Here is a 62,723-nt window from a genome sequence, read left to right on the forward strand (position 1 = left end):
AGGGCCACCAAAATACATACAAGGATGTACGAGAAGACATTAAGGACATATGCTATGGAGTATGTAGAACTTAATAGGATCTATGGAAGATCGATTGCAATGACATAATAGGATTCATCTTGCTAACCCCACTTAGTAGGATAAGGCTTTGTCATTGCTGCCGTTCATATAGTAAGAAATAGAGTTCTCCGATACCTTGCTGCTGGGAGAAACTTCAAGGAGAATTATCTCTCATGGTCCAAAATATTTTCTCCCATCTTCCCTCTCACAAGTCCTTTCTCCTTTTTTTCTCCACTGAGCCCCCTCTTTTACTTTCTTAGCTGGTGTTGGAGGTGGGTGATGGACTAACCTATTTTGCATCTGGTATTCCTCTATCCTTCAAATTGATTGAATGAATTCATCAAAAAGAAACAACAAAAACTCAGTTTAACGGACCACTCTGCCAATAAACAGCCAAAGCAGAGAGTGCTTGTGCAGCATATTTGCACTGCAATGTTCCGTCAAAAGAAGGTATTACTAAGCAAGGCAAAGGAAACTCTGAATGCAAGTCATCTTTTTTCTACTATGGATTTCATGAAGGTAAAGATTGAAAAAAAAAGAAAAAAAGAGAAGCATCTTACAAACATGGATTTCCAGAATATAAAGTCATCTTATTTTGTTTAATAAAGTTTACTTAAAACTGTTCAAAGAAACATCAAGCAATAAGTAAGCGCAAATAGAATAAGAGTAGGAACAACAGAAATAGGATAGCTGCCTAGCACTACAATAGCACTACAACTTCACTTGAAACGAAGGTGAAGTTGAAGTTGCATAATTAAGGACAGATAAGAAATGTATATCAGTACCATACTATGCGCATCAGCTACTCCACAGGCAACTTGTGGCTTTACTATGAAGGGGAGGAGATAGCTTTTGCTTCTGAAAGTCTTGTTATTAATTCAGGCTCATTGAAAGTATCAACCTGCACACATATAAACTTCAGATCAATCTAGAGCTGATCTCTACAAATAAGGGCCTGTTTGTTAAAAATTATTTCTGTTCCCCGGAAACACTATTTCTGTTCTTTTGTTCCAGCGAACGGAAAAAGAGTAGAAAATGTGTTTGGTAAAATTTTTGTTCCCGGGAAAATAGATTTGGAACGGAAACAAGAAATAAAAAAGTAGCTTCTTGTTCTTGAAACAAAATTTTCTTTTCTCTTCTTTTTCTTCTGTTTTCTTCTCTCCTCTTCTTCTCTTTCCTTTCCTTCTTCTTCCCTTTTGGCTGGTTGCTGACCTTGGCCATGGCTGGCAACCAGCCGATGAGGGCTGCGACCTCGCCTGAGCGACAGGCCATGGTGAGGATCAGCCTCGCCAGCTAGCACGAGGCTTGGCCTTGCCGAGGCTGGGCGAGGTCAAGCCTCGCCCAGCCACCGGCGAGACTCCGGCAAGCTTGCTGCACCTCGCCCGGCCAACCGTCGCCGCCGGCAACCAGCCACAAAGAGGAAGAAGGAAAGAAAAGAAAAAAGAAAGAAGAAAAAAGGAAAAATATAATAAAAATATAAATAAAAAAATTAAAAGAAACAGCAAAAATTATACAATTTTACTCAACGCATTTCTTTCCCTAGGGAATAAAAATTTGTGCGGTATTCAAGCGTATTCTTATACTTTCGAATTTATTTCCGGAACAGACCATTCTAAACGCACTTTAAAGTACCTAAAATTGAAATTTTAATCTACAATACTCATGGACGCAATTTAAGGAAGAAGAATTGTCTGAAAAAGAGATCACCAGGTTGTGTTAGCGATATATTCTTGCCAAAAACAGACACCGCCAACAAATAACCTTGAGATGATGGGGACTCTGATTTTACAACTGTCCTTCATGCAAAGATCCCGTAGTCCACATAGTAAGTTTTGAATCTCCAGTCGATCCAATACAGGGTAAACTTTATCAAATGGATCAATGACACAACACTGTGGATTATGCTCCAAGTACCTACCAGGAAAAGCTTGATTAACAACACGGAATAACCTTTCATTTCTCTAACACCACAGGTTCCACTGGTCCTTTTGTCTCAGTTGTCTAGTTTGATAACAATTAGAACAGAACAGCTAAGATGTGCAAGAACAGCACTCCTTGTATGAGATTTTAGTGCATTTGGTAAACCATATGCCAGCAAAGCACCTCATGACAGAAGCTCATTTGCATTATGAGTTAAGTAACAGTATCGTCCACTTGATAAGCTAAGCATATTTAAATAAATGTAGATCGTTCTAATTGAAAGTCATCACGATCAAGTGAGGAAAAAAATTAAACAATTGATAAATATTAATGGCAGCAGTTTATACAATGAGAAAAAACATATGCATGCAAGAATTGCCAATGGTGGTAAGTTACCTTTTCAGTTCTTGCATGCCTTCACTAAATGTAACTCTTTCAGTTAGTTCTGAGGAGCTGTTCAAGTTGAAGGATACTATTTCGTCAGTTGCTTTATGAAGAACCAAGTCAACCCCTTTTAATTGAGAAGCTAGTGGGAGTTTGAAGATGAGAGGCCACGAAACACAGCCCATTTTGAGTAGGGACCCTTTCGGGAATGCCCCTCTTCTGCAACAGTTACAAAACCATCTTTGTAAAAGTTGCCCCCAAGTATGGAGGTTTCAGCATAAGGATGAACAGCAGAATAGAATCAATAGACATATGACAGCACCATTAGAAGCACTTTCACCCGTTTCAGATGATAATAAGAATTGGAATTTCTTTTCTTTTCACAAGTTTCAGAAAGCAAATGAAGATGCTTGAGAGCCAAGGCTCTTCAGGGCCAAGTAACATATGGAGAATCAGACATTCGTGAGGTATTACACCCTAGAAAAAGTATCCTACTCCATGATTTACTCTTTTTGATAAACATAATGTCACGGCTGGTGTAAAGATTTCTATGCAGCACCTAGAATTTCTTTTAATAATGATTCTAACTTACTCCACCATTGGTGCTCACCTTAGCAAAGTCTTCTTCACGTGATGCTTCATGATGTAACCAACTTTCAGACATCATTTCCACTTTCCTTCAATGTGCATTAGAACAAAATACCATCACATTAATTAGGAATGCACTTAAAAGTGACAAGAAGATATGAAGAGCTATCACATTTATGAAATGGGCAGAGTAGCAATAAAACTACCTTTTAATTAAGTTGCATATAGTCAAGGGAGTTCTCGAGCATGTTAATGTGCAAGCCCCAATCCTCACACTTACTGCCACTATTGAGTTCTGAATTGAAAACTATTACCAGTTTAGACAAAAAGAACAATAAAATATTAGCTAGCTAACAACCTGACCAAACTGAATCAGCATATTTACCAGTATTTGATATCTATCTATCTATCTATCTATCAATCTATCTATCTATCTATATATATATGCAGGTAAAAAGGATGGATAGTCTTATAAGATCGAATATCTTTTTAGTATTAATTGATAAATAGCAACTCATGCAACACAAACATGTATGCCAGAAAGAAAACCAGCACCCATGTGTTCTGATACATGTATGTAAAAATGTGTGTTTATACATAACAAAACACACAGTTATACATTTAGAAACAAATTAGCAAGCAGTTGCTAAAGTCATTTATTTAATGGAAAGGATGCTTCCAGTATTCACTAGTACTCTCATATATTCATTCTACATGCCTTAGTTTTATGGCCACCACCAAAGAACTACTAAGTTAGGTAACAAGCATTTCAAACTTTTGAAGGTTTCAGAAGGAAAATGAGATCGAGATCTAGATGGCACAAGTTGCTTTGATAAGAGAGATCTACAAAATACTGTGAAGCATGCCATCCACTTCTTAAATCATGCATGACATGATTTTGTGCTGTAAACCAAAGTTTTATGTCCTTTGCCTAACTCCACCTGTCTCCATGACATACAGAAAGCTAGCAAGAAAGCAAATATCATGCCACTTACTGACAACAGTGGTCAGCCAACTGCAGCTTCGCAATCTAATGCAGGCTTCCTTCTTAGTCTCGGAGACTACGTACAGAATATGCCCTTCAGTTCCCCCCCCAAGCTTCGCGAATATCATGTGTGGCTTCATCTATGGGAGAAAAGGATTGAAGCTAAAGTAACGGAAGAGTATGTTGTTGCCAGCTTTTTCAAAGACCCACCTACAATACATCGAGCAGACAAAACTGTTAATATTATGACCAAACTAGAGTTGATGCACAAACATTAAAGACATAAACAGTGCAGGCAGAGCATCAACTTTCAACCTTACACAACGGGTATGTAAAGACAAGCACAGACGAAGAGAAAATAGCTCCATAATCGAGATGAGGAACACACGAGAAGTAAAGCAAAAGGTAGCACAAGTTAACATTTCAGCCCTTAATAGCCCTTAATTGTTTGGAGGAGCGAATTTACATACACTTCCAACATGCACCTTCCCAGATGCAACGCAATGATCAAAAATCAGATTACACTGTAAGCTACATGAACTTCCATTTGAATCCGAGATTCACACCGGGTGCATTCAGAACTTTAGCATGCAAAGGCATTTCTTTCTATGAAAAATGGAAATATCAAGGCCAAAAAGAAAAGATTAGCTTTCCAACTTTAATTTTCCCAATTAGTTTCTTGGAGGAAATCAAACGGGCACAACAAAAACTACCTTCTCAGCCGACGCATCGTCCTCGTTCAAAGATTCCCTGCGAAGATCAAACGAAAAGCTCAATACCCACAAAACCCACGATCAGAATTCAAAGACAAGGGAAGACGAGGAGGAGGTCCCTCCGCAGTCTTCCATCTAGGAAAAAGCAGAGAACAACGCATGGCAGCTCGATAACCAGACACGGCAAAGACAACCGAGCCAAAGCAGTCAAATTTCAAAAACCCCGCAATTCTCAATTCAAGCACGACCCAAGTCAGAAACGGGGACGACGATGAGGCCGAAACAGGGAGAACTGCATGGACATGCGAGATGCGAATCAAGATCAATGCACGCGCGAATGGCGGGACAAGAAGAGGAGAGAGAAATGAACCGTGGGGATCCGAGTGGCGAAGCCTGCGGAGAAGAGGGTCGGCGTCCGGTTGCAGAGACCAGCCATCTCCGATCGCGGCCGACAGCACCGACTCGTCGAGGATCACTCCCTCTCACTGCCTTCGCCATTCTCTCTCTCTCTCTCTCTCTCTCTCTGTGCAGAATACTTTTTGCTATGTGCGCACTGAGTGACGGAGATTGAAGAGGGGAAAGGGGCAGCTGAAGTGCGAATTAAAAATTTGTAACTTTATTGTATGTAATATTAATATCGACTTTATTATAAAATCAATACACGTACTCTGTAATAAGTTAAAATACATGCTTCGTTATAAATTATGCGTTAACTTGTTTCTTCTTCTTTTTTAAAAAGATATCACATATATAAATGAATTTCTATATTATCGTAATTATATTGACAATAATCATATGAAATCAATTATTTTTATTTCATAATATTGAGAGAAAACGATATTGAACTCTTCAAAAGACTTAGGGAATCAATTGTCAAAGGGCGCATTTGGGAGTGGCCTTTGAAGCAACTTTGAACACCTAAAGTCCCTTGGCCCAAAGAGAGGGTGTTTGGTAAAAGAAATTTTAATCCCATTTAGGAAATGTGAACCTTCATAAGGTTGAAAGCTCAAGACAACTTGGGAGTTACTCGGAAGAAACACTTACTTCACCAGTTCATTTGCAAGCTCAATTTTCACGAGGCAAGCGGTCGTAAACGTTTCTTAGTCGAGCTATATCTTCGTAGCCTTCGCCAATGCTTCCGAACTTGATGTGCAATTGTGATCTCATCATGCATACTCATTTAAGAGTGACAAAATGAATCAATGACTCATATTTTAACCCATATTTAATAGATTGGGTAGAGAAAATGAGTTCGCTAAAACATTGATATGGGCTTATTATAATAGAGCCCAATTGAAAAAATGGGTTGAGTCTATCCCAAATCCATTTATAATCGATTAATAAGTCAACTTAGACCCACTAATTTTCAGTTTTTAAGAAAAAGAAAAAATGAATAAAAATAAAAATAATTAAAAAATCGATTTTGAAAAACTATTGAAAGGGTGCATGAGTAAAAGAATTTCAGACGGAAAATATCTTCTAGTTTATTTTCAAGTTTTAACCAAATATCAAAAAATAGTGTTATTTACTTGAAAAATAGTTTTCCTATAATATTAATGTGTTTTGATGATACCGGTTGGGTCGGGTATGGGTTTCTAAATTTACATTACATACAAATAAATCAAAATGGGTTAAACCCATACGGGTTAGATTATTTTCAACCTGATTTAAATTTGACACGACTAACTCGTTTAACGCCCTGCATCTCATGGAGAAAGCCGAAAAGTAAGAAAATCAGACTTCACTGATTTTGCTGCTCTCCCAGTTTCGGATTGTACGTGCCGGCTCGATTTCCTTGTCGCTTCAGTGACTGCTTCCATCTCAATTCATTTGCGATAGTTGCAGGGCGTTCGATGATCAACTTAATCACCTGTGACTCCACAATGGCATGCAGTGGCGGACCAGTCCTCTAGCTTCAAATGAGCAAGACAAACGCCACGAGCGACGCACGTTTCATGGATCGAAAGCGATTTCAGGGCTCGATTTGTCAATCCTATGCAACATAACGCATCCGTTGGAGAGATATCCTCGCTGTTATTACCAAATTATGACTCTCGAGATAACATGACTAGCCCCTCCGATAATGCAAGAACTGATAACTGTATTGGAACTTCAGACAAGACGTGGAGCATACTAATTCTAACAGCTTGTAACATTCTTAGGAACAAGAATTCAGCTGCTGGAACAGCCGATCTCGTGCCCATGCGCCCGAATCATACATCTCGGCAACCTTTAGTGTCCGCTGTGCGCTAACGTGCTCCAGTTTCGCCACAACAATGAGCAAAATCTGCAGAAAGAGAAATTGTTAGCAGGAGAATAGCCTGCAGATAGACTCTTAATCCCCACCTGAACATTCCTTCTAGACTCGACTCGATCTTGAATCAATTTTTCACACGGTGGGATGAAATCTCAGTGGAAATTTCTTCTGAACATCTAGCCGGTTTTTCACGGCCGAAAAGGACCAGTGGGCTTCCGGGACCATTTTCTTGGCAACACTCACGAGACAGGACCATTTCTCCATCAGATAGCTACAGCACACATAGATAACAACACAGGCTAACAAAAGAAGATGATTCCAAACAAGATCTTCAGTCCGAGAGCTGTGTTTGCGGCGAGGCTTCGAGAGGCGCTCTGAATATCGCACGTCAGATTTGTTCCCAAAGTTTTCCGTGATCGAAAATTGGTGAACTCTGAGCCCATGGAATTCAAGCGGTCCCCTCTCGCTCCGAGTCTGTTCATATATACGTCGCCTCTGCAGCATTCACATTCACCAGCATCTTCTTCTTCGTTCACGGCGTGCTCCGAAGATGGCGACCGAACAAATGCAGGGAGACGGAGGAGACCGCGGCGACATTGTTATTGCCGAATCTACTAGCTTTCCAAGAGCTGATCCACAGCTTTCCTGAAGGTACGTTGAGTTATTACTATGGAGCGACGATTGTAGTGTCATAAACGGTGAAGGGCTGGCTAATTCACTCATGCATCAAAGCTAATTCCTTGCAACAACGCAAATCTAATTCCAAATTGAACTCGGATCCCCCCGCCAATCCTTACTGCATACAAATTTAGCCTTTTCCAAGTCCTTCTTAAGCTGCAATAATCTTCACAATACAAACTTAGAACCCCATCTGGCGTGTGGATAAGATAACCCTTTTTGCGAATGAATCTTTAAAATTAGAATTTTCATAAAAGCCTACCGGTAGCTATTTGTATGAGTTCTTTGGACCTAGCAAACAATCCCCACCCTTGTTGGACCGAATTGTTATAGGCCTACCAATTTCTGACACATCTACTAGAGGAGGTCCCACGTTAATATCATATTGTGACATTCTTGAATTATTACACTTAAAGTATCATCTGCTTTATCCGTCACAGACTTCTCCAAGAGGTTACTCATTCTACTAGTGCTCACTTGAACATAGCTAACATGAGAGTTTCAATGTTAAGTGTTGTCCTTATGTCCAAATATATTCAAAATCATTTATTTTTACGAAATAAACAGACTGCAAAATTCATGAAGGCATTCTAGTATCCATGCAACAACATTTAGAGTGAACAAAATCAAATACATTTCATTTTTGTGTGAGCAAAAGAACTATGAAATAAAAAATCTATGTTGTCAACCTATCATATAGTGTTCCAACAAAAAAAAAAAAACCTATCATATAATGAAAACATCACTTCAGATTTCTCTTTAAAATGCAGAAGTTCTTTTTACCGAGAGTCTCAAATTTCCATTGAGGTTCGATCATTGTACTAAAAGAGACGGACTATTTTTAAATCCATCGCAACCGTAAAATCATCCTTACATACTAACAAATGAATTAGGTAACATGTGTGTTTTGGAATTAGTTCCAAAACCAAATCTTTCCACGTGTTGACCATATTGAACGTGTAAACAATCTTTTACACCAACAAGAGACCTAATAAAAAAATCAAAATAAAATAATTAAAATTGTTCAAAACCATGAACAGGCTCGGGCAAATACTTTCGGGTTTCTAGTGCCCGACCCGGACCGGGCCCGGCCCATTTTCTCTTGTCGCCCACCGTCGTCGCTCCGCCCTCGGATTTTAAACGAGAATCGGCGATAAACGGCGGCGGGGCTGACGAGAACGTTGCTTCCGCTAAATGCGAACCTCTTTGCTCCTTCTTTGACCGCCATCGTGACGTCATCCGCCCGAGCTCCGCGGCCGGCCATCCCGTTCCCGCCCTCTCCGCGCCGCAATCTCAGCCGCGACCGCGGCTGCGAGGCGGGACGCCGGCGCCCCGATGCCCGCGGACGGCGAGAAGACGACGGCGCCGCCGCCAAGTCCAAGCTCGCCACCCACGTCGATCGGATCAAGCGGGTCGTCCGTGGAGAGTCCACCGGTACTCCTCGAGCTCCTCGATTCCGCGCGCGCGCTTCGTTTTCCTCTGGCCAATTTCTGCTTATGTCAATTTGAGGGAATTCGAGGCTAGTGATTCGATTTGATAGCTGGAATTTCAGCTGATTCGGTCTGTTATTCTCGTGTGGAACCGTTTTAGATGCGGATAAAAGAGAGAAAATCCTTGTAGAGTTGGGTAGATTTGCGAACGTGCTTTGGGGGAAGATTTAATCCCAGTTTTATCGCATGAGACGTGTGTAGGGCGTTTTCTGTTGTCGCTGGAAGTTCAAAGACGTCCTTTGGACGGGCTGACTGTCGAAATCCTAGCAGAACTTCCACTGAAGCCGTAGAAAAAGCGAACTGAGGATGAAATTATGATTGTGTTTGGTCAAATCGAAGGTTGGCGACGTGAGTTTAGGACATATCACTGATGGGTTCATTCCTTTTGTTCTTTCCTGGAAATTCAAGGGAGGAGAATTTATGGAGATGAAATATCTTTAGTAGTGAGGTGACACCTTGGTTGATGCGTTTATAATAGTAAAAAGCGTAAAGTTTTGGCAGATGGAAGTATCAGCAAGCTTTGTGTCCTGTTGACACTGTTATGAGGACATATGAGCAATTTTGGATCCACAAATAGTCTTTGATACAATTTGATTAGGCAAAATAGTTTTCCAGAGTGGACCAGGTTCTTTGAGTCATTGGTTGATATGGTTTCACTGGTTCAAAGGCCTCCGCCCAAAGAGCTGCCAAGTAAATTTTCTTTTGTTAGAAAATGGTTTCAAAGGGGAAGAATTCTCAGTGCCTTATTTATATTGTTATTATTTTCCCCCGTTTTTTTTTTTTTTTTTTTTGGGGGTTAGGCTGTTGAACTTAATATGGTAATGTAATAACTCGAGTCCCTAACTTATTAGATGGTTGGGAGAAGTGCTGGGAGCAAGGATTGACCCTTGGGATTTGGAAACCGACCCCAATACTTCAGCAGCTTCACCAGATGGGTGCTCTTCCAAAAGGCAGGGCTCTTGTTCCTGGATGTGGCACGGTAAGGTGGTACCATCACTTTGATTATTTGAGCAACCTATGAGATCCAAAGCAAAAAAACTGCTGTTTTGGCCTTACAAAGTTCCTTGGTTATGGCAGGGCTATGATGTATCTATAGCCTGTCCTGAACGCTATGTTGTGGGAATAGACATATCAGAAATCGCCCTAAATAGAGCAGTACATGTAAGAACACTTGGGCTCAAATTTATGCATCATGGTGGTGACTGGGCATCACATTGCATCCTTGCTTGCTTTTGGGTGTGGAGTATCTCTTCTTTTTGTATATAGCACATGGGCTCCACAGCGATGGACAACCTACCAATCTGAAATAATTTGAATTTGTTAAAGTTATTCAAGCACGATTTCTTCGATTATGAGTATATATTGTGTTTTACTTGCTTTCCTGTATGTAGCAACTTATTTCATTATCCTGTGAAGGTGATGATCTGACACTTTCCGTTTCTTTTGCTCCAAGTTGCCTTTGTTAGAATATAAATTTCTATGGCTACTATCAGCAGAAAGTGCTTGGGACCAGAAATCATGCATTTACTTCTTTAGTAGTGCCAGTTCAAGGGCATATCTGTTGCATAATATTGTCATGTAATTATTACTTATAATACCATGACATGCTAAAGAACCAAGAGATTGTTGCTTAAGCTGCTTGCTATTAATGTCAGTTCACCAGTAGATAGACATTAACATAGAATCATTTGAGTGGAGCATTATCTCTTCTATGTTTTCTCATATAAAATTTGGTACCATAGTACCATTTAGTTTATCATATTATCCATATATTTTAGTGAATTAGCTCTTTCATGCTCGGTTGATTTATTTAGTAGGCAATCATATAGCATGCCAACCTCTAATTATATTCTTGAGACTACTGCAGGATGCCATTAAATAGTAAAGTGAAGCTCTTGTACCATAATATGCTTTGTGTGTTGTTTCTCTTCAATTAGCGTTGCCACGAGCTTGAAAGCTGATGTGGTCTGGTACTTAAATTTGTGTTCAATAGTGAGATGTTTGCTTAGCTGATTCTCTTACCCAAAGTCTCATTCAACATCTTATATGAGGCAGCTGTTCTCTTCATCACCAAATGCAAATCATTTCATCTTCCTGAAGGAGGATTTCTTCACTTGGCATCCGACAGAGCTCTTTGATCTTATTTTTGATTATACGTAAGGCAAATTAAGCCATTTGTGTTCTTTCCATCTTCTTCGATTTGTGTGAGGAAATTAATGGAGATCAGATATTTCTTTTTCCTGCAATGAGCAGGTTCTTTTGTGCAATTGAGCCGGAAATGAGAGTAGCATGGGCAGAGCAAATGAGTGGATTATTGAGACCAGATGGCGAGCTCATCACCCCTGATGTTTCCGGTTCTAATTTTTACTCTCTAATAGGCTTTTCTTATTCCTTTCTATTGATGCTTCTTTTTTCGCAATCGAACAGAATTACTTTGACTGTGTAAATTGGTCTCTGCGTGGACTTGGGAAATTTGCAAATGCTAATAAGGTTCACATTACTGTTGTGATGGCTGAAGATGTGAAAAAATAATAGCACATTTCACTTTGCTGTTTTATATATTATTTATTTATTTATTTATTTTATCCCTCCTTTTCCTCTCTTTCTTTTTCCTTCTTTTCATAGAAAGAAGTTTTCAGCCTTTTCTAAAGCTGACCAGGTTTCTGAGATTAATCTCTAGTTCTTTGCTGATTGTAGGATGCTTCATGATAGTTCTTCGAAAATCCAATGATTATAATTGATTGTTGAAGAATATTTCAGACTAGATCAATACATCTTATGTTTCTTGGGTGGTTGTGCAGATCAGCGATCACATTGGTGGACCTCCTTATAAAGTGTCGATATCAGAGTAAGCACTCATTATTTAATTTGGTTTAGATATCAGTGTAGTTTATACATGTGTCATGAGCAGAACGCTGCATAATATAAGCTATAGTTATGGCTGCAAAATAGGCTAATTTGTATTTGTACAGTTATGAGGAGGTATTGTGTCCTATGGCCTAAGCTATCTCCATTATGGATAATGAACTGGCTGTTGGACCCCGCAAGGTATGTCTATGTGGTTGCCTCTATTCTTGATATGTAGTTATTCTATGAGATGCACCATTGGTATTTGTTGTATTCCTGCCTTTGTAATGTTGCGAGACATTCTAAGTCGATTCCTGACGGATACTTGATAGAATTGGAAAAGCTCACATTGAACAAATAGGGACAAACAGGACTGAAACCTTACACCCACCATTTGAGAACTCTTTACTTCAAATAGGCTAGGTCAATCTTGTTAAGCTGTCTAAGGTGGGTCAAACAGTGTAGTAGTGTTGCTGGTGGTGATATCCTTTCACTGGTTTATTGCCTAGACTTTCATTAACTGGTGAAGCGTTACCAAAACTGTCGAATGCTTGTTGGCAGTGCATCTCTTCCTGTTGCATACAGAAGAGGGAAAAGGTTGCTGTCTTATCATGTTTGTCAGGATGTGGGCTCATATATCAAAGAGCTCTAACATGACTTCTCTGTTTCCCAGGGAAAGGAAAGATTGGAAGGTGGAGGAAGATAAGAGTCAACTCTTTGATGTGATATCTACAGCATTTTCAATCCTCCAATCTTGTCATACATCAATCAGAAACTACAAGTAAAAAGTAGAAGTTGGGAGGCAAATTTGCTTTCCCTCTTTCCCCTCATTTCTCCTTCAGTCTTTTCAAATGGTGGCACTTATATATGTATAGATACTCTGGACTTAATCACTGAGCATGCCGACTGATTCAGCTCGAAAAATAAGCTGGATGCTCGGGTGCATGCTTGCTTTGTAGAAAAGCACTTCCCAAAGTTGATTACAAGAAGGAGCAAGACCTGACTGTATCCTCTTAACTTAAAAATTTTTACAGTTCTACCTTGAAGTTTGATGTCAATTTGACTTCTTCCGACCACCGAAAATTCCATCAATGCAATTGTTCGCGTAAGATTTAAGCGTTTACTGATTCGCAACAACAGCATCAAGCAAGGTTTTATTGTTGAAGCCATTGTTCCGTATTATTCATTCAAATGTATAGTCTACGAGCTGCCAAGTGCGCGTCCTGACTAGTCTAATGTCGTAAATCATTCCACATCGAGAGAGAAAGATAGGCCTGTCCCAATTGAAAAGAGGTGGACGATTGACTTTCTACTGTTACAATCGTCGTGTGGTCAGACCTTTTAGAGATTGCAGGCGATCCCATAAGGTGATGAACTGATGACATCGCCGATTAGTAATCTTCAGGATAGGAGGCTGGACTAGTCTGGGATTTGAACCTCAGAGAGCTGACCTTTTTTTTTTTTTTTTTTTTTTATCTGTCCCTCTAGTTTGACAATCGAATTGACTTTGTGAAATTTTCCCCTTATTTTTCTCATTTTGGTGAACCACCTTTGCGAAAAATTTCCAGCACGATGTGCGCGGAGTCTTGTCCTGGGGAAAGTAAAGGGAGATTGAACTGGCATTTTCATTGACAAATTTTCGCGGGAAAAGCCGCACGAACGACGTCACACGTGTGGCCACGATAACTACCAACGAACTGAAACTGTCTCTGTCTCTGTCTCTATCTCTTTCTCTCTCTCTGTCTCGCTCCCCCTGCTTCGTCTTCATTCTTGTCCCTTCGCTTCCGTCATCCTCGCCTCTCTTCTCGCTCTTCACTCCCATTCCCATCCTTCACTTTCTCTCTCTCTTCTATTAGCCGCAACCGAATTACTCTGTCAAAGAAATCACATGAAATGGAGGGCGAGATAATGGAAGACGATGACAGGGACGCGATCGCTTCCCTGAGCTCCGTCCCTCCGCCGCGCAAGATCCACTCCTACAGCCACCAGCTCCGCACCCTTGTCCCAGAAGAAGTGCCGCCAGATCCGCAAGCACAGCCTCGACGACGACTGCATCCCCTCCAGTATCGACAAGTTCTACACCAATCACTCCTCCTCCGATGACGACGACGATGCGGATGACTTCTTCCTTACTCCTCCACCGCCTCCCAGGTGGTGACGACTCTGATTATGTTTCTCACATGGTGGGCTCCCTGGCAATGCCTCCGCCAGGAGGATCTCTATCCCATGCCGGAGTTCGTCGCGAGTGGCGGCGGAGCAGGGATCTTCCGTGTGCCGCCGCGCTCAGCTGTGCATCTGAGCCGGCCTCCGTGTCTGGAGCTGAGGCCGCATCCTGAAGGAGACTCAGGTGGGTAAGTTCCTCAGGAACATTGCTTGTACGGATACGCAGCTTTGGGCTGGCCAGAGAACGGAGTGCGGGTTTGGGATCTCGAGAAGGTGTTTGAGGTTGGGTCAGGGCTCGGGGGTAGGACCCGGAGAGGTGATGAGGATGCCGTGCCGTTTCATGAGTCGGTGACGACGTCACCCACCATGTGTATGATGGTTGACTCTGGGAATAGGCTGGTGGACTGGTCATAAGGATGGGAAGATCAGATCCTGGAAGATGGACCAGCCCTTGGAGCCGGATGCTCCTTTCAAGGAAGGCTTGTCGTGGCAGGCGCATCGCGGTCCAGTGCTTCCATGGTCAGGACTTCTTATGGTAAGAGACCGTGATTGAATGATTCGGCCAGCGTACCTGTTCTTTGTGTGGCACTGCTTGTTGTCTTAGTTTTGCATGCTTTTACTTTGGCCTAGAGCAAACTTGCCAATTAATAATGTGCGCTTTGGTTCTGAGTCCGTGCTTGATATTCACATTTCACTTGATAATATAGGACATTAGAAGCTCACTTGGATATCCGCCCAACCCTTTCCAATCAAGACAACGAGACCGTAATGGTCACCCTTTAATTATTTTTGTCTTCTTGATTTTCAAGTTCAGTTTGAATGTGCTTGATTAATTTCCGGGCCAAAGCGGTCGCTCATAAAGGTTGACAATGTAGTTATGCAGCATCTGGATGACCGTGAATATTCATTTTTAGGTTATTAACCATATTATGCGCGTGGCACATCTCTGGCAGTTCAAGTTGGTTGTTTCCACGAAAATATCCCACGTTACTTGTTTATGGGGTGTTATATTCATGTGGTCCCCCTTCCAGTTTATCCTTTACATGATATAAATTACCGGATTCCGTAGATTCATTCCTTGTGAGGCTCCTTGTTTGTCATTTCCAAGTCTCCTTCTTAGTCTAGTTTCCTCTAGGAAGAAAGCCTTATAATAATATCTTGCATTGCTTGTCCGTTGGGTTTCAATATGCCTTATATTCATGTAGGCTCGCTCACGCATCAGCTTAAGTCTTTAATTAGGACATTCAAACAGTTTCCGGACTTGATTTTGTGAACACGTATGAATTCTAGGAACTATTTCAGTGAAATAGAGCAGGCATGATTGACGGAACTTGCTCGTGACATGGGGATGAAGTAGGCCAATGTGAGGGTCATGTTCAACTGCCAAGTTGAAGGCTTGTTTTATGAATTGTATTCATCTATGATTCCAGTCCTCAAGTGACTGCAGCATGTGCTTGCTCCAAAGTTTTTGTAATGTTTAAACTAAAAATGGTTGAATGCTCTACTGCTTTACCGTCCTGTTGTTATTTCAGAGTACTCTTGCTCTTGAAGGACTATCTACATGACCAGGAATGGACGTTTTGCTGTTGTAATGATTTCTGCCTGTATCTGCATTTGTACTGTTACTATGCATTAGAATTTGAAACTTGGGTACTGACCTAGTAATGTTGATTCCTACAGGTGATCTTTGGACTGGATTCGAAGGTGGCGTTATTAAAATATGGCCATGGGAAACCATTGAAAAATCTCTCTCTCTATCACCAGAGGAAAAACACATGGCTGCTCACTGGTGGAGAGATCATTCATTGACCTGAAGAGCCAAGTCACCGTCAATGGTGTTTGTAGCATTTCTTCTTCGGATGTGAAGTGCTTAGCAGCAGATAATGTTAGGGAAAAGTTTGGGCTGTGGGATCACTCTCGTTTTCAAAATGGTATTGTCTTGAGACATCTCTTCTTTGGGACTGGCCTAGTATCTATCTTATGAAAATCTCTTTTATAACTTGTTGACAAGTAAAATTTACATGAAATTGCTCAAGAGAAAAAGGTAGCAGTCAATTGTCAAACTTAGTTCCTGATTCTAGTTGAGCATGCTGTCCGATTAAAATCTATTGGTTCATTCTAGATCAATCTTCTTATTCAACATTTTTAGGCTTTCTAGAAGTAATTTCTGCGGATGATGTTGATATCTTTCCAATTGTCTGTTGTTTAACTGCAAGATGAATTGGTGGGAAATCTGATTCTAGCTCAGCTTTTTATTTGGATCTTGTACTGGAAAAAAGTGTTTTGCTTTATTCTCTTAAATATGCATATATTTTATTTGGTAGCTATTGATTTAAAAGTTGAATTTAATGCTAGCTGGTATCCAATTCCCAATATGTATTTTTGGGGCTTCCGGATGTATGCAGCCAGAAGTTTCACATGTAGCAATTTAAGAATGATTGGGACACTCAAACGGGATATGTAACTTGAGCATTTCAGCATATGAAGGCTAGTATCATATTTGTGAAAGATAACATAGAGATGATTGGTGCAAAATCATTTCAAGGACAGTCTTCTTGTTTATGAAGATACTTGGTCTCAACATGGTAATTGTTTGCAGGAATGCTAATGACAATCTTCTTCCTTTTGAAGATACTTAGTTTCAACATGGTTGTTTGCAGGAATGCTCGCACAAAGGCTTTGAAATGTTTTAACATAGAGGTCAGATCGGGGAGCCGGATTGATGTTGCCTTCAGCGGCAGATCAAGCGGTGGAAGATGAAATGAAAGTTAAATTTGTCTCTACATCGAAAAGGAGAAATCTCAGGGCTCTAGTTTTTGCAGCGCGATCTCGTAATGCCATAATGGGAGCTGCTGATGCAGTTCGTCGAGTGGCTACAAAGGGTGCTGGGGCGTTTACGGAAGAAAATACCAAGAAAACAGAAGCAATTGTTCAGACTGCCGATGGAATGATTTGGACTGGATGCTCAAACGGGCTACTGGTGCAGTGGGATGGACGTGGAAACCGTTTGCAAGATTTTAATCACCATGCTTGTGCAGTTCTATGCTTCTGTACTCTTGGAACACGAATTTATATAGGCTATATCAGTGGATTAATCCAGGTCTTGGACCTCGAGGGAAATGTAATTGCTGGGTGGATTGCTCACAGCAGCCCGGTGATAAAATTGGCAGTTGGCAAAAATTATATATATAGCTTAGCCACTCATGGTGGCATACGGGGGTGGAATATAACATCTCCAGGACCTATTGACAACATTATACGGTCAGAATTGTCCACAAAAGAAGAAATATACACAAGACAACACAATGTCAAAATATTAGTTGGCACGTGGAATGTTGGCCAAGGAAGAGCTTCTCAAGAGTCACTTTCATTGTGGATAGGTTCTGCTGCCTCAGATGTTGGAATTGTTGTTATTGGGTGCCAAGAAGTGGAGATGGGTGCCGGGTTTCTAGCGATGTCAGCTGCAAAAGAAACTGTATGATTATTTTGACTTCTATTGATGATTGACGATGGGTCAATCGTGCTATGCTTCAAGGTTCTTTTGTTTCTTGATAGCAAATGTGGAAAATAGACAGGGCCTCATTCTCTAGGACTTATAGGGGAGCCAAGACCTATTGAAATATCCTTTTGATTTTCTGAAATTAGGTTACCCAATAATTCACTCCATCATTTGACACCATCGGCCAATTCACGAATTTGATCAGATCCTTAACGGAGATATCTTTTATTTTCTTTCTTTTCTGCATATATTTCTTAGCAAAATAGTTAATTGCAGTTTTTCTGTTTATATCATCCTCCAGCATTTGATGAAACTCCTAAGTTAATTTCTAAAATGGCCCCTCTCAATCATATATGCATCTCTAGTTAATTTTGAAGATATGTTTTCTTTGCTCCATCTTTTCCTTCCTCATCCTCTTGCTGCTTGGCACTTGAGTTCATGCATGTTCAAGCATGTGTTTGATGTATACTTGCCGTTGATTTTTTTTTTTTTTAAGATGAGTTCTCACACAGTCTGGCCATTTTAGAGTGAGGCTTGAAGGGAGTTCAATTGGACATTGGTGGCTGGATACTATCGGGAAGACTTGGATGAAGGAAATACCTTTGAGCGTATGGGGTCTAGGCAGTTGGCTGGGTTGCTCATAGCTATCTGGTGAGTCCTTGGATAACTGTGATTGCGTGTTTATGGGTCAATGATTAGGCATTTTTCCGATTTGAAATACCCATAATCTGTTTGCAAATCCACAGGACTATAAATTTGACTTCACCTTCATTGATGTCCCTTAGTTTATAGCCCTCATGCCGTATCTCTGGTTTTGTTATGTTGATATTTTGTGTATGCAACCGCTGGTCTTACTTTTTAACTTCCAGAGGGGCCAACATCCAATATCCTAACCCCAGATATATTCCCATTCATCCTAGGGTCTCTTACATCCTTTTCGCTGTACTTGGTACAGGGTTGAAAGAATCTCAGAACGCACGTTGGAGATGTTGATGTTGCAGCAGTTGCGTGTGGCTTTGAGTCGTGCAATTGGTAATAGGTTTGTCCCATTCCTCCATAAACCTCCTAGTTTATTTGAAGTTAGAGTTTATCATGTTTGCAGAAGCAGGCTTGGATAATTGTAAACTTGGAGTTTGTGTAGTCTTTAAAGCCCTCCTACCTGACATTCACTGATATGACTGTGGCTGGTTGACCAGGGCGGTGTAGGCTTGAGATCCGTGTCTATGATCGGATTATATGCTGTGAACTGTCACTTGGCAGCACATTTGGAAGCTGTCAATCGGCGGAATGCTGATTTTGATCACATCTACCGAAACTATGGCATTCAGCCGATCATATAATGTACTCAATGCTGCAGCTGGTATGGTCCCATACCTGATTTTGTCTTGCTATCTTGCCTTGTGCATATATTCATTTGCTACTCTATTCTTCTGGCTTGCCATTTGTGCTTTCTGTTGCAGCTGGCGTCTCCTCTTCAGCACAGATGCCTGCAGTATGAGTGTGAGTAGTTCTTTCAATCAATTACTCTCGCTAGCATTTCTTGCCCTTGTGCTCCTCCTGCCACTCAAATATATACATTTAGATTTATTATGTTGAAGTAACAAGGACTGGTGTTTCACAGAACAGTCACAACTCTGAGGAGGCAGACCTGATCATCTCACAGGCAGATATGGTGGTGTTTTCTTGGTGATTTCAACTATAGGCTATTTGGTATATCTTATGATGAGCAAGGGACTTTGTTTCCAGAGAAGCTTTGATTGGCTTAGAAAGGATCAACTGAGAGCAGAAATGAAGGCAGGGAAAGTATTCCAAGGAATGCGTGAGGCACTCATCAGATTTCCTCCAACTTACAAGTTTGAACGTCACCAAGCAGGTTTAGGAGGTAAAGAATTAATAATCTAGGATCTTAGCTTCTTGCCGTATTGCAAAGTCCATGGAACCAAATAGCTTACTGAAGATTCCCCAAAATTTTGTGCCTGCTTTTTTAATTGGTTCTTGTTTTGTTACCGGTATTGAAGGCAGTTGCTTTTCTGTATCAGGATATGATTCTGGGAAAAGAAGCGCGCATTCTGCTTGGTGTGACAGAATCATCTATCGTGACAACCGGTCCTCTTCAGTGTCAGAATGCAGCTTGGAGTGTCCCATTGTCACATCTATATTACAGTATGTGCCACTTCATCTGTGCCCACTTAAATTTGGGGGAATTCAGCATAAAATTAATGCTGTTTCTTTTTTGAAGGTATGAAGGCTTGTATGGATGTGACTGACAGTGATCACAAACCTGTACGCTGTAAGTTCAGTGCTGAAATTGCTCATGCTGATCGATCAGTTAGGAGACAAGAGTTTGGGAATATAGTGAAATCAAATGAAAACATCAGGACCATGCTAGCAAAATCGTGTTCCGAGGAAACTGTTGTGAGCACTGACAGCATACTTCTGAAGAGAACCAGGACACTTTCATTTTAAATCACCAACAGATGTGTCGATGACAAAAGCCGTGTTTAGATTTATTTGTGAAGGTCGGTCTGCTTTGAAGGACGATGCTCATCCATCAGATCAACGTCCAAGAGGTTCCTTGGCTTCCCACGATGGCGAGTATCGTTTCTCTGCATAGGCCGGATGAAAAGAATGACAGTTAAATATCAGTATCAAGAAGCCTTTTCTAATCAATCATACTGTAGTTACCAATTAAGCCAAGGATTAGCCGTCTAATTAAATGAACTACCTTTGGCAGCAGCCTGACCCCATTGGTCCCCAGGACAACTTAGCAGTAGGAGGTGTTCCATTTTCACTAGATTGTGCCATCTAGCAGCATTCATCTGATAGTTGATTCCAACACTTCCCATGTTCTCCGTCATCTCCTGGAGGAATTAGGGTTGTATCGTGCCATAACATCCGTGGTCCCTTCAGAATTATGCGCTTAGTTTAGGGATGTTTTAACTGTATCAACTAAAGTTTTCCAAGACATTATTATAGCCAGGTATATCTACAGTAAAATCTTTGTGCATCAATCTAAAAAAACAATGCAAAGCATGCTTCTATATATTGGCAAACTCAATTTATGGGTCTTTTCTTCTTAAGGGATCCATTTGATTTCTGATGGAAAGGACACTATAAGTGATTCAGGTTATCAGGAGAATATTTGTTTTTGTATTCCTAGCAAATTCTTTCGCTACTATTCATGAATATCATTCCTGCATATTTCGTAGATACATATCTACCAACTGAAGTGGGGGCAATCTTGTGTCATATTGCAATATAGGTGACACCAGCTGGTGGCATAATAAAACCTGAACAATTTGTGGAGGTTTCCAGTCCACCATGAAGAATTGCATACACTAGAGGACTTGGTTGAGGGTATACCACAGAACTGGTGGTCTGAAGATACCCAGGATAAGGGAAGTGATTTTAAAGTTGATGATCAGGAAGTCGCCCACGAAACATGGAGCCACAAGATCCGGGTGCGTCACTGCTATTCATCAAGATGCTTCATGTGGACTCAAAGTTGGACGGTTCCAGAAAAAGCCAAGGTGGTTCAGTTTACCTGCTGAACATCGGCAGCACAGCAATTCTACTGACATTGACAACTTCGAGGTCGCACAACCCTTGAATGCTCAAGAGGGAATGAGATATTTTTGGGACCTTATGCGTCCTTACCAGCTGCACATTTATTCTGATGCTGAAGGTTTCCTCAGATTCATGCAGAGGAAATATCCGGATGTAAATACTTGGCTTCTTGCTTCTGGGAGCAGGTTCAAATTCTTTTACCATGCTTTCAGATGTTTCTTCAACTAGATTGGTCATCTTCTATTCTTTAACTAATGACATGTTAGTCAAGGCTGTACAATTTTGTTGGCAAAATAGCTCTTTTTTCTTTTACCATAGAGGTGGAAATTTGGAAAGTAATCGGGAAGATTTTGGGTGCATGGTGATATTGTTTGTGTATAATTCCTGGGGAGATGCAAAATCTTTCCTCAAATATAAGGGAATGACTTATTGAGGTTCCATGATGTATCTTGTTCTGTACAGAGCATATTCTATCAGTAAATTGTGCATTTTCAGCTTTAGCCAGAAGAAGTTCTGGTTACCTGCTGAAAGATTAAGTCAGGAGTGACAAAATGCTTAAAGTCAGTGGAAGTTGAAGTTTTTGTTTTGCAGTGGTTGCTTTTCCGATTGAACAATGGGCATTATGAAAGAAAAAAAATGAAACGTGCTTATTTACATATAAACTAGCATGAAATTAAAAAAAAAAAAAACTTCAACTCTTGACCGAGAAAGAAATTTATCAAATTCGAAACAACTACCGGCACAACTATTCCTCTGCTGCTGCCTCAGCATTCTTACAGTAAGAAGTGGCTTGTGCAGTAATAGTACTTGAGTTCTATGTTCTGTAATGCAATGCCTGAGCACGGATTTGTTGGGCTACAGACGAAGTTCATAGCAACTGGTGTGGCCGGTTCCTTTGATGTTCTTGTATGTAACTCAGCTAATCTTCACACCTGAATTCTGCAAGAAGAACCAAACGAAGCAAAAAACGAAAGGAAATATAAGTCACGTAGGTTGATGATGGTTTTGTTCAGAATCGCGGTCAACCAAATTTCATCAATACAAATGAAGATTTTCTTTGATGAAGATCTGCTGAAGGAGTTAAGCAAGTACTGATTAGGGCAATTTGTGTTGCTTGGACAGTAATTTTTGGTCTATATGATGGGGTTAAACACATTTTCATCATGATGTTCCTGAAGAAATGGTTCTAGCAAATCCAGTGCTTGGCTTTCCCATGATTTGATCCTCACTCCATTCGAGTTCCTGTGAAAACTGCACCTGTTACTGTCACATTCTCAACTCCTTCTTCATTCGCATTCTCTGCCAGACTTCAACACTGCATTTTGTTTCAATTCCGCACGTTATTTAGCGATATAGTTAATATAAAACAACAGGACAGTTAAAGAGAAATTTAGTGGATCAGTTGGGCTACTGATTTTAGGATTGGATAGTATGCAGTTACCCGAAGTCGCGAACACGAGAATGTCGAACCACATTGTATAGAATACAGTAAATTAGAGATATCCTCAGTCCGTATGGAGGTCAACTATTATACGGAGAAATCAAATCTATGATAATGCTAAATAAAACCACTCCATACTGAAAACTTGACAGGAATCAAAAGTATATCCAATCTCTCTTCAATTGTAAATGATTTATTTGTGTACCTGATGCCGTGCCCGGGCCACACGCAACACGCTGGATCCAGACATTCTTGGAGCCTGGACCAATGGAGATACAGTCGTCACCGGTCATGAAGGAGGAGGAGGCAATGGTTACTCCAGTGGAAGAACTGAATGCCGTGATGGGGCTTTGCGATGGTGCTCTTATCTTCGTTCTGGATAAGCACATTCACGCAGTTGTCAATCGCGATGTGATATTCTGGCTGTTCATGGATGTTATACCTGATCACGACATTGCTCGACCCTTCAACGATATTGACTGCCCAAAAAAAGACATGAAAACGAGCAATATGATTATCCTGTGTCATTTGGGCAGCTGATTGACTATAACTGCAATATGTCCAAAAATCACCAAGCAGTTCAGGAGGTGGCTACCTTCATAGCCATATGATGATTGTCATTCGTCAAACAATGAGGCCGATATGTCAATCACGCTATGTACTAGCAAGCGCAACAGCCGAATAATAAAAGAAAAGAAACTCAATCAAACGAAAATCGGTCACTATATAATATACACACGATGCATGCGCAAGTTAATCTCACAAAGTTAGTAGAACTCACCCTAGCTCCCGGGGCAACTCTTGCCAGAACTCTTGCAAGCCCAGTAACCAGAACCTCGTGCATTAAGAGTCCCTCCATGAACCGTAACCCTCGTTACCTTATTGAACAATATCCAATACCCGAATTCCCCAAACTCCAGTAATTTGACGGAGCTATTAGAGTCCCCGCGATTAGAAACAAGATCCTATTCTTGCACGGTCCAGTGAACACCACCGGATTCAGCACGAAGTTTCCTGCGGGACATAGACGTGGCCGGCAGCGAGCCACAGGCCGACGACCACGCTCTTTGGAATGCCATGGTGGAGTCAGTCCTCCCGTCCGCCTTCGCCCCGTAGCTCAGCACATTATACGAGGCTGCTTCCGATTGTTTTAGAGATGTGGCCACAATGAGAAAAGAATGATACTAGAGAAGCCATGAATTTATGGAGCTATTAATCACGAGGAACATTTGCCATTTTCTTGGAGTTCTGATGGGAAGTGTCAACGACGGGTTGGAAGAAGAGGAGGAGGCTATATAAACCCTACGGCGTGGCATATTATAAGATGCGTCTTCACATGTTAACATGATAATTTCGCATTATTTTTATAAATTTCTATATTTCCGTTTTCTGTTGCATGTATATGATGAGTAGAATGCAAGTGAATTAGATGCTACGCTCACGTTATCACGTACTCGACGTAATTGCATGCGACGTACGGTGGTTCTGTGCTGTCTTTTCTTGCATATATTATGCTTTGAGGAAGTCCATGTGAGTGAGCTGTACCAAATAACATGGCTAGGACCAAGTTTGTGGCCCGAGCATCCACGGTCGAAGGCAAGAACGTACGCGAACTTGGAGAAGCACTTCATGGAGGAGACGTCCTATTAAGTTGCATATTGTTCAGGAATTACCATCACAAGGCGTCACAGATTATAAGTCAATAGACATGATGATGTCGAATACATTTTGTATCTTCAAGCTTCCATGCCTAGCACTTGATAAGAGGACAAAACTCCGGTATGCACCCGATACATGTTCGATGTGGGGATTTGCAGAAATCAAAGATATAGAAAGAAGTGAATCCCCATATACAGAAGGGTTGAGAAATGGACATCGGCATGCTTGTCCTAGCACCGTACGAGAGTCAAGTGCGCCGTGGTTTGTTCTGGAAGTTTTAAGTCATCGGAGAACGATGGAGGACACGTGGTATCTCTGGTCCTGGAGACAAGGAAGACAACTGTGTTTTGTGGTTGCTTAGCATCGGAGGTTGCTTAGCGTCTGAGTTTCTTAATGCATGACATCGCCAGTGAATTTAATGCACATGTTCTGGTGTTCCTTTGACGATGAGTCACACAGAGATGAGCATACTTATGTGTAGTTAGACGTTCATGTCCATATAGAGGAAGGCCATGTGAGACCTGAAGAGACTCCGGAGAAGATTAAGGAGCGCGAATCTTTGCAACCGTACGGGCCACTACTTAAAATACAGCCTTTATTACATCAATATTTGCCTAACAAAACTTAAAACCAGATTGATCTCCTATTGATAGGGAAATAAAATTTATTTGTGGCTTATTTAATGCCAGAGCAACGTTCACATCGAAGGATTGAATGATTCGATTTGCTAATAAATTTGCACATAGATTTTCTTCCCTAAAAGACAGCCCTTTTAGCTAAAAGGGGGTGATTAATCAAAGCAAGGAAACATCTTATCAACCTCAAAAATAGGATAAGACATGAGTTAAAGTCCGATTGGATGGCCTAAACATGAATTGTTTGCACTTGGAGGCGTGTGAAATCAAACCCTTTGTTGTGTGTGTATTCCACAAAAATATTAGTCTTTTCCTCAACCGATACCTGAATAGATTGTAGTTGGCAGTCGTGAGACACAATTTTGACTTAAACAAATAGCCCGTGGTGGAACTGCCCACTCCGGAGGCACCGGTTCAGTTCCATAAAACTGGAATTAGTAAATTTCAATCCGGCTCTTAGTTCTAGGTGTAGAATCACTCACTCGAGTTTGATTAATTTTTTATTTAATTTTTAATTATTTTATTTCTTAAAACTATGTAAAAAAAAAAAAAAAAAAAAAACCTAATCTATCTCCCATTTCAGAATTCACTCGCACAAATAGGCACGCACGGCTCCTATTTCACTTGCACACGTAAGGAAGATGACAAGAAAAAAAATCAAAATACAACGGTGTTTGCTCATTCCAACCAAATTAAAAAAATCTTTGTAAAGCCTACAATGTTACACATAACGCATTGATTATAGAATGTCTTGATTATCAATAACATCTTCAATTGCGTCTTGAACATTGACAAATTAAAAAAAAAACTAAACATGCCACTAGTTCCACTGGCTTAATCAAGAACTAAACCGGACTGGTTGGTTTGGTCTAGTTTGGTTTTAGGAGGCATCCGTTTAGTTCCCAATTCCAGAAACAAGGAATCAGAGGCGATTTTCAGTTCCTGTGCGGGAGTCAACCTCCTCTTTACAGCTCAATTCAAAACATTTTTTTAATGAGTGGCAAACCCTTAGAGTAACCCTTAAGAGATGCATTGATAGTCCCCGCTCTCCCTTTTACTTTAATAAAAAAATATGTTAATCAAACAGCCACAGTTTTTGAATCCGGATGGACCAGCCGGTTCAACTAGCTTGAACCGGTCGTTTTATCTAATCCAATCAAACCAACCAAAACAATTGGTCTAGACTGAATTAAATTCAGTTGGACCGGTGTTCGGTTTCATTTCGGATAATCCGAGGCTCATGGTTATAGCTCAGATACATACGATATCATATGGGCCACTTCTCAGCGAAAGCAAGAAAAAGCCCATTTTTGCCCATGCCAAACCATTTCATAATATGGAAATCCTTTTCCGACTATTATTACAGGAAAAATATTAAACACCATGCGGGGAACCAAGCCGGTTCATGCCTATGCTGGCAAAACGAATGAACTTTGAAGGATCAGTTCAATAGACAATATCCGAAGTATCGGAAATCTGAGAATGCCCATTCATGTCTACGCAAAGTAAGGCTTTACAATCTTTCATATCTGTCTGTATCATCTACTTCAAGCCACAAGCGGGAGAAAATATAAATTCCAAGTGTTGGACAATCCATTTTTCCCCAAAAGCTTCGGCAGTGAGGAGACGGGCTAACAATGCATTTATAACATAACGCCAACGACCAGAAAACAGAGTGAACAAAGAACAAGCAGAAATGGTCAATGCCCCGAGTCTTATTGAGGGGTAAAAGGACTGTGCATGAGGATGCATTTCACTGACACCCATGTTTGTCCTCTTCCATTCCATAATTCAACGTGTCGCTGTGTGACTTTGGGAGCCATGGTCCATGTTGCTTAATAGGGTCTGATTCCTGACTAGTGGTGATGGTTGACATAAAACGGGGCCTCGTATACGGCGACTGGAAGCTCGGGCACAGGGACTTCTAGCTGAAGAAACCTGATAATTTGTCCTACTTTTGGCCTACTCTTGGGATCTGGATGCACACACCACATTCCCACCGTCATCAAGCATTCCATTTCCTTCCTATCGAAGCTTGAACCCAGCCTCTCGTCCGCTGCTTCAAGCATATTTCCAGTAAGGTGAAGCTGCCAAACCCACTTATACAATGGGACATGAAATTCTTCATCCTGATAGGTCCTCTTACCACAAGCAATCTCTAAAACCACGACCCCGAAACTGAAAATGTCAGATTCTCTAGTAGCCTTCCGTCCATTGAGATATTCTGGTGCTAGATAACCGTATGTCCCCACCACATCAGTTGTTTGAGTCTTGAAACGAGGGTCGACCAGTTTAGATACTCCGAAGTCACCGAGCTTAGTGTTGAAATCCATGTCTAGCAATATGTTGGCTGCCTTTATATCTCTGTGAAGAACGCACTGCTCTAGTTCTTCATGAAGATAATTAAGGGCCAATGCCAGGCCTAGAACTATCTTGTACCTTACATCCCAAGGAAGAACTTTTCTAGTTCCAAAGAGATGATTATCAAGGCTACCATTAGGCATGTATTCATAAACGAGCAAAAATTTACCTTCCTCTTGACACCATCCAATAAATTGCACCAGATTTCGATGTATCGTGCGGCTTAAGATCTTCACTTCATTGATGAAGACTTTCTTGGAATGTTCGGATTCCGTGAAGATTCTCTTGACAGCAACTTGGCGATCTAAACTGTTCACAACTCCTTTATAAACATGGCAAGACCCTCCTTGGCCGAGTCTTCGATCCTGTGAGAAGCTATTTGTCGCTTCAACCAACTCTTGATATGAGAATTTGAGCGGCAGTGCTCTTATCTCTTTCTCCATGTCGGTCAGAGCACAAAGCTGGTATTTTTTCCTCATTTTGATCGTAAATAGGCAAGACCACGCCGAAATAATCAGCATTAGACTTGCTAAAGGAGTAGCAATAAATGTGAACGACCTATAGATGCTGTAGTGTGCCCACTTTACTGATGAACTGGTCGACGGGGGGCGTACAACATCCAAGTCCGAAGTAAACCCCCATGAATTGATGATGTGTCTCGCCTCAACGCTGCCACAAGAAGCTGAAATGCCAATTGCGACCGATTCAGGAAGAACTTGAGCAAGGTCGATATGGTAAGAAAGCGAGCAGCTTTTCTTGTCCAAAGAAACCGCGCCAGCAAACGACCAGAACACGCTAAGATTCTTGCTAGTAGAATTATAGGTCACCGCGACATCAGTTGCATTTCCTCTGCGTGATTCGGGATCCCAAAAGGAATGAACAGTTGAAGAGATGGAGTTTATGTTGACCCCTATGTGCCGCTCTGGAGGGTCAAATTTTAAGTTCACACAAGTATCAAACTCAACCATCACAATTCGGTTCCGAGGCCCATCATCGACTGTGCTGGCATTGAACAATCCGAGAAACGGACCAGCCGAGTTGGGTGGGATTGTAAAAGCCAGCAGGAGCAAGAAAAATGCCAGGCCATCGCTGTATTGGTTGCGATCGAAAGGTTCGATGGTGAAAGAAAATGGGTAGAGAAGTTTGCTTGTCTCCCAGTAATAGAATCTCTAATATAGATGGGTTTCGAATACTGAATGCGGCCTACCTTATATTTCTGTTGGAGGCCGCGTTGTGGGGTGAGATTAATGGATCCAGACGCTACCGCAACCGCAACTCCTTCGTAGAGTACGCCGCTTGTGTTGTTGTCAAAGCTACTTATATTGAACTGAACGGGACTGACATAGGGGATAATAGGATAGCAGACAAGGGTGAAGACAATTAAGCGAGCGTGAAAAGAGAGAAAAACAGCTCGCATGCTGCATGGTACGCATGGTTTGTGCAAGTGCAGGGACGAGGTTCGTGCTCGTTTGTCCATTGATCCAGATCGGTGCTATACCAGGGTGCTTTATAGGGGACCAAATGTTCCAAACAGCGGCTTGGACACGGTGAACAGATCGACAATTTCTCCGCTGTTTCCGCTAAAGACTATATGGACAAGGGAGACTTTTGAAGCAATGACCCAATTTCTAGAAGTCTATGGTCAAGATATTTAGGGAAAAAAAAAAAAAAAACTTGGATGAATAGTCCAGAGAGTTGTAAAAAAAAAAAAACTATTAGAAAAGTACTGTGAAATGTGAAAGTCCATGCAAGTTTCTGTAGATCTCTTTTCCTTGAAGTGGGCGTGGAAGAGGGCTATAAACAGCCAACCCTCCCCACTTGAGGGTCACGTCCAGCAGATGAAAACTAAGTCCTATGGACATGCCTTCATGATATAAAACTCCTCGTCCTCCTGTGCTCCCTCCGTTGCTTTCCACTATCTTCCATCTCCAATATAATAATAAAAGTCCTTGTTCCGTAGGTGCTTGTTAAGTCTACGCACCTACACTTGTACTCACTAAATCCCTCACTCACTCATTTACAAAACTAACCATACTTCTACTTCCCAACGGTAGTATTAAGGCCACGTCTTCGATTAGTATTGGTCATTTGTCCTAGCCACCCTCTACTAAAATCACCAGTCCAAATATCCAACAACTAAATTATGACCAACTCTGCATCATCCTCATTTCACATTCCTATTTTTGATGAGAATAACTATTACTGTTGGAGCATTAAAATGACTACCTTCTTGATGGCCCAAAAAGGGTTATGTAACTCCGCAAGAAGGTGCAAGCATTCCGAAAGAGCAATTACAAAAGGATGTAGGGGCATTATGTGTTATTCAATAATCACTCTTGAAAATGGTATTTCCGAGAATAATTGGAGCAAAGACAGCAAAGAAGGCATGGGGATATTACAAGAAGAATTCCAAGACTTAGCTGAGGTACGTACTATTTGTCTTCAAACTTCAAGAGGAGAATTGAAAATTTATGAGACCATTCAAGAACATTTTGGAAGATTAAATGAACGAGTTAATCATATGAGAGCCCATGTTAGATGTTACCCAAAAGAAGGAAAGAGGGGATCAAGGTGTGATGGGGCCAGTTGTTGGAGATGCCTAGCACAGACAGATCCGAGAGAGAGAGAGAGAGAGAGAGAGAGAGAGAGAGAGAGAGAGAGAGAGAGAGAGAGGGCAAAAGAAAAATGAATTACTGTGATTGTTCGTTCACGTCAAATTTTAGGAAGTAGATCATTGGCAATTAGAGGTAATTGCTTATGATGCATTTACCCAAAAAAGAGTGATGGCCTAGATTTGGAGGAGCTTGTCTCTAAAATCCGAAACTATTATTCGACCTCCCTCCACAGAGAGAGAGAGAGAGATTTGGAGGAGCTTGTCTCTAAAAATCCGAACCTATTATTCGACCTCCCTCCAGACAGAGAGAGAGAGAGAGAGAGAGAGAGAGAGAGAGAGAGAGAGAGAGGAACACAAAAGAAAAATGGATAAGAGAGCGCAAGTTCGGATCGGCGAAAATGTATTCAGATTATGAATTGACCTCTCTAAGTCATAAATTTAAATTATCCATATCATAAATTTTAACCCTTCTCATATGCAAATCTATTAAACAATAAAAATAAGAAGTGATATGAAGAATGGAAATTAGATTCAATAATGCAGGAACATATAAAGTGACTAATTAGATAATCATGAAGAAATTGGAATTTCCATCTAAAGTTGTGTTAAAATAAATTTCAATCTGAAAGCTTACATGTATGTGTGTGTATATACATAAGGCCCTCTTGAGGATGAGTTCATGTTTTGGAGTGAAGGGTATAAGGGTCCTTTAATCAAAACTAGATCATTTATAGAGAAGGACAGTGAGAGATTTCTCTTTTAACGTGACAAGTTATGGTTATCTACATGCATCTTATGTACATGCATGTGTATCATATATGTAGCGCATTTAAGGTCCCAATATGATAGTCGTCAATAGAGAGAAAATGCACATCTAGTCTTGCAGTTTTAGTTTGTGAATTGATGACCAGACCCCATCTAGACAAGTAGTCCATGTCAACTTAGAAGCAAGAGCATCACCGTTACGGAGATTGCGGACAAGTCTGTGAAGTTTTTGCGGGGCCGTTCTTAAATCAAGTCAAGTCTTTTGGGTCTGTGTCGTTATTCATATTAAGATATTTCTTGGTGTACTTTGCGTGTTTATAAAGACACCGTTCATTGTACGTTTTAATCTTAACGAGATTACTAATTTTAAAATGACAATGCTAACTGTCTTGTTGCCCGTAAGGACGATGGTACCATTCATCACGATATCACAGAGACACGGTAGAAGAGGTAGAAAGACTCAAGTTGTTGGAGAGATCTTAATTGGAATCGTTAAAAGTTATATGAATTGGGTAGGGGCATGGTAATCTGAGTGTGAGACAAATCAAGCCACAAAATTCACATGTTGGCTGACCATATAGGCAAAGCCCCAAAATGGAGGCATTGTAGAGAGAGATGCCATGGTCCTCCGCTTGTGTCCGCATCCACTGTGGAAATGTCGATTCAGTTGGGATTTGCCTTAAAAGTCGGGTAATTATTGCTAATATCCAATTACTATAGGCTAAACCCAGGTTATCTGGAGCGTGGATTGCTTGGGCATGAGGAGAAATGGGGATGCGGAACGTCTTCTGTCCCAAACGATAGGAGTGGACTTCTTTTAATTATGTAATTATTATAAGACATGATTTTATAGTTACAATAGAGATAATATAGGCAGTATAATATTTTTCTAACGTATCATGTAAAATTACTATATTAAATTATGTTTTAAATTACAAAAAATATTGGTATGAAAAATATATTTTGAATAAGTAATAAAGATTAATGTATTGGAACATCCAAAATGCTTATGCTAGTATATGAGTGTATTCTCATATCATAGAATATCCCGTGCACCCGAGATTTCCGGGCCGTGTGAGAGGTGAATGCATGCATAAGACATATTTTAATAATTGTAGGAATCTAATCCGTCTCTTTGGGTTTCAGTTGAAATAAAAAGAAGTCGGTGTACGACTCCAAGTCGAGTCAATGTTTACGACTTTTTGAAGTTCATGAAAATGAAAATCCCACTAAACTCCAAGTCAAAGTCAATGTTTATAACAATTCAAAATAATCACTTCCTCCATTTTTAGAGCTAGTCCAGTATTCTTTTTTATTTTTGCTTTTGTGACGTAATAAGTCCAGTAAAGTCGTCATGCCTCACCATTAGTATCCCAATTGAAAAAAGTTGAAACCAGGAGGCATTTGCCTTTGCCTACTGCTATAAGCTTGTAACATCGACTCATACCGTATCATAATGAATTAGTCACTTGAAACATAAAAGCATGTCACAAAAACTTTGAGACTTTCGTGGTTGTTGAGAGAGCTTAAAGTTGTGTCTACTCAACAAATAAAGAGTCTTAAAATATTCTTACGAACTACACTCGTGGAGAGCTTAGAGTAACCCTTGAAGAGATAGATTGATAGTCCCACTCACCCCTTTACTTTAATCTAATAAGATTTTAATCAAACAGCTAATGTTCTGAATCCGGATGGACCGGCCGAAGTAGTCAAGACCGAATTAAATTCAGTTGGACCGGTGTTCGCTTTCAATCGGCTAAGCCGGGACTCATAATCATAGCTCAAATACATATAATGGGCTACTTCTAAGCGAAAGCAAGAAAAAGCCCATTCTTTGCCCGTGCCATACCATTTCATAATGGGGAAATCCTTGCCCGACTTAAACACCATGCGTGGGAACCACGCTGGTTCTTGCCTATGCTGGCAAAGCGAATGAACTTTGAAGGATTAGTTCAATAGATAATATCCGAAGTATCGGAAATCCGAGAATGCCCATTCATGTCTACGCAAAAATCTGCTGTACAATCTTTCAGATGTGGCTATATAATCAACTTCAAGCCACATAATGGGCAAGCAGGAGAAAATATAAATTCCAGGAGTTAGACAAACCATTTCCCACCAAAAGCTTGGGCAGTGAGGAGACGGGTTAACAATGCATTTATAACATAACACCAACGATCGGAACACAGAATGAACAAAAAACGAGCAGAAATGGTCAATGCCCCGAGTCTTATTGAGGGGGTAAAAGGATTGTGCATGAGGAATCATTTCACTGACTCCCATGTTTGTCCTCCTCCATCCCAAAAATCAACGTGTTGCCGTGTGGCTTGGGGAGCCATGGTCCATCTTGCTCATCGGGAACAGATGCTTGAATTGAAGAAGAAGATAAAGAAGATCCTATCCTTAGCGGTGATGGCTGATATAAAGTTGGAGCCTCGAATGTGGCGAGTGGAAGCTCGGGCACAGGGACTTCTAGCTGGAGAAACCTGATAACTTCTCCTGCTTTCGGCCTTCTCCTGGGATCTGGATGCACGCACCATAGTCCCACCATCATCAAGCATTCCATTTCCTTCCTATCAAAGCTCGAACCCATCTTCTCGTCCGCTGCTTCAAGCATATTTCCAGCAAGGTAAAGCTGCCAGACCCACTTGTGCAGTGGGACATGAATTTCTTCATCCTGATAGGTCCTCTTACCGCAAGCGATTTCTAGAACCACGACCCCAAAGCTGAATATGTCAGACTCTCCAGTAGCCTTCCGTCCATTGAGATATTTTGGTGCCAAATAACCGTCTGTCCCCACCACATCGGTCGTTTGAGTCATGAATCGGGGGTTGACGAGCTTAGATACTCCAAAGTCGCCAAGCTTAGTGTTGAAATCGACGTCTAGCAAGATGTTGGCAGCTTTTATATCTCTGTGAAGAACACATTGCTCTAGATCTACATGAAGATAATTAAGGGCCAATGCTAGGCCTAAAACTATCCTATTCCTTACATCCCAAGGGAAGAACTTTTCGAGTTCCGAAAAGATGATTATCAAGGCTTCTATTAGGCATGTATTCATAAATGAGCAAAAATTCACCTTCTCCTTGACACCATCAAATGAATTGCACTAGATTTTGATGTATTGTGTGGCTTAATATCTTCATTTCATTGATGAAGACCTTCTCGAATGTTTGGATTCCGTGAAGATTCTCTTGACAGCCGTTGACACCTATTTAAAAAAATAAAACAAAAACAAAACAACAAAAAACAAAAAAACAAAAAATGCTTAAGAGTCGAGTCAGGCTGGATCTAGCCTTGGCCTGACCCACTGCCCACCTCTCTTTCCCCTGTGCGGCCCAAGCCCTCTCCCTTTGGCCCAGCCCACGCCCTAGCTATCTTCCTCTTTTGGGTGTCCTTCACGCGCACTGCAAGAAGAGAGACGAGTAGAGCATAAAGTAGACGGCATTGCGGGGAGAGCAAAGGGCACCACAAAAAAAAAAAAAGAGGATTGAGAGAGAAAAAGCTGTGAGAAGAGGAATCGGGGAATGAAGGGAGCGGGAGAGAGGAAATGAGAGGAGAGGGAGAGAACGGACCGAGACTGCCGCGTGCGTCTTTGGGTCATTGCTACCACCATCCAATGCGTCTCTAGGCCAGCTATTGCCGCCAACGTGTCTCTGTGGAGAAATCTTCTTGAAGTGTTTTGAAGTTGACAAACGTTTCTATCAGTCTAGTGCGAAGGTTTTGCGAGACTACATTATTTAAAGTCTGAAGACCTCGGACAGCCCGAGACTCAAGACTCAAAGTCTATCCTCATTGTGATCTCTAATCCGTTGAAAGGTTATCCATAAGCTGGATGTTTCGTTATGGATTTAGCCTTATCATGCTGGAGAAGATCGTGGCTGGAAAGACGTGGCAGAATTCTTTGATTGATCAAGATTGATTCGATGATTGAAGATTCGATGATTATCTAAATATTATTGGAAGGTTCTACTTATGAAAACCAAGATCCTGATTGTATGGGGCGAACATGATTGATGGGCTATCAACACGTTTCTTTAATAAGCTCTCGAACAATCTTCCTAATTGATTCTGTCAACGGGTAGATTGGAGGAATTCCTTTGGTAAGTGCTTACGGGTATGATGGCATAAAGGAGTATATAAGGCAAAGACGTTCTTAGTTGTTCGAGGTGTGCGCGATAGAAGAATTCCAAGTGCGAAGCTCCTTTTTGTTTAAACAATTCCTTTGAGCGAATACTTGTATACAAAAAAAGTCTATATTTGTGAGAAACCTTGAGGAGGTGTGGTAGAACATCTACCTTTGTGGAATCAAGGCAAAGCTATCTTTGTAACTTCTCTTTTGATCATAGTGAAATCCAGCGGTGGGGGCTGTCGGTGCGGAAGAGTGGGACGTGGCTTACTGGGAATAAAAGCGAACCACTATAAATCCCTGTGTGTTCAATTTTCTCTTCCTCACTCTCTCTGCCTCGATCGTATTTCATTTTGTTAATCAGAGAGAATTTCCTTTCTATCATATACTAAGAATCGCTTCCGTATTTCGATAAATTGTTTGTGCACCTATTCACCCCTCTAGGTGTTTATACTAGTTATCTCGGTGGTATCGAGCTCGTGTACTCACTTTGTTTGAAGTGTTTTTACTTTAGAGTTAAAGATCCATGGCTAGTATCCTAGCACCAAGGGTGATGGAAGGGCAAAGCAATACCGAGACCACCTACTTTGATGGAAATGATTACAACATCTGAAAAACAAGATGAAAGCTTTCCCTACGATCAAAGGATCCTACGGAATGGGACGTTGTAGAAAAAGGTACCTACCACTGCATGAGTCTGAAGAGGGAAAGCTGATGAGACCGGTGGAATGACTCGGGGAAGAGATAGTCAAGAGACAAGCACTTGATGCAAAAGCAATTTACTCCTTATATTGTGCTGTCACCAACTAAATATAATAGAATATCTTCTTGTGTTACAACAAAGAAGTTTGGAGCAGGTGCATATCACCTGAAGGACCAGACAGTGAAGGAAACAGAATCAATATTCTTCTCGGTCAATACGAAGCCTTCAAATGGAACCGGAGAATCCATAGCGACATGTTTAGTCGTTTTACGGATATTATGAATGGTCTTGAAAATCAAGGTCAACCAATTTCTGATCCCATGAAGGTAAACAAGCTTCTTTGCGTGGACTCTCTCCAAGGATTGGAATCACATAAAGACTTCGATAAGAGAGACGCAAGAAGTATGCCACTATGTCGACCGGGATTGGAACTCTTGATCTTATGAAGTGGAACGGATCAATGAAGATGAAGATCCAAAGGTAAGAAATCCATTGCATTAAAATCAAATGATGATTACGATGATACGGATTACGAAGATGATATGGACGATGAGGAGCTTGCTCTCATGATAAGAAAGATTCCAGAAAATCAATAGAAAAGGAAGAAGGTTCAGCTCAAAGAAACAAAGCTTTCAAAGACAGCGGAACAAGTACGTTGATGATGAGGAACCAAATAAAGATGTGTCTGCTTTGAATGTAAGAAAAGGGACACATCGGACCCAGCTGTCCTCTTACGAAGAAGAGGAAAAGCTGAAAAATTTCGAAAAGCTCTCAATAAAACCGGGTGATATAGAGTGTGAAGAAAGTGATAATGAATATGCCAATCTATGTCCGATGGCACAATCGGACTCGGACTACGGGCGGACTACGGATCGGACTCGGAACGGTGAATTTGAGGCAAGTAATTTTAAAATTCTGTCAAAGTTTCTAAATACATTGATGAACGTGTTTTAGTCTTAAGACTTCTCTCAAAGAATTTCCGAGCTGAAAAGAAAAACTCGGCTCTAAAACAAAGGAAAATGTTTTAGTAGAAAGAGTTAAAAGTCTAGACTTGACTGTTTCACTCTTAAAGAAAATAAAGATAATCTTTTAAAAGAAAATGCTCTTTTAAAAACGCACATCAAATATTTCAAAGAAATTTTCAGGGTGCGAGAAACTTGAAAAATTCTTTCGGCTCAAAGACCTTACTTCAATAAAGTCGGTCACAGGTATGTCGGCAGAAACAATTCCCTTGATTGATTTTCCTAAAGTAAAAGAAAGAATTAAGAAAAGACCCTCGAAAGAGGCTTACAAAAATCATTTCAAGAAAGTTTTTGTAAAACTTTTTGTAGGAAGAAATGCTCTCGGATGTTCAAAGTGCAACAGTCCGGATTACTTTGAAAAAGAGTGTCCTATGGTATGGGGAAACCTGTTAAGAAAGTATGGGCTAATACTGTTTTATCTTACTAACACCAAAGGACCCAAGAAAATTTGGGTACCAAAGAAAGCTTGAGACTTTATTTTAAATGCGAGGTCTCCGTCAAAGAAAGCAGTAAAGTGGTATCTTATTTGGAATGCTCAAGACACATGACGGGAGACTCAAATTGTTTTATAAAGCTTGCTCAAGTAAATGGTGGAAAAGTTTCATTTAGTGGAAACAACAAAGGAAGTATTGTGGGATTTGGAACCGTGAAAATTGGAACTCTCACAATAAGTAATGTTTCCTTAATGGAAGGACTCATTACAATCTTCTCAGCATTAGTCAATTGTGTGAAATTTGGTTTCAAGATCTTCTTTCAGAAGGAAATGTTCTTGGAATCGGTAAAGACTCTACTCCAGTCTTTCATAGGTCGAAGACATGGAAATATCTATCTTGGATGTGAAACCAAATGAATCGCAATGTCTTATCTCAATTCAAGATGAAGCAAACATGGCACAAAAGCTTGGTCATGTCAACATGAAGAAATTAGCCAAAATTTCATCAAAGCAGCTAGTTCGAGTCTACCCAAATTGCCATACCAAAAGGCGATCCATGCACTCCATGTATGCGGGAAAGCAGGTAAGAAATTCATTTAAGCCAATAAATCATGTCTCTACTAATCATGTACTACAGTTGCTGCATATGGATCTCTTCGGACTAACCAAAACACTGAGTATTGGGGTAAGAAATATTGCCTAGTAATTGTTGACATTACTCCGTTTTACTTGGGTATATTTCCTTGCAAGTAAGTCGAAACCTTTTCGTATTTTGAAAAATTTGCTAAAAAGGTTCAAAATGAAAAAGGATGTGTTATCTCTAGTATAGAACATATCACGGAGGTGAATTTGAAAATCAAGATTTTACAAAATTCTGTGATGAATCTGGCTTTAAGCATGTGTTCTCTCTCCATATACTCCTCGGCAAAATGGAGTTGTGGAAAGAAAGAATAGATCTCTTCAAGAAATGGCTAGAACTCTTTTAATTGAAAGTAAGATTTCTTCACGATTTTGGGCTGAAGGCTGTTTCAACAGCATGCTATATTATAAATAGAGTCTTCTTAAGACCTATTCTACGAAGAAACCCTTATGAGTTATTCAAAGATAAAAGCCTATTGTTTCATACTTTCATGTATTCGGTTGCAAATGTTTTTATTGAAAAATGCAAAGATCGAGCCAGACGTTTGAAGAAAGATCGGATGAAGGTATCTTCCTTGATATTCTACATCAAGCAAAGCCTCAAAAGTCTATAACAAGAAGAGCGATGCAGTGGAGGAGTCAATGAATGTCAAGTGCAAGACTCAACGCAAGATGAATCAAGTCAAACTCATCAAGAAGAGTACGAACCTGCTCCAGACTCTCCAAAGTCTACAACTCAAGAAGCATCTCGGGCTACTGAAAACCAGACGGGTTGTTCATGAAGATCTAAATAAAGAGAGGATCATCCGACGAGATACATCAACAAGTAGCTGGAAGCATAAGTCCGGTCATCCCAAAGATCTTATAATCGAGCGAAATTAATGAAGGAATTCGCACCAAATCCAAAAGGCGAGAAAGAGTCTAGTGCGTGGCTCGTTTACGAAATTGAACCAAAGAGCATAGAAGAAGCTTTATCGTGAAAAGTGGATTGAAGCTATGCAGAAGAGCTCCCGCAGGTTCAACATTAATGATGTACGGGAATTGACATCAAACCAAAGGTAAGCGTGGAGCTAAATGGGTGTTCGAAACAAGATGAATGAGAAAGGAAAAGTCGTATGAAACAAAAGCAAGACTCGTGGCCAAGGGATATACGCGAAGAAGGAATAGACTATGATGAGACTTACGCTCCGTGTAAGGTTAGAAGTTATTCGACTATTACTTGTGTTTGCTTGTTATAAGAATTTCAGGTTATTCCAAATAGACGTCAAAAGCGCTTTCCTAAATGGATTTATCCATGGGAAGTTTATGTGGAACAACCACCGGGGTTTGAAGACCCAGAAGCGAGCGCTCGGTCTTCGGGCCGATGAAAAGGCTTTGTATGGTTTAAAAGCAAGCACCTCGAGCTTGGTCGACGGATTGAGTAAGTTTTTAATACAAAATGGTTTGTCAAGGTAAAAGTAGATACGACTTTATTTATCAAAAAGGAAAACAAGAGTTTCTTACTTGTTCAAATATATGTGGATGACATTATTTTCGGATCCTCTAATGAAAAGCATGTAGAAATTTTCTAAGTCTATGCGGGATGAGTTTTTGAAATGGTATGATGGGAGAGTTAACATTCTTTCTTGGTCTTCAAGTAAAACAATTGAAGGAATGAACTTTTATTTATCAGAAAAATATGTTAATGATCTTGTCAAAGGTTTGGACAGGAAAAGTGCAAAAGATGCGACATACCAATGTCAAGTTCTTTAAAGATAGACAAAGATGAAGAGAAGGAAGAAAGTTGATCCAAAAGTTGTCAGGAGTATTATTGGATCACTTCTTTATCTTCTTGCTTCTAGACACGACATTTTGTTGAGTGTTTGCATACGTAGGTTTCGGTCGAGATCAAGAGAATCTCTCTCTCGTGCTGCGAAACGCATCATTAAATCCGCTGCTTCATCATCAAGCATCGGTTTTTGGTATCCTAAGAAGGGAGACTTTAATCTTCTCGGGTATTCACACGTAGATCTGGCCGGTTGCAGAGTTGATAGAAAGAGCACTTCGGGAACTTGCCAATTGCTTGGAAACGGGATGTGTCTTGGTTTTCAAGGAAACAAAGCACCGTATCTCTTTCAACAACGAAGCAGAGTATGTAGCTCTTGGAAGGCCGCCGTTTGCAAATTTTATGGATAAAACAACAGCTAAGAGACTTTGAAATTGAAGACTCATGCACGAAGACATTGCGACAACACCCGCTATCAACCTCACCAAAAATCCATTCTCCATTCAAGAGCAAAGCATATAGAGATTCGACATCACTTTATTAGAGACCATGTTCAAAATGGAGATATTTCAATTCAATTTGTTGACTCAAAGAATCAACTAGCGGATATATTCACAAAGCCTTTGGAGAAAATCAATTTGAATCTATCCGTTCCGCACTCAACATTTTGAGGTATGAGGATATCAAAGTCTAAAGACTTTCGGGCTGAGGCTTATAGGTTTATCGAAAGGCGGTGCGCTGTAGATCGGCCATAAGTCTTTTCTCTCTAAGCTTATCTTGAAAGGTACGATCGTCAATTTGTGTTTTAATTGTTGCTATATTACATCGTTTCATTTTCAAAAAAGGAAGTTATTTTGAAATAGCTATTTTGCGGAAAAAGACGAGTTATTTTGAAAGGCATTTTTATTTCCTTTGTGACGGTTCGTTTATTTCTCTTTTTAGCGATCGTGCCTTGTCGATTCCTCTTCACTTCACTTTTGAAAACCTAGAAAGCATCGATCCTCCATTCCCGTTTGTCTTCTTTGTTTAATCTTCAAAAAGTTGTCATCTTTCCTAGGAAAGTCAAGCAAAATCTTCAAAAAAAAGCTGAAGAAATGTCTTGAAAGTGTTCGAGAATTGCAAGCGAGGAGGACCATGCAGCGAGATGAGTGAGGGCTACGCACTTCGATCTTACCGAGGAAGAAGTGAATCTGCATCACAATGCGAGCCCACAACATTCTCGGCAGCGTCATTTCTCCACCATCTAGTCCTCAAGGCGTTGTTCATCAACATCGGGAAGAAATCATCGAGGATGCGGCGTCAAGAGTTCAAAAAGCCTGCTTTTATTTACAAGCTATATCGTGCCTTAAAAGGAATTCGTACTCCTTTGAACTATGTTGATGACTTTCTTAAAGACAAATGATATATGAACGAATATATCTTTACGGAAAATGGAAAGATTGGGAATTGGTAAAGGGGTGGTCGAGGAAACCCTGCGAATATCCCAAGTGATCCTCGTGATTGGGGGCCGAACTCTGTAGATGGGAATGATGATGACAATCAGACAGTCTATTTCAACCAAAATGGGTATTGCGGCTGAAATTCAAGGAAAAATGGGAGATTTGTTCAGATCAAAGGAACAAAAGGATCTCGTACTGAAATTGCTGAAGCGTGGAGGCACAAACCCTAGGTGTGGATTTTGATTTGCCGGATGCGTGAATGTGAACTTGAGGGAAAAGTTCAATCAACTTCAACTTGAAAGTTCGTTCTAACAATACGAGGCTTATCTTGAATTAACTTTGCATGTTTCTATTCAAATCTTAGCTTTTGGATGCGAATAGATTCTCCTTGATTAAGACCAAGATTATGTTGTGGATATGCCGAGATGTGTTAGGAGTTGAAAGAGGAAAATATCAACCAATCAAAGTTTCCATTGCTCGAGCCACACTTGAACTCGGGTGAAGGACGGGAGAACAGATGAAAAGATCACCTACTTAAGGATGGGTGCATTCAACATCTTGCTTCACAAGATTGTGATTAATTGCCTCCAGACAAAATCAACCTCCAAGACTCCGATGTTTCAAGTTCAAAGGCTAAGCCGATGTATGCCATTCTCCTTTGAAAAAGGTTTTCTCTCCCTCACACTATTATGTTTCCACATGTATGAGCAAATGATGAAGGACATAGGTCAACTCCTGCACTGACCTTATTCTACAAAGTTATTCGGACATCGAATATTCGGCCTCCATCAAATCTTTTGTGTTTGATCATGCGATCGCTATGGTGGTAGGAATTTGAAAATGGTGACAAAATGCGTGCGAAGGAGCGAAAGCGAGGTGGAGAAATTCAAAGAAGAATCTCATCAAATCTCCTTACGCATCTAAGAGAAAGGGAAGGGCCATGGTTGCTCCATCCAAAGAAGAAAGAGCTCTCCTCGTTGAGGATGAAGATGATGAAGAAGACATCACCATCTCCTAATGGTTTTGAAGAATTTAAGTCGTCTTTGTTCCACGAAAGAATCGGACAAATGACGAAAGAAAGCGAGAGGAGAAGGAAGAAGAAGAAAGAGAAGGCGATCAAGCGGAAGAAAAGACACGAAGAAGAAAGAAAGAAGAGAAGAAGGGAGAACTGAGGAAATCTCTTCTCCACACGTAGGCATGGAAACGGGGAGATCGGGAGAAAGGAGTGAAGTCTTCATATCCTCGATGCAAGTGAAGGAGTCGGGCCGCTCACCTGCGGACCCAGGAGGATGTTTATGTATCTCAATTTCCGAAGAAGGTCATGAAGCTTCATCGCCAAACCGAGATTATGTTGATCTACCATCGTCGCATTTACTCCATCGATCAAGCCGAAGCAAGTACTTAGACTGATAATGGAGCAGATTTTTGCAGAATCATGGATATTCTCTTGGAAATGCGAGGTCAAATTTATGCCTTGGGATGCGAAGTTCAAAACTTGAAGAATGAAAGTCAAGCTTCTTCTGTTCATTGAATGATAAGATGCAAGCCCTCTCTGCTCGTAATCGAGGCCAATGCCAAGAGTGAGGAGATTGCTCGGCTAAAGGAAGACTTCAAAAAGCCGGAAGGCACGTTCGAGTCTATGGAAGATTTCCAAGCTTGTCCGCGTTCCAAAGCAATCTTGACTTCATCTCATCATTTTTAATGATGACAAAAAGGGGAGAGATGCAAGATTTGATAAAAAACTTTCAATCATTAAAACCGTTTGTTGGATTGGTTTGTTGTTTAAACTCGTTTGACTTTGTTTTGTGTCTCGGATGAGAACCGAACTAGACTTGGACTTGACCGGCTTCTATTAACGAGTATTGATATCTTATGGATGGCTTTATCATAGACTAGACTAACCTATTTTCGTCAAGGTGCATTCTAGTGTTATTCTTTTAGCCATTTATCTCTCTAAGATATGCATATGTGTTTGATAAATGTTTTGCGAGTCAAAGTTATCCAAATCTGCGAGGAAAGTTTTGTCACCATAAAAAAAAGGGGAGATTGTTGGAGAAATCTTCTTGAAGTGTTTTGAAGTTGACAAAACGTTTCTATCGCCTAGATCGAAGGCTTGCGTACTCAAGTTTAAAGTCGAAGACCTCCTCCGGACAGCCGAGACTCAAGACTCAAAGTCTATCCTCATCGGCGTCTCTAACTGCTAAAGAAAGGTTATCGAGGTGGATGTTTCCCGTTATGGATTTAACCTTATCATACGGAAGATCTCGTGGCTGGAAAAGGCGTGAGAATCCTTTGATTGATCAAGATTGATTCGATGATTGAAGATTCGATGATTATCTAAATATTATTGGAAAGTTCTGCCGACAAGATCACGATTGTATGGGCGAACGAGTTGATGGGCTATCCAACACGTTCCTTTAATGGCTTGCCAACAATCTTCCTAATTGATTCCGTCCTTTTGGGTAGGGTGGAGGAACTCCTTTAGTAAGTGCCAACGGGTATGATGGCATAAAGGAGTATATAAGGAAGATGGTCTTAGTTGTTCGAGTGTGCGCGATAGAAAGGAGAAATTTCAAAGTGCGAAGCTCGCTTTTTTGTTTAGGCAAATTCTTTGAGCGAATCTTTGTATACAAAAGAGAGTCTATATTTGTGAGAAACCTTGAGGTGTGGTAGAACATCTACCTTTGTGGAATCAAGGCAAAGGCTGTCTTCGTAACTTCTCTTTTGATCATAGTGAAATCCAGCCGGTGGGTCGGTGCGGAAGAGTGAACGTAGGCTTGGAATAAGCCGAACCACTATAAATCCCGTGTTCAATTTTCTCTTCCTCACTCTCTCTACCTCGATCGTATTTCATTTTGTTAATCAAGAGAATTTCCCTTTCTATCATATGCTAAAATCGCCTCCATATTTCGATAAATTGTTTGTGCATCTATTCACCCCCCTTAGGTGTTTATACTAGCTATCTCATCTCCGAGCCGCACGTCCGACTCTCGACCGCCATCGTCTCCTCGTAACCCGTGTAGGCATTTCGCCAAACACTTGGTATGCATGTGTTGTATCGAGCCGGGTCAGGAGCTCCCTTGATCGTTTGACTAAGCTTCGGCCCCCAATCCTCATTACGTTTCCAATCAGTTTAGCACACCTCATTAGCTCTTTGGATCCGCACTCGAGCCTCGACCTGCCGAAAACTTCCCGGATCTCGTAGTGGACGCAACCTCGTTCGATGAAATGCCCAACCGAGATCCCCCATTGTTTTCATTGTTTAGTGCCTCGTCCACCTCTCTCTCTTTCCATTTCTCCTCTCTTCTAGGTGTTAATTAGGTCGAGTCCCCTGGAGTTGTGCCACGAGTAGAGGGAAATGAAGTTGCGAGTCCTTGTGCGTGTTGTTGGAGCTCACCTCGAGCGGCCTTTGCCGCCACCGCCAAGCCCCCGTCCTCAAAGGTCAAGATTAGCTCCCTCATCTACCTAGTTGAGGCGACATCGTTGCAGCCTAGTTGGAGAAGTTGCCGATCTTTGCATGTCATTATAGCTTCCCTTGGTCATGACCGAGTAGTCGCGGACTGTGGGGAACGGCGGGCCGTGCTAAATCTATGATCTCGCTCGATCGGGCCACTCTTACTCCACGGGCCAACGGCTTAGAGTTGGTTGGGCTGGGCTGCTTGCAGAGCCCTTTGTTGCAAAAGGAGGATTGGGCCCATTGGTCGGGGCCCAATCCCGGATGAAACAAAGGTCAGGCTAGCCATGATTGGGCTTGGCCCATTTGGGTGGGCTAACCGACCGACCCCGGTGGTCGGACCCGGGCGGGTTTGACCGACTCACCCCGACAGAGTCAAATCGGGTCTAGTCTAATTGGACTTGACTCAGCGATCGGGAAAAAAAAAGATATATATTTTTGAAAAAGAAAATAAAATAAAAAAAAAAAAAAAATTCTCAATTTTTTTGAAAATCTAAAAATACAGGATTTGGTTGGGAATTATCATGTCATGCCTTCTTAGTGTAATTAGGCATTTATTTGCTTATTATATTGATTATATCGCATATTTAATTTGCATAATTAATTATATTTATGATGTTTAATTGCATGTGCTCAACTGCAATTAGAATATTGGTAACTATGATTATTATCTTAATGATTATAATTTGATAATCACCTCATATGTTAGTGAATATGTATAAAATCTATTCAAAATGCTTGACAATTTTTTTTTAAATGAACAAGATTAGGTACAGAAATTAATTGGTCAATTAGTGTAATCAAATTCCTGACCTTAAATTTTCGATTGCAGGAAGTGAGGTACACTCCATGCCTGACTTGATTTCCAATTGACTCTAATAGGCTATGTCACTCGAACCCCGAGCGCACATCCCCTTTAACGGTCGATCAAATGCGACATTCCCGGGTAGTGTCGCCAACCCCATTCATTTATTAATGCGCAAGCGTAACGTATTATAAAACCCCGACAATTAAATACATGATAGAAAAGCGTGAAAGCAAAACCACAACATAACACTTTCATACTGAACGAGAATTACAAATAGATGTCTACGGCCAAAAATCTCAAAAGACCGGCCTCTTAAAAATGAATTGTCCTCTGACCTACAAGTCGGACACGATCTCCAACCCCAGACTTCACCTCTCCAACTCCTCAAGGCCAACCAAAGCCGTCGGCGCTCCGTCCCACCGGGGACCCGAAATGGTTATTCAATAACCCCGAGACAACGTCTCGGCAAGTTCCAACCCTGAAATCCTTTATTAGAGAAAATACGCCCAAGGAGTGGCCTAGCCACATCACACAAAGAACTTACCTCGCCTCAATTCCTTCATGCGGGTTAGCACAATTTGTATCACATAATCTCAGGTAGTAATAATAATTCAAACAATTGGAACGCCATCACTTTCATATAAATCACGATCGCACTTAGCACGCATTTTAATTATTATTCACCACCACACAAGGGCATAGCCTACTCACAAGTCGGCTATCTATTTATTAACATTACGACATTTCGAGAAGAATAAAGGTCCAGTCGGTCTCGCCACTACTGCGACAAAGCCACGTCATTCTATCGACGGCATTTCTAGAAGAATGAAGGTCCGGTCGGTCTCGCCACTCTTGCGGCCAAGCCACGTCATTCTATCGACGGCATTTCTAGAAGAATAAAGGTCCAGTGGTCCCGCCACTATCGCGACCCAAGCCCGTCATTTGTCGACAGCATTTCTAGAAGAATAAGGTCCAATCGGTCCCGCTACTGCGACAGCGCATCATTCATCGACAAATCTTGTGGACAGGATTTGGCACCTCAATACAGAATTGAACCTATAGCACCATGTCTTCCTTAACAATCAAATAGTTCCTCATTCTTTGTGCTTTTTATTTCTGTGCCCTCATTTTTGGGAGACCTTCATAAAACTATTTTGTTTTTTGTTTTTTTTAATCCCCATTGAATACATCATTCTCAAAAGAAAGAAAAGGTGTCTAGTTTGCTCACAGCGTTGCTTATACTACTTTACACCTTGACAAACTGCAAATTTATTGAGCATTTGTTTAAAAATGGAGCATATAGATAAACCAAATTACCTTTTCTTTCATATGCATGACTAGTGCCAAGTGATGTTGCAACTCGAAATTACATATGTAGATTTAAGTCTCGGGACACAAAAAGATGATTGATTGCTATATATGCTCTCACTGGAAAATTTTCAAAACTAAATTGGATGGTGCAAATGATGTTTTACAGGCCTTGGCATTAGCTTTTCAGAAATTGCGAGATCCAGTTTACTCTGTTGTTTGAGGCTTAGAGATGTAAACTTATTTGTAATGTGTATTGAAAGACTTCTTTTGCAGTTTCTTCATTTTCCCGTTAGTCAACTATTGCTTTTACTTCAGTAAGTCCTTGTATATCTCCGTTAGGGCCATATGAATGACATAGAAAGTTTGGAATAGAAGGTTAAATAAAAGACTTACGGTTCTAAGTTACTGAAGGCATTGTTGTCATTTCAAAATCCGTTGTAAAAGTTCAAGTTCTTGTTTCTGGATTTGAGGATTATGAGTGAATTGAATTACAAGATTTAGTTCGAAAAGTGTCAAGCAGAAGATTACATGCATTGCGCATAATCCTTTATTCAAAAATGATAAATCATATGAAAATGAAGAAGGTCCTTGGTTTCTATGTTTTCATCAGTAAGATATTCGTTATAGTAATGAGACAACAGAGATTATGCTAGATTTCCAACATTGAGCTATTATGAAAGCTGAAATACCTTTTAAGTAGTGATATAATTTGAAGAATAGTCTGATAATACTCTGCTTTCTTCTGAGTATTGGCATGTTTGTTTTACAGTAGACAAAGCCGAAGAACCTGCAGTTACTTGATTTACCTTTCCCTTTGTGCTCTCTTTTGTTCTTTTAGGAGATTTGACCCAGTTGATTAAAGTACACAACTTAAGCAACGATGAAATATGAGATGAGAAACTGTGCTTTGACAGATGGTGCAAGGAGACCCCCTTAATGCCTTAATCTTGACTTTCAAAACCAACTCAATGTATTTGAATTCTATATGTAGGCATAAACTGTTTCGGCAAACTCAGTGTTGTTCTTGTCATGACCCATCTCTACCAACCCTATTCCTTTAGAATTTATGTGTATTTTTAAGGGAAATGTTTTATTTGTCTCACTTCGTGCATTTTTCAATATTACCCTTCCTACTCACTGAACTCATTTTATCAAGTAAACACCCACTTCATAACGATCGCTATATTTACTCCATTGAATAATCACCCAACTCCTCTTAAAATGTTTCCTTTTTTCTTCATATGCAATCTCTCACTATTGCGTGCCTCAGCACTAGTTGAATAAATACTAGAAGACTTATGCCGCCCAAGGCACGAGCTGAATAAGTGAATAATTAACTTCCTTCTCTACTAACAAATGAAAAAAGTAGCCTTTTTCTCACATAGATCTACTGATATTTGGGAACTAGATGAATGTTTGATTGAAGGCCAGCTCACGTTTGTCAAATTTTGGCTTCCATCTTTGTAGGTGACTTCACCATATGGCAACAATCTACACCACAAGGAGAATGTCACTCATGGTCAATTTGCATTCACAACTACCGAAGCTGGCAACTACCTGGCCTGTTTCTGGGCGGATGGTCATAATCAAGGAAGTGGAGAAATAAGTGTCAGTATTGATTGGAAAACTGGAATTGCTGCGAAGGATTGGGAATCAGTTGCAAGGAAAGAGAAGATTGAGGTAAGGACTGTGGTTTCTTGTTTAAATGGCCTGCAGTATTTCCATCCTAAAGGTAAATATTAGGAGATGATGCCTCTATATAGGGACTAACTCTTACGTGCCTCAGGAAGAGAATCTCCAACAAACTGGATTGTCTCCTAGACTCCAGAAGAATTTAAAATTTCATACATTTGTTATGTCATTGTCTGTATGTTTCTAACATGTGGACAATTAAAATCACAAATTGACTTCTTTTGTATTAATTTTCATTGGAGATTCGTAACTTGATATAGGTTGCACTCTTAATGTGCATTTTGATGAAGACTAATTGTTGTTAAAGACCCTGTGTAGATGTGGTATCTATGGCATTCTGTGATGCCTTAAAATAATAGTTATCTAATTTGGTAAGTGACTGTTTCTGTTGTTTTTTCTTAACATGAAGTAAAGTGGTGAATCTTGTTAGAAGGTGGACTATCTCTATTTTGAAAGACGACAACTAAAATATTGTCCCTGAGCCCTTTCTTTGTCTATTTTTTCTGGGATATCCGTTGAAACTCCAAAATCCCGTGGGATTTTCTTCTGACAGTGGCTTTCTCAATGTTTTCTCTTTAATGTTCTACAGGGCGTTGAGCTTGAGCTCAAGAAACTTGAAGGAGCTGTGGAGGCCATACATGAAAATCTGTTGTACTTGAAGAGCAGGTAATTTTTGTATTTCTATTTGATATTGATAGCCTCCTTTCACATTTCATAGTATTGTCCCTTAATCATTGCCTGTAATAACAGAGAAGCAGAGATGAGAATGGTGAGCGAAAAAACCAATGGTAGAGTTGCCTGGTTCAGTATAATGTCCCTGGGTCTATGCATTGTTGTTTCAGCCTTGCAGATTTGGTACTTGAAGCGATTCTTTCAAAAGAAGAAGCTTATTTAAGCGGAGACTAGCCACGTCACTGGTTAAAAGTGGATTCCTGAGACTTTTTGATTATTTGTTGCTATCGTAGTGTAGGAGGAGAAAAATTTTGACACAGCAAAGGACTAGATTTCACTGTTATAACAAGTAAAAATTATCCTCATATCCTGCAGCAATGCACTCGTTTGTGGAGGCCCAATTTTGCTCTTCAGGTTTAAAGGCCTGATGATATGCATGCAATACAGGCATCAATTGTCTGATTGCATGGTAATCCGGTCTGCTGTTAAGTTGGATTGATGATATTGACATTTGAGAAACGGTCCAAAATGCGGGGAAAGTTGTTGTGCTGGGGTCTGTTTCTTTCAAGATTGCCCATGATTTTACCTAAGAATGGTAGTCCAAAACATTGAGGAGCAACTTTAGTAGGTCAAATGCTTAAAGAGTCTAAAAAATGTGGCAACGGGCACGGTTTAGCTTGCCAAATTGATTTCAGTGTTGGTGATTTGGAATAGGCAAGGATTGAGGGAAACGAGTGATATTGGCTAGTGCAAATTCCTGTGTTACCATGTCATTGAGAAACAAATGATTTTTGGTGCCGCAGTCACTTAAAACAATCTCATCGAACACCCACAAATTCCACAAATTGGTGAAGCGATTGAGTCTGAGCTTGTAGTTTGTACAGGTGATTCTGACCCTTAGCGGTTCGCATGCGATTCATGAACTCGAAATTTTCTTGGACGTTTTCACTAACGAAACCAACTTTGGGGGTTCTCTTCCTTTTTGACCTTTGGGGTCGAGAGTGTGTTTCTTTCCTTTTGATACCTTAAATTAAGGAAACCAAACAAACGCTCGCTCGAATCATGCAAACCTTGGGATGTTTTAGATGCGGTATTTCGTGAGCTTCGATGGCGGTGAGCTTTCATGGTGGCAAACAGTTCACGGTCAATTCGTTAAACAACATTCAAACAGAGAGAGCTAAATCTTCCGGTCCACCCTTTCAAGAGCATTTCTTGTTTTTCCTTTGTTCTATCTCTCTCTTTTTCTCTCTCTTTTTGGGTGTGTGGCACAAACCTATTTACTCTATGTGAGTTTTGAAATTCAAGAATATAACGCTGAAATTGAGATAAACAACAGACTACAATGAGATGAGAATCCTTACACTTTTTAGTCGGCTCAGCCGAAATTCAAGAATATCTTGTTGCGGAAAACTTGCTCAACTCCTCTTCTGCTCTGTCTTGCCAGTTTGTCTACTTTGCTCAACAAAATCAGAGTCCACATAAGCCGAATAGAAGTCGTCTGTTGGCCCGCTATGTCGAACACTTTGGACTCTTGAATTACATCCTCCATGCTCACACCCTTTTGATGCCTAGATTCTCGAACTGCTTTCATGTTTGATTTGAGCAACATTCCCAGGAGATCATTTTCATCTACTCCTTCCTTCATTGCTTTCTCTCTTTTGGTCATTACTTCTTTCAGCAATCCTTTAACTTTTATGGTCGATTTCTTTCATCCTCTTGTGCAGTTTAATCGGCAAAAAGGGTGCATCTTTTTTTTTTTGGCAAGTCTACTTCAGGATGAAAACTTTATACGTTGCATACACTCAAATCATTTTTATCCATTCTGTTGAGTTGAGAAGTTGGAAAAAGCAATCTCCCTATATACAATCTTGCAATCACAATCCAACCACTATCCATCATTTGCAAAATCATAAGAAAGTTGTCTTCATAAATTTTTCAAGTTCCTTGTGTGGCAAGATGCTTAAAGATCCGCACATGATTTGCAAAACAATTACAAAATTTTGAAAGGTCGCAATTGACTGTAGGGTAAGGATTGAGGATGTCAAACTAAATTCTGCTACTCTGTTTTCTGGTTACATGCTTTTTAAACAGTTCCACTATATCAGGATAGGCTATTGCCTTAATCATCTTGATGAACCTCCACCCGAGGGTACTATATAAAGGATAAGAAATAATGTATATATATAGAAAATTGTTAGGTGATTTGTGATTTAATCCAAACATCTATGTTTGTTTAGATTGGTTAATATGTGAAATTTTTTTATAGGTTCTATATCTCTAATGTAATCATAAAACTAGTTGTGTGAAATTATCTAATACAAAGTATAATAATTCAAGAGTGATAATGATAATAAATAAGAAATGAATTAGGTGAAGAAATGAAATATAGATGAAGATTAAGCTAATTATGATTTCAATTATAACATAATATGAAATGTAATTAAAATAACAATGTGATCTCACGTAGGGGCGGTAGTTCGCACTCGAATAAAGATCCCACTGATATGCATAAGTAGTAATTAATATAACAATGTGATCTCATGAAGGGGCGGTAGTTCGCACTCGAACAAAGATTCCACTAGTATGCGTGAACAGTAATTAATATAATAACGTTATCTCATGCAGGAACAATAGTTCATACTCGATGTTGCAACCAAAATTTCGGGCGAACCAACTAGGGTTTGGCTAATAGATTAATAAGCCTAAATTTAGCTCGGGCTCTCTCAAGCCCATACCAATTCGCGACTTAAGATTAAGTTCTTAACATGCAAATGATTTTTCAATTAGGAGTTGTCACTAATCAGTTTACGGTAGATCGATTAGACACCTAAATAAAATAATGGGAGAATTATTTTACTTCTATGAACTAGAGACTTTGGGTACGGAGACTTGGTTACACAATACTTTTCTAATGCCCTTTCGATACCTTTCCCTTTTTATTTCAAAAAAATGTTTTGTAGGTAGCTTGAATTAATTTTAATTAACTTTCCTAACATGTGAGGTGATTATGCGGGTGTGCAAACCACCAATTTAACACTCAAGAAAGCAAATAAAAAATGCAAGACTTACCTCATAGCAACGATCAGAATTCATATCAACAGTCCTAGATATGATTTCTGATTAACAAACAATCACTCAATTTTTGTTTTTTCACCTATTTAATGAGAATCTAATCTATATGCAATGCAATGTTACTAATCTAACATGAAGTGATATGACATAGCAGTATAGCCTAAACTATATGACATGAGTAAAATAATTCCTAAAGAAATGCAATAATCAAATGTGCAATCTAAATTAACCTAATGACTTAATTCTAATGACGGGAAATTTCTAATTAAATGGACCTAGCAATAATCACTAAATGACGTGCATTTTATGAACCTAATTCTATATGACATGCGCATGATTTTTCTATTCTCCTAAAAAGCATGCAATCTATCTAGGAGAAATTATCTAAACCTATAATTAATAAACATGCAATCTTATCCCAACATGCAATGACGTATAAAGAGTGCCCTAATTCTAGTTTTTCCTTTTTCTTTTTATGAAATTCGAAATTAAAATTGTCAAATAATTAAACGTGCAATTAAAAAAAACTAACATCCTAAATGAATGCATTTTTTTTGGATTTTTATTTTTTCAAAATTCGAGATAATAAACCTCCAATTCTAGATATGCAAAACAACCCTAAGATGAGGAGTATTCTAAAACGAATCTAATCCTATTTCAATTATTTTTTTTGGATCTTTCCTTTTTACGAAAACAAAGTCATCTCAAACCACACGACGGCAAATCAGAGTAAGATAAGATTGATATCCAAAACTTGACAAACCATATCTCGCGCATGAGATCGGGTTGGTCAATTTTAAATAAACCACGAATCGAATCTTGAGCATGAGATTGATTGGTGATTTTCTAAGCGATTGTGAGCGCGAAAATCGGACTGTCAATCCTTAATTTAAGAGTCTACTTCATGTCAGGAAATCTCAATCTTACATCCAGGGAATATTTCAAGTAAAGAAAGAAGCACAAAAAAAAAAAAAAATACCTAATTGGGATTTTTCCTAAATTCGAGTTAATCAACGGCGGCTCAACGTGGCCTGGCGTGGTTCGACAAAGGCTGTTATGGTGGTGGGTCACCAACGGCTTCGGTAAGGGTGATGGGCACGGTCGCCGGAGCTCCGGTGAGGACTGGCGGCGGGTGGAGGCATTGGGTCGCTAGTCGGAGCGGCATGGGCGGAGGGCTGTTGACACGGATAAAGTAGGGACAACAGCAGTGTCGCCAAGGCGGAAAGGGCCGCGATTCGGCTCGGGTCTAGCTTTGGCGAAGGCAAGGCGAATGGGTTGAGCTGCAGGTCCCAAGCGAGGCGACTGGCTTGGGCTACTAATGTCGCGGGCTACTTGCAAAGTTGTAGCGGAGCAGAGGTGGAGGCACGGCAACGGTCGGAGTCCGGCTCGGGATCCGCCGACGTCGGGCTCGTGTGAATTGATTCGAGCGGTGTTCGCGAGGGACGGCGGACGAGGCGTGACAGAGTAGTGATGGCGAATAGACTACAAGCGGAGTGCGGCGAGGACGGGGATGCGGTCGGATGGGTGGCGGCTTTGGTGTAGCAGTGAACAAAGTGGCGTGCTCAGCAACCCCAGCTAACCCTTCCCCATTGTCGTTGGCCCCGCTTGATGATGGTGAGGAGGCAGCGAAGGAGGGCTGAGCCCTCAGCCGCCTGCAATCTTCATATTCTTCCTCTCTCTCTCTCTCTCTCTAAGAATAAAATTAGTTCGAAATTTAATTTAATTAAAATTTATATTAATTATCTAGCCATGTCAGCAAAACAATGTCATTCTACAATCGTCTCGTCTCGAAAATCATCACGTCAGCATTTTGATCGGATTTTCTCGCCGTTGGCACTTAACGATTCATTTTGCTTTGATTTTGACACTTCAGTGTTACTTTTGTAACTTTTGACATTTAAATATTCCTTTGTGTTAAGTTTTAGCACTTGAAATGTCCGGCACTCTCAAATGGCAACCGGATTCCAAATATCACTCATACGCTAGTATATTGCTACCTAAGTACACTCAAATCATCATCATCCACTCTATAGATTTGAGATGCACCAAATATGCACGAATGCATTTCATGTAAGTTGCATGAAAAATGCATGTGGGATGCACGTGATATGCACGAACTTGTAGGCTGACGAAGCTTTAGGTGATCGGTGAGCTTGAGGTATTATTTGAGATAAGGTTAACCATTTCCAAGTCTTCTTTGGGTCAAAGGTCCACTTTGAGGAGGTTTCTCCTCAGGCATATATTTGAAATTTTCCCAATTCTATATATTGCCCATTTGGGTACTTCAGGTGCTTGACCTAGCGAATACATTGTTCATTGTTTTATTTTTTATTTTTTATTGAGTTTGTCGAATCGATAATATCATACCATTGGCAAGAAAAAATCAATTTTGTCTTGACTTTGACGGCATGCGTACTGTATTTGTTGATGAAGTGATGATATAAAGGGAGAGCGTGAGTTGGGATGCCTTTGGAGAGAGGAGTAATGGATTGAGATTGAGTTTGCTTGGTCATTCTCATGATGTCTCTTGAAACAAAAGCTGGTAAGTAGTTCCGTTTAGACCTTGCCATCTTAGACATCTTTCTACCTTCTCTGGCCTCAATCATGATGGGACATTGAAATGATCTAAAAATAAGTTTTGGCATTAAAGCGAGCGTTATATAAAAGTCATGACATTTTTAGGACCCTTTTCCCAATTATTGAAAGAGTGAAAAAATGTTCAATTCTTTCTAGAAAGGAGTTTAAGGAGTGGTAAAAAAGATGATACTAGATAGTTTATTCTCTATTTAATTAAAGTTATAAATCAACTTATCAATTGATTATGACGTTGCACAAGGGATGAAAAGAGTCACACTTTCCTCTAGAGCATGCATGAAACGAAGTCTATATTATTAAGCTAGAACTTGCGCTCTTTTTGTCTCACTTATAAAATCCCAATACTACCCTTGTATTTGACAGTAAGATACTAAGATACTCTTTTTTTACAATCAAGAAGGCATCATATGTTTACATGACTAATAATTTATTCTCAGCAAACGGAATGAACCGTTTAATGCACACAACGAAGCAAACAAGAGCACAGAATCTGATCAAACGGAATGAGGGATGATCATAATAAGGGGACCAAAACCTGTTGTGTACCACTTGGCCCTGCCCCATTTCGATTTCTATTCAATAGTGATACAGACTTAAGGTTTAGAAAGTACTTATTCTCTGAGAAATCATTCTGATGGCTCGTGCATGAGGAGGTGAAGCTCCTGTGGAAGAGAAAAGCGTCAAGCTCTCGAGCTGCATGAGGTGTGATGAAAAATAACCAAAAGATTTGTGCAAAATTTTGTACTTAAAACATAATCAAGTCAATCACGTGGAATATGTCAAGTCAATCACTATGGTGCTAAAACTTTTCAAACAATCATCTTAATGCCACAACTTTTTAGGGGATCACTAAGTGTTTCTGGCAACTTAGATTGTTGGAAAAAGACTTAAATATTATTTTAATAATGTAGACTTGCTCGAGTTATTTAAATGGATGCTTTTAAAAAGTTTGGACACTAAAATGATTTCTCATAAAGTTTTGGCATCAAATTGATTGACCGCATGGTTTTGACACTAAACTCTATATTAAGTGTGACCTACTTCACTGCTCAAGGGGGCAATACATTTTTTGCATCAATCACGTTAGACTTTTTTTTCTGACTATCATGTTAAAAACATAAATTTTTCTGAAGTACACTTTTTCATATGCATTGTCATATATTGGCCAAATGTCATATAAAAGCACCAACTTATACCTCAGGACAAAAATAGTCTCGAATTACTCGAAAAAAGCATGACGGAAAATGTCCAGCGGATATAAAGAAACGACTTTACACCCTCTAGAGAAAAATAACCCCATGTTCAAATGACCCATAAAAAGGCATGAAATTTTACTCAAGCGACAAAAATATCCATCATTGGTTTTTTCGTCAAATTTATTTGGCATCTCACGTGACCAATGATCGTTCGTGCACAATAGACATGTAAACTGAGCCAAAACAACCCTGTCACTTAGACTATAATGGATTATTTGCTCAGTTCGCTTAAGTAGAGATCATTTGGAACCCTAATTTGCAAACTCAAGACTCTAACCAAACTTCACGATTTTCCAAAAATCTAAAAATTAGCTCAAAATGTATATTTAATAAAACCATACTTAGTGGACTCATCTTGTGGCGAAACCCTTCCCATCTAATCTACAAATTCGATTGGGGGCTAAACTCTTTTTCTCTTTGTTATCTATAAAGAATGAACCAAAATACTACTGAAACAACGTCATCTTAGATGTCTACGTTGTTGATTTGGCTCAACTGATGTGTCCATGGTACACGTCAATCATCAGCCATTGTAGACGAAGAATAAGCTTTTTGGTCAGAAAAGCTATGCGATGTTTTGGTCGCTCGAGCAAAACTTTGTGCTTTAATTTGGGATCATTTGAAAAATGGGTTTAGTTTTGTCCTAAGGATGAAAGCTTGTGCTTTTCTTTTATTCGGTGGATATTCGCCCTTTAAGCGAAAGTTTTTGCTTTCTTCGAATCTTTGAAAACTGGGGTTATGTTTGAGTTGAGAGTACAAATTCATGCTCTCTCTCTGTTTTTTTTGTTTTGTTGGTATTTTTGGCCGTCAGTTCACTAGCAAATTGTATTCTTCAAATTCGTGCAAGTTGACTGCATGAACAGGAGCAAATCTTACAGAGCGTGCTGCCATCATGAGAGGAAAAAATACAATGGGACGTGGTCTTCATTGTGTTTCCGTTGCTTCTTATTCAGTCAAGTGCAAGTACTTTCGTGCAGTGTTTTCTTTCTCTTTCTAATACAAGCGACTTTACAAAGAGTATCCGTGCATCCGATGCATCTTTTTTTTTTTTTTGGGCTAATGATGCCTTAGAGTTTCGAAGGCACCAAAGAAGTAAGACATAGTTAACTAGGTCAATCCAAGAAGAGCATGCTGGTGAGTAGTGAAGAATTAAGAAAGAGGAGGTAAAACACATTTAACTAGCTTGAGAACCACTTTTCTAGTCAAGAAGGCATCATATGTTAGATGACTTTTGGTTTATTCTTTAACACACATAACAAACTGTTTTAGACACGCAACGAAGCAAGCAGAGCACAGAATCTGATTAAATACGATCCAACGATCCGATTCTAGTCAAGATCAAGGGGACTCCATACTGGGGACGAGAAGTGAGCATAGGAATAGGGGCATGCTTGTAAGAAGGAGATAGCTGCACTGAGAAATTCTGCAAAATCAAAGTCAGAGCGACTTTGGCTTCAGTGAAAGAAAAGTTTTGGCCAATGCAATTTCTTGGACCCCAACCGAAAGGGAGAAAGCAGAGCTTGTTCTTGGTTGCTTTTGAGACTCCCTCGGAGAATCTCTCTGGATTGAACTCTTTGGCATCATCACCCCAATTCTCTGGATCATGGTGGATCAGGATCGTTGGCACAAAAAGCACAACTCCTGGAGGTACTTGTATATCTCCCAACTTGGTTGTCTTTTGAACTGTTCTCATCGTCATAAAACTAGGCGGATATAACCTGAGCACCTCATTCAGTATCATGCTTACCTGTACAAAAATCAAGTTGTGGTCAGCCTGTTTTTATTCAAAAAGACATTGAAAATGTAACAATTAAATTATCTAAACCTTGCCTAGTGGACCAAATTTATCAAACTTAATATCATTTCTGTGATCTACGTTGTAACTTCGAATGGGAAGGCATAATCCATATGTCCCCATTCTCCATCGCCTAAATATATATATTTTCTTTTGGTTCAGGGGAAGGAGTGGGGAAGAACAGCAATTAGATTTCAGGTCACAACATTTTCCTTCAATTTTTGGCCTTCCATTTTCATCTGTTCTTTCTTTTTCCTTTTTCTCTTTTTGCAAAAAACTAGTATTTGATGCGAGTTTTGAAATTCAGGAATATATGTCTTGAAATCTAGGTAAACAGCAGACAACAACACGATGTGAATCCTTACAATTTTTAACCGGCTCAACGCATCAAAATCAGGTTTGTTGTTGCCAAAAACTTGCTGGACTTCCTCTCTTGCTCTGTCTTGCCATTTCTGGTGCTTGCTCAACAAAATCAGAGTCCAAGTAATCAAAGCAGAAGTTGTCTCTTGACCTGCTAAGTTGAATGCTTTACACTCTGCAATCACATCCTCCATGCTCATGCCCTTTTGATCCACGGACTCCTGAATTTCTTTCATGTTTGATTTTAGCAACAGTCCCAAGAGATCATCGTCATCTGCTCTTCCTTCCTTCATTGCCCTCTCTCTTTTGGTCACTATGTCTTCCAACAATCCTTCTACTTTGCGGTTGATTTCTTTCATCCTCTTCCGCAGTTTGGTAGGCAAGAGGCTGCATTTTTTATTATAAGAAAATTAGTTTCAAGATGAAAACTTCACTCAGTAATTTAGTTTCTACAAGTTATAGGTGTCCCGGTACATAAATGAACTCAACCAATTTCATCCATTCTATTGAGTTTAGAAGTTGGAAAGCAGCAATCTCAATGAGAGCTCGACAGAAGATTTGCCTTACTAAACATTGTTTTGACAGGAAAAAAATTGCAGCGTGCTATGCTACCTTGCAATCACAATCCAACCACTATCCATGATTTGCAAAATCATAAGAACATTGACTTTAGAACTTTTCAAGTTCCTTGTGTGGCAAGATGCTTAAAGATTGATCGACACATGATTTGCCAAATCACGAGACAATTGTGGAAAGTTGCAACTGACTCCATGTATAAGGATTACGGAAGTCAAAGTGAATTTTGTTTCTCTTTTTTCTTGTCAAATGCTTTTGAAACAGTTAAAGATGTTTGGATAAATTATTGCTAAATCATTCTCCACTCACCTCCACCCGGGAATAAACACGAGCTGAAGAATCTTGCTAGTGAGGGCAATTTGTTCTTGTTGAAGGGGGAGGATACTCATGACTTGGTCGTAGGTTACACCGAAAGCAGCTCTACAGAGTACATCACCTGTCAAATGCTGAAGGTCAGGCCAAACATCCACTTCGCCTGCCAAACTTTGCTTCTCCCATCCCCTAATCATCTCCTCGCAACTTGACAATGTTGCAGTCACTACATACTGTAATTATTTAACAATTAGAAAGCTAAATGAATCGAATGTACAAAGTTTTTACTTATCAATTATTTTAAGTTCCATTAGATGTTGCGGCTGGTCAAGAAACTATTAGCTGCAAGCAGTAATACCTTCAACTTCTCATAGTGAAAAGCCGGGTTGATGATCTTTCTATGTTTGACCCATTTCTCACCCTCAATCATGACGAGCCCTGATACTAAGAGATCTTCCATGGCCTTGGGATGTGGCTTTTCGAACTCATTGATCCGTGAAAATATTTGTTTCAACATGTCGGAGTCCATGATGGTCAATACAGGCGTTGGCCCAAACCATGTAAAGCAAAGCTTCCTGCAACAAATATTTTTACATAATTTATTGACCATCGGCCGCTTCATAGCTGTCATTCATTTTTCACGTTACTTTTCCTAAAATCGACACTAAATATTGTAAAATTTACATTATTGCAGGATTTGTTCTACTTGCCTTTTCATGAATATATCTCGATTGAAGTGCTGAAAAGAGACCAGAAAAATGAATATTCTTTAGCAGGTTTTTAGCTAAAAAAAACAGCTTCTAATGAGTTGAAATTGTATACTGTTTCAGACAGGAAATTGAGTTTGTCGAATCATTGATATTATACCTTTGGCTAACAGTTCAACCGTATCTCAACTTTGACGCAACACGTACCGTATTTCTTGATGGAGTGATGAAAGAAAGGGAGCAAGCGAGGCGCGATGTCATTTGAGAAAGGAGTAATTGTTTGAGATTGAGCTTGCTTGCTCATTCTCATGTTGTCTCTCAGGTCTTGAAACGATAGCCTGTAAGAGGTTCCATTTAGACCTTGCTGTCTCAGACATCTTTCTAGCTTCCTCGGCTTCAGCCAAAACAAACACAGTAATTTCCATGCACAAGTCAAGAAGGTGATCAGAACAAGGGAGAGAACGATTGAATATGCTGAGGACAGTTCCATATTCGACGCTAAACATTTGACACGCTCGTCTTGTTTCTGTGAGAGGAATAAATAGGACTCTTGGGGAGCAGAAAGACACCGTTGAAAAACGAATGCGTTGACTTCCTTTTGGTAAGGGAGAACAACCACCTAGAATGTTTCTTAGTTTCTCAGGCTCCGTTGGTTTCGCGGAAAATGTGATGTTTCTTGAAAATATTTTTCCAGAAGATAATTATTTTCCGGTGTTCGAATGAAACTTGAAAATGAAGTGGAAAATATTTTTCGTTGTTCGACGTAAGGAAAATATTTCCCTTCATATACTCTTTTTCATTTATTTTATTTTTTAAAATGGAATTTTCATATTTTTAAAAATTGATTTTTAATTATTTTTAATTTTTAAAATCTATTATTAATTGTTTTCATTTTTATTTTTCTTTCATTTTTTTCTTTTTGTTTTCCATCTCCTTCTTTCTTGGTCGGTTGTCAGCTAGGGCCATCGACGAGCCTTGAGCTAGCCGATGAGCATGAGGCTTGCCACTAACCAAATTGGCGAGCACGAGCGTCGAGCTTGAGACTTCCCCGATCGACGAGAGCGAGCTTCAGATCGACGAGCTTGAGGTTCGCTTGGTGATGGCCGACTAACCAAGAAAGAAGAAGATGAGAAACAAAGAAAAGAGAAAAAGAAAAAAAGAAAAGAAAAAAAAAAAAAAAAGAAAAAGGAAATTAAAAACAATTCGAATAAGAAAAGAAAACAAGAAGAACAAAGGGGAGGAGGAAGTGAGGATTTGTAGAGGTGTGAGATAAGACAGATCAAGTGAGGAAAATGTTTTCCTCTTTTCAAAAGTGAAAAATATTTTTCCCTAATTTAGAAGACTTTTTTCCTTTCATGGAAAACATTTTCCCCAAGAAATTCATTCACGGAAATTATTTTCCGCGAAACGAACGAAGCCTTAGTATGACATCTAGGCTCCGTTCGTTTCTCGGAAATTATTTTTTGAAAAAAAGTTTTTGGATTTTCCGGCGTGCATGGTTAGACAGGTAACAAGTGAACGAATTCCTTACAATATCATGTAAAATAGATGTCATACTAAGGCTCCGTTCGTTTCGTAGAAAATAATTTTTGAGAAAACGTTTTTCAGATATTCCAACGTGCATAGCTAGATAGATAACAAGTGAACGAATTCCTTACAATATCATGTAAAACAGATGTGATACTAAGGCTCCGTTCGTTTCTCGAAAATTATTTTCCGTGAAAACTTTTTCTGGATTTTCTAGCGTGCATGGTTGGACAAGTATCAAGTGAATGAATTCCTTACAATATCATGTAAAACAGATGTCATACTAAGGCTTTGTTCGTTTCTCAAAACTTATTTTCTGCGAAAACGTTTTTTGTTCACTTGTTACCTGTCGAGTCATGCACGTCAAAAAATTTAGAAAACGTTTTCTTGAAAATTATTTTTCGCGAAATGAATGGAGCCTTAGCATAACATTTGTTTTACATGATATTGTATGGAATTCGTTCACTTGTTATTTGTCCAGCCATGCACGCTACAATGATAATAAAAAACTAAGCGGCATGACATTTTTATTTCCAATCTTCAACCCTTCTTTTTAAATTATTTCAATGCACTGCGAAAACCATTGGTCAACCACATTCATCAGCCAAGAAAGGAATTCTAATGTGATCATTTGAGGGTGGGTGTCAACTTATAAATTATAATTACTTAACAAGATCTCACTCGTCTGATGTGAGACTTCAAAATGTTGCATTCCAGGAGTGGTAAAATGGACAAGTTATTTGTGAGAGTTATTCGTGAGTGGTAAGTTACTGAAATTGTTGGTAAATTTCAAACCTTGTCGGTAGAATAGAATTAGGTGACTCGCAACTGGCTTGGTAATTTACCAACTATGTACGGGGTGTATCAATGTCAAATCAATACCAGGCTTGTTTCACGACGATTGAACTTCACTAGAAAAGTAGTTTCGGAGTAAGCAATGTCTAGGGAAGAATGATATGATTTTCCAAAATTTGGCGTGGTCTTCGCAAGTAAAGTGAAGCCTATATTCAGGTAGTTGTTACCGAAAAACTCTAAAATGTAATTTTTTTTAGAAATGAAACTCCGAGCTCAACAGTAGGATTCTTTTAAAACAAGTTCAAAAAGTTTCGCCCAACCCAAATCAAAAAAGTTTCTTCTTTTTATCAAGGAAACTCAGGGATTGAAAGGAAGCAATGTAGGGAAGAATCAAGCTGAGCGGCGCTACAACAAAAAAAGGCATAGAGGACTGGTTAATGCTATGTTATTTCTGTCCTCTTGAAAGGATTCGAGACATGATGACTAGTCGAGAGGGAGTATTTTCTCTTGTGCGAGGGGCATGCTGTAGCTTTGCTAGTGTTCTAGCAGAGCAGGAATTGTTGCTATCGTGAGGAACTTTATAATCCACAACTTATTTTGTTAAATTAACGTCTCGAATTTGAATTTGAATAACGATTTGTTAAATCATATTTTGTTTAATAAGATTTCCTAAGTAAAAAAATCCGTTGGACTCCACGAAGGATTACAAAAGAAGAAATAAAGATAGAATAAAAAAAAAAAAAAGGGCAGTTTTTCTTCTCTCAGCAGTTACGAATTTCCTTGAAAAAGGGAATCAGGCCGTGGGCCCAAGTGGGAATACGTATAAGATGATGCGAATTTCCTCTCCATCTACGGAAGCCGGCCGGAAAAAGCCAAAAGTGGGCCTAGGTCAAATACTTGGAAGGCACACGAATTTCCCCTTTGGCATGCGTGAAGTGGCTTAAAAAAACCCTACCAAAGAAAATGAGCTGGATGTAGAAACCACACACGTCAAGCTGCAAAGAGCCGCGCACATTTTTTTTTTCGAACTTGAAC

The 62,723-nt window shown here is 40.0% G+C and overlaps 3 protein-coding genes, 1 non-coding gene and 2 pseudogenes across 4 annotated transcripts; 3 read left to right on the top strand and 3 right to left on the bottom strand.

Annotated features, from left to right (window-relative positions):
* Positions 1–9,980: 9,980 nt before the first annotated feature.
* LOC120295827 lies at positions 9,981–12,628 on the top strand (annotated as a pseudogene).
* Positions 12,629–13,815: 1,187 nt separating this feature from the next.
* LOC120295828 lies at positions 13,816–21,194 on the top strand (annotated as a pseudogene).
* A 5,548-nt stretch (positions 21,195–26,742) lies between these two features.
* Positions 26,743–28,215, bottom strand: LOC104431708 (L-type lectin-domain containing receptor kinase IX.1-like). The gene has a single exon (XM_039317420.1). It carries the CDS (start codon positions 28,213–28,215, stop codon positions 26,743–26,745), a length of 1,473 nt encoding a protein of 490 aa, XP_039173354.1.
* A 4,680-nt stretch (positions 28,216–32,895) lies between these two features.
* On the bottom strand, positions 32,896–35,706 carry LOC104430144 (L-type lectin-domain containing receptor kinase IX.1). Its single transcript, XM_039317421.1, has 2 exons — positions 35,624–35,706; positions 32,896–33,538 (listed from the first exon to the last, which is right to left on the bottom strand). Exons 1-2 carry the CDS (start codon positions 35,704–35,706, stop codon positions 32,896–32,898), a joined length of 726 nt encoding a protein of 241 aa, XP_039173355.1.
* Positions 35,707–46,975: 11,269 nt separating this feature from the next.
* Positions 46,976–49,094, top strand: LOC104452710. The gene is made up of 3 exons (XR_005553192.1): positions 46,976–48,009; positions 48,611–48,687; positions 48,772–49,094. It is a non-coding gene; the product is annotated as an uncharacterized LOC104452710 (transcript).
* A 7,684-nt stretch (positions 49,095–56,778) lies between these two features.
* LOC104452714 (cytochrome P450 CYP72A219) lies at positions 56,779–59,228 on the bottom strand. Its single transcript, XM_039316799.1, has 4 exons — positions 59,018–59,228; positions 58,657–58,892; positions 57,777–58,158; positions 56,779–57,363 (listed from the first exon to the last, which is right to left on the bottom strand). The coding sequence occupies exons 1-4, from the start codon at positions 59,186–59,188 to the stop codon at positions 56,920–56,922; spliced, it is 1,233 nt and encodes a 410-aa protein (XP_039172733.1). The 5' UTR covers positions 59,189–59,228; the 3' UTR covers positions 56,779–56,919.
* Positions 59,229–62,723: the final 3,495 nt, after the last annotated feature.

The sequence above is a fragment of the Eucalyptus grandis genome, chromosome 7, assembly GCF_016545825.1.
Source record: "Eucalyptus grandis isolate ANBG69807.140 chromosome 7, ASM1654582v1, whole genome shotgun sequence".
Classification (NCBI taxonomy): Eukaryota; Viridiplantae; Streptophyta; class Magnoliopsida; order Myrtales; family Myrtaceae; genus Eucalyptus; species Eucalyptus grandis.

Bases quoted from the DNA above. Each gene is read 5' to 3' on its own strand.
- LOC104431708 (XM_039317420.1), bottom strand. From the start codon at position 28,215: ATGGTTGAGTTTGATACTTGTGTGAACTTAAAATTTGACCCTCCAGAG.
- LOC104430144 (XM_039317421.1), bottom strand. From the start codon at position 35,706: ATGGATTCTCCGGTTCCATTTGAAGGCTTCGTATTGACCGAGAAGAAT. The intron at 33,539-35,623 runs GTGATATGCACC...TGTTCTTCACAG, and splicing joins TTCACTGTCTGGTCCTTCAG to AGATATAAAAGCTGCCAACA.
- LOC104452714 (XM_039316799.1), bottom strand. From the start codon at position 59,188: ATGGACTCCGACATGTTGAAACAAATATTTTCACGGATCAATGAGTTC. The intron at 58,159-58,656 runs GTGAGTGGAGAA...TAAAAAATGCAG, and splicing joins GTGTTTATTCCCGGGTGGAG to CCTCTTGCCTACCAAACTGC. The intron at 57,364-57,776 runs GTAAGGATTCAC...ATTTTTGTACAG, and splicing joins CGTTGAGCCGGTTAAAAATT to GTAAGCATGATACTGAATGA.